Source organism: Urocitellus parryii, chromosome X, assembly GCF_045843805.1.
Source record: "Urocitellus parryii isolate mUroPar1 chromosome X, mUroPar1.hap1, whole genome shotgun sequence".
In the NCBI taxonomy this organism is placed as follows: Eukaryota; Metazoa; Chordata; class Mammalia; order Rodentia; family Sciuridae; genus Urocitellus; species Urocitellus parryii.
The window spans coordinates 89,944,649-90,015,827 of NC_135547.1; the positions used below are offsets into that span (position 1 = coordinate 89,944,649).

The following is a 71,179-nucleotide window of genomic DNA, read 5'->3' on the forward strand; positions in this document are numbered from 1 at the left end:
TGGGAGCGAGTGGAAGTCATCTTGACCCCAAAGACCTCTAAATGTCCAATCCTTAAAATATCTCTAATGCTTTCTGTTTGTGGGGTCCCAGACTGATGCATTTTTTTAAAGTTTTTTCCTTTTTTGGGACGGGGGCAGGGGCGGGGGCGTACTGGGGATGGAAACCCCAGGGGCACTTTATAACTGAGCTACAGCCGCAGTCCCCCCCACCACCTTTTTTTTTTTTTTTTGTCTTTTTAATTTTGATAGAGAGTCTCTCGCTAAATTGCCTTAGGCGAAGAAGCAATCGTCCTGCCCCAGCCTCCCAAATCACTAGGATTACAGGTGTGCCACCTCAAAAGACCAGATTGGTGCATCTTGAAACACCCCACACTCCCTTGGCTTGAGTGGTGGCTAGTCCTATCATCTCAGAGATTCTAACTCCCTTCATTCGAATATTTTCCAGATTAACGCAGTAGTAGCTCCTAAATTCACTCAAATTAGCGACCCCTGTTTTTCTTCAAGAGCAGAATCACAGCTGGGCGCAGGGGCACACACGCCTGTAATCCCAGCAGCTCGGGAGGCTGAGGCAGGAAGATCTCTCGTTCAAAGCCAGCCTCAGCAAAAGCGATGTGCTAAGCAACTCAGTGAGATCCTGTCTCTAACAAAATATGAAAAAAGGCTGGAGGGCTGGGGATGTGGCTCAGTAGCTAAGTGCCCCTGAGTTCAATCCCAGTACCCACCAAAAAATAAAATAAAAAGAGCCAAACCACACATCCTTTCCCTGACATCCCAACCCCATCAATCAGAGAGATCAAATGACCTGTGAGACTCCCCTCCTCTGCTTTACCTAACAATACACCATATATGGCCTGGGGTTGTAGCTCAGTGGTAGAGTGCTTCCCTAGCCCGTGAGAGGCCCTGGGTTCTATCCTCAGTACCACATGAAAATAAGTAAATAAAATAAAGGTATTGTGTCCAACTACAACTAAAAAATACATATTTTTAAAAAATTACACTCACTATGCATATGCAAATTACTCAGATCTGATAACCACACATAGTATCTGTGAGTTGAAATATCACACTACCTCACAAACAGAATTTTTGTCAATTGAAATTTTAAAAATTTTGAATAAAATAAAAGGCTAAAAAACTATAAAAGGAAAATAGTTCAACTTTTGTTTTGTCTTACAAAAACTTAGTCTAAGTTTTTTGTGTGTGGGAAAGGCTATAGAGAAATTTTAACCTCAAAAAAAAAAAAAACCCCAACTGTACACAAAAGTCACTGCTTCCTCAAGGATTTTTTTTCTTTTTTTAATTTTTAATTGGCATATGATAATTATATATGTTTATGGGATACAGTATGAAAATTCAATACCTCTATATAAAGTGTACTGATCAAATCAGGCTAATTAACATTTGCCTTTTATTAAACATTGAGAACCTTCAGACTCCTATCTTCTGGGTGTTTTGTTTGTTTAATAATTTTTTTGTAGTTGGACACAATACCTTTATTTACTTATTTTTTTTGAGAGAGAGAGAGACAAAGAGAATTTTTTAATATTTTTTAGTTTTCGGTGGACACAACATCTTTATTTTATTTTTATGTGGTGCTGAGGATTGAACCCAGTGCCCCGCGAATGCCAGGCAAGTGCACTACTGCTTGAGCCACATCCCCAGCCCTATTTACTTATTTTTATGTGGTATTGAACCCAGGGCCTTGCGCGTGCTAGGTGAGCCATCTACCACTGAGCCACAACTCCCAGCCCAGTTTTGTTCGTTTTTTGATACCTGATTGAACCCAGGGTTGCTTAGCCACTGAGCCACATCCCCAACCCTGTTTATTTTTTTATTTTGAGTCAGGGTCTGGCTAAATTGCTGAGGCTGAACTTCAATTTGCAATCTTCCTGAGTTGCTAGGATTAAAGGTGTGTGCTACTACACCTGGCTCTTCTAATTCTTTATAAAATATATGATCAACTGTTGTAAGTTATAGTCTCCATCAAAACCGAATTTATTCCTCTTTTTTTAACTGTATTTGGTACCTATTCTGACCTCCCTCTACCCATCTCCTCCCCTTTCTGGTTGCTAGTGGTACTATTCTGCTCTTCTATAAAATCAACTTTTTTTGGCTTCCCCAAGAGTTGAGAATGTGCGTCGTTTGTCTTTCTGTGCCTGACTTCTCCAACATCTTTCTATTTTGCCTTCAGTTTAAGACAAGCTCCAGGGGAACTACTATCAACAGCAGCCAACCTGCTCTCAGAGACACAAGGCTGCTTTGGTCATGCCCACAGAAACCTGTCATTCCTAACCACTACTTCTCCCACTCCCTTGTTCTCACCCAAATTTCCCCCAATGTCCTTACTCAGGGACAGTTAAGACCAGTATGGAGAAAAGTAGAACCTAATCCCAGGTGACTGGCTGAGTGTGGCCGTCCCTCCATGCTTTCTCCCTCCACAGGACCTTTGGTCTTGTGGCTGGAGAGAATCAGGCTGTCCCTTCAAGATCAGACTGTTCCCAGTGCCATGAACAAAGACAGCTCCTTTTCAAAGAGCCTCAGGGAAGATACTCAGAAATCAGAGAAGAAATACAAGGTGAGGTAATCTGGAGGGGGCAGATGAGTAGCCCAGGGGACAAGATTTCTTCCCCAGGGTGACTAGATTTTTCAGGAGATGGCACTGGGGACAAGGAGCAAGGACTCAGGAAGTGATCTAGAGCCTTGGGAGATTCCCACCCACATTATGTCTTCCCCCAGCTTCCCTGAACAAGCCTGTGACTCTCAGCCCATTCTGAAAGGTGGGAGGAGAGTTAGCCATCAGTATTCAGCACCTACTGCATGCCAGGGGAGAAGCTAGGCAGTATTGCCCCTGTTCTCTCAATCAATACAACACCCAAGAGGGATTATCTCCAGTTCCCAGATCCACTGCAGAGGCCCTGCAGCTGAGGAAGCAGCCCTGAGTGGCTTCCAGAATTTACTTTTCCTTCTTTTCTAGGCCTTCAGGGATATTTCCAAATACTTCTCTAAGAAAGAGTGGGCAAAGCTGAGCCATTCGGAGAAAATTACCTATGTGTATTTGAAAAGAAACTACACCACCATGACTAGTCTAGGTAACAGGACAAAGCTGAGTGCAGACAAGCCTGGGAATACGTGAGCATCCCTTGGTCCCATTCCATGTTATGGCTTCTTAGGCTGTAGTGAGTGCTCCCCATTTTCCTTTTGTTCAGGGAGAAATGTCAAGGCAGTATTTGAGTGTCCTGTTCTATTATATCCTGTGCATGTCTGAGGGCAGGGGCTGACCACCTTGGAACTCAAACCTGAATCCTGTACATTTCTCTCCTGCCGGCCTTTGGCATCCCAGCAATCCACTCCCCCTTCATTCCTTCTCTCAGGTTGTCTCTTAAGGAACAAACAATTTGCTTCTTTCTAGGTCTCAGAGCCACCCTTCCTGCTTTCATGACTTCTAACGGACAGATCATAGATTCCCAGAGCGATGATTCTGATGAATGTCGCAACCGTGGGAGTCAGGGTAAGTGGACAGGAAGGGGATGCAAAGAGTCTCTACCCAATTGCTTTTCAGTCCAGTTTCCTGGAAAAGTTTCACAGGTACTTTCTTGCCCCCTTACACAGGTCAAAGCTGAGTGAAAAGGGTTGCTGCAGAAAGTTAAGCATAGGAGGAGGCCATTCATACAAAATTCTAAAACATGCAAAATGAGAACAAAAAGAAAGGGCTGGGGCTGTAGTTCAGTGGCAGAGCACTTACCTAGCAGGTGTGAGGCACTGGGTTCCATCCTTAGCACCACATAAAAATGAAACAAATAAAAAAGGCATGCTGTCCATCTACAACTTCAGGAAAAAAATTTTAAAAAGGACAAAAACTAAGTAGGAGTAAAATCCATCAAATTCAGGAGAAGGGCTAAAAATGGAGAATGAAGGATGACAAGGACTGGAAGGGACTCCACAGACAGCTTCAGCCATGACTTGTATTAGTGGTTTGTTTTCATTTGTTATAATTTGGGGGGGTACCAGGGATTGAACTCAGGGGCATTCAACCACTGAGCCACATCCCTAGCCCTTTTTGTATTTTATTTAGAGACAGGATCTCACTGAGTTGCTTAGCACCTCTCCCTTGCTGAGGCTGGCTTTGAACTGGTGATCCTCCTGCCTTAGCTTCCCAAGCTGCTGAGATTACAGGCATGTACCACCATGCCCAGCTTTATATATATATATATATATATATATATATATATATATATATATATATATATAAAATTTGAATAAATCGGAGAGATCAGAACTAGTTGTGAGATAGTGTTGCAATCCCACTGAATCCAATGTTATTTCCCATCTTTTTTTTGTAAATTAGAAGTGTTTAAAGGATATGCTGTGCTTGATAAAAACTGTTAGTGAATCAAAAGATAATTAAGAAAAATTTTTAAAGGATAAATCCCCTAAGAACATGAGTCAATTTCATAACAATGCAGAAGAGACACAGTGATGAATATATTGTGTAATGCAGATAGTTATCACCCTCTATTTTATTTTTATTTTATTTTATTTAATATTTATTTAGTACCAGTGATTGAACCTAGGAGCACTTAGGCATTGAGCCATATCTCCAGCCCTTTTTATTTTTTTTTTTTTTAGTTTTTTAGTTGTAGTTGTACACAATACCTTTATTTTATTGATTTTTATGTGGTGCTGAGGATCAAACCCAGTGCCTTGCATGTTCTAGGCAAGTGCTCTACTGTTGAGCCACAACCCTACCCCTATTTTTTTATTTGAGACAGGTCTTGCTAGGTTGCTTAGGGACTCACTAACTTGCGGAAGCCAGCTTTGAACTTGGGATTCTCCTACCTCAGCCTCCAAAGTCACTGGGATTACAGGTATGAGGCACTGCACCCAGCTTTCCCTGTATTTTATATTAAAACCAAATAGTGGGCTGTTGTTGTGGTTTAGTGGTAGAGTGCTTGCCTAGCATATGTGAGGCCCTGGGTTCAATCCTCCATGCCACATAAAAATAAATAAAATAAAGGTATTTTGTCCATCTACAACTAAAAAATAATATTTTAAAAACAAAAATAGTGGCCAGGTGCAATGGCACACACCTGTAATTCCAGGGACTCAGGAGGCTGAGGCAAGAGGATTGCAAGTTCAAAGTCAGCTCAGCAACTTAGCAAGACCCTGTCTCAAAATAAAAAATAAAAAGTTCTGAGTATATGGCTCAGTGATAAAAAGTGTCCCTGGGTTCAATCCTTGGTACAAAACAAAAACAAAAACAAACCCAAATAGTAGTGTTCTCACTCACAAACCTGACTTTGTGCATTCTATTTAAAAGACAGTGTTTTGTTTGTTTGCTTATATTTTCAGAGACAGTGTCTTGCTGTGTTGTCCAGGCTGGCTTAAAATGCCTGAGCTCAAAGATTCTCCTGTATCAGCTTCCTGAGTAACTGGGACTTCAAATTCATGCCATAATGCCCAGTGGGAGAGTTGAGAGAGCTATCCACCCACCCTCCCCCTCACATAACTCCAACTTTCCCACTTGTCAGTAAGCAGAGATAGCACAAGGTGAAAAAAAACAGATGGATTCTAGAGCAGAAATCTTAATGCATTTGAGTAATGTGTACAGTCATCATAATGAAGAGAAGATGTTGGGGCTGGGATTGTGGCTCAGAGGGAGAGCTTTTGCCTTGCATTCGTGAGGCACTGGGTTCGATCCTCAGCACCACATAAAAATAAAATAAAGATATTGTATCCACCTATAACTAAAAAAATAATTGAAAAAAAAAGAAGAGAAGATGTACTTAATTGTTCTTTTGCTCTGACAGTGCAGTTATAACACAGGGTTAAAATGTCCAAACAGTTGGGCGTGGTGGCCCACACCTATAATCCCAGTGGCTTGGGTGGCTGAGGCAGGAGGATCGTGAGTTCAAAGCCAGCCTCAGCAAAAGTGAGGCCCTAAGCAACTCAGTGAGGCCCTGTCTCTAAATAAAATACAAAATAGGGATGGGGATGTGGCTCAGTAGTTGAGTGACCCTGAGTTCAAGCCCAGTACCAAAAATAAATAAATTGGTTAAATGTCCAAACGTTCTCCACAGACCTGGGCATCCCCAACTAAACAAGCCAGGTTCTGCAAGTTCCCACAATCACTGAACAGGTTGGAAAATTCAGGGCTTGAATACAAAATTTTTCACTTAAAGGAATATCTTTACACTGGGAAGATTTCAGAGCCACTTCACTGAGTCCACACTTCTTCACACATTTGGGGGTGGGGAGTTTACTGGGGATTTAACCCAGAGATTTTTTTGTTTTGAGACAGGGTCTCACTAAGTTGCCTAGGGCCTTGTTAAGTTGCTGAGGCAGACCTTGAACTTGTGATCCTCTGCCTCAGCTTCCCAAATTACAGGTGTGAGTAGCCTAGCTCTTGCTAGCTCTTCCTTGCCTAGCTCTTCCTCACACATTTTTAAAATATTTATTTTATAGTTGTAGTTGGACACAATACCTTTATTTCACTTATCTATTTTTATGTGTTGCTGAGGATCAAACCCAGGGTCTCACACGTGCAAGGTGAGCGCTCTACCACTGAGCCACAACCCCAGCCCTCTTCCTCACACATATAACGGAATAATTGAGATATAACCAGCATACTGCATAATTTTTCCATTTTTAATTGTCGCACATCTTTAAGTACATACAGTTCAAATTCTCAACCAATCAATTTAATTCTGTGGGGAAAAAAAACAAGAGATATGGAATGGAAGGGAAGGAGACAATGATAATTTTTTTTAAAGAGAGAGAGAGAGAATTTTAATATTTATTTTTTAGTTTTCGGCGGACACAACATCTTTGTTTGTATGTGGTGCTAAGGATCGAACCCGGGCCGCACGCATGCCAGGCGAGCGTGCTACCGCTTGAGTCACATCCCCAGCCCCAACAATGATAAATTTAATCCACATTTTTAAATCCATCATAAGGAATCATCTGCATTAATGCTTCAAAATAAATTCCCAAGCCACTATTAAAGATAATTCAGAAGCCATTCTTAAACAAATCCTCCCCAGTGGGTGAATTCAACCCTATGCTCTAGCATTTCCTAATACCACCTGAGTCTGGAATTTGGAAATATTTACAAAAAAGGAAAAATTCTGATTTATCACCCTCTTTTAGATGAATTGCCTAAAAGTGCTTCTGGCATACCACAGAGAAAACGCAAGGAGGTGAGTATCTCTCAAATATAAAGGACAAGAGCACCTTTGTCTTTCTGTGGATGTCAATATTGGTAAGAGTGGGAAAGTATTAAAAATATCTTAGCCTTTCCTCAAATCTTTTTCTTTTCTTACTTTTTTCCCTTCATGCCAGGGTTTGAACCCAAGACCTTGAACATATTAATATTAAGCACATGCTTTATCACTAAGCTGCATCCCCTCCCCATATCTATCTATCTCTCTCTCTCTCTCTCTCTCTCTCTCTCTCTCTCTTTTTTTCTTGGTGTTGGGGATTAATTCCAGGGCCTTCCACATGCTAAGCATGTTCTCCTCCACTGAGCTACATCCCTGGACTTTCTCATCACTTTATCATAATGCCTGATGTAGCATTCATAGTTTAATAAGACTTATGAACAACTGTGGGTAGCTAATACTTATTTTGTTTTGTAGTCATGCCAGGTACTATTTTAAACAACTCACATGGGTTAATTTATTTAATCCTTAGGAAAACATCTATGCCATTGTTTCTGTTATAATCTCCAAATAATAATGAGGATTTTGTGTTTTGTTGTTTTTGTTATTGCTGTTGTTGTTGTTGTTGTTGTTGTTATTTGTTTTTTGTTTTGTTTTGTTTTGTTTTTTGCAGTGCTGGGGATGGAACCCAGGCCCTTATCCAAAGTAGGCAAGCCTTCTACCATTGAGCTACTCCCATATCCCCCTCTATTCTTTTTTTATTTTTCTTTTTTGGTACTGGGGATTGAACCCGTAGACACTGAGCCACATCCCCAGCCCATTTTATATTTTATTTTGAGACAGGGTCTTGCTAAGTTGCTTAGGGCCTCACTAAGTCACTGAGGCTAGCTTTGAACTTGTGATCCTCCTTCCTCAGCCTCTTGAGCTGCTGGGGTTACAGGTGTATGCCACAGCAATCTGCCTCTCTATTTATTTTTACATTTACTCTCCAATATCTGTCTATAAGCTTATATGTGATCCCCTACATTTTTATTGAAACCCTTCCTTTTAGATATTGTGGATTTATAAAATACTTTTCTTCCCCAGATATTCTGCATACCACACTACCAATCACATGGAGACTTTTTGTGTTTATGAAAATGTCAGTCTGGACAGAGCATAAAGATAAGCATCCTAGTCCTGGAAACACCATTTACTTAGGCCATTATTTTACCTTCTAACCTCCCAGATTCCTCATAATTTAGGTATGGATAATGTAATGATCTTCCAGAGGTGATAAGAACATTAATTAAGGTAATGCTTATGAAGACACTTTATAACTATAAAGCACTAGAGAAATGACATTGATAATATTTATAAATGACCTTCATATTTTAAAAGATGCCCAAGAAGCCAGCAATGGAAGAAAATGATCCAAAGGGAGTGCCAAAAGCAGTTGGCTCAGAACAGGCTCAGAGACAACTATACCCGTTAGGAAAAGCAAGTACTTCTGGGAAGCAAAGTGAGAAGGTGTCAGGTGAGAAGAAACAATTCGGAAACAACCCCTCTGACTTCCCTGGATCTGTTCAGGGGCATGATCTGGGTGTGTGTCTTGGACCCTTGACAGGCTTGGGTCCAAGCTGTGCTTGGGAGCTCACCCAGTGCCAGCTGAGATATTAGAACTTGACTTCAGAATCACAGATTTGATTCATAATGCATCTAAAAGCCAGATGACTTTTCATCTTCTAAATTTTCTGAACTCCAGATTATTATTCCATAAAATGGAATTTAAGAACCATAGTTCATAATTGTTTGGAAGCCTTACATTAAATCTAGAAAACCTCACAACATGAAAGTTGCTCAGGTAATTCTATCCCACTTGATAACCTAGGAACATATCTTAATCAACTCAATGTCTGACACACATATTCCATTCACAGATACACACTGAATGAAACAAGAGTGAATGTTCTAGTGAGAGAAGAATTTGGGAATCTAAACCTATAGATGGGAGTGATAAAAAGCTAAAACTTGAACTGGGAATTAGTGTGTATTTGTGCAGATCTAAATGTCCCATCCTTGCATGTAGAGGGATGGGGCACTTGGGAGGGAGGGGGCATCTCCTTTTCTGACAAAACAGGCTTACCATTCCCTGTGGCACCCAACCTTCAATAACCATCTCTTCCCTATCTTAGGACCCAGAAAGAAGAATGTGAATATCTGGAGCCACAGGTTGCGGGAAAGGAAGTATCTTGTGGCATATGAAGAGATCAGCGACCCTGAGGAAGAAGACTGACTCTGTAAATGACCCTTTGACACATCTTCCATGCCCCTGCAAATATGCTGTTTTGTTCTTATCTAGTCACTTGTTCTCCAAACTCATTCACTTCCCATAATCCCTTGGAGTGCAGCATTGAGGCTAAGATTTCCCACACTTTTCTACTCCCTACTCTTGTGTATCTGAGGACCTTTCCTATCCAGGATGCCATAGGCTCCCAAATCCCAGGTCAGCTCCCAACATGCAGGCTATACCTTCTTATAGCCTAAGAATTCATAGAACAGGACAGGTGAGGAAGTCCCTGTGGCCTAAGCAGAGGGCTCACTTGGAAGAGTAGAGGTCCTGACCTTGGGCAACACAGAAGTGTGTGCGTTCTGCAGGTCAGGAGGACAAGTTAGCAGTGGTAACTCACTCTCACTTCTTTTTCTTCTGTCTTTTCCCCTCAGCTTCAGGGATGTGACCTTCCCATGATGAGAAGCAAAACGTGGTGACCTTTTTTATAGTCATGGGCATGGCTCTGAACTTCTGACCTTCAGGTGTATAAGCAAGTTAAAGGAAGAATTCATAACATTAAAAATTTAAGCATCATTTATTTTTACTATATATTATGTATTCTGTTAGAATTTTTCTTGCTATATGCCCACCAATCTGTTAGATATTAGAATTTATTGGGCAAGACATATACCTAATGTATATATCTGTGTGTATCCATGTGCCTAATTTCAAAAACAAATATTGTTAGATATTCTTTGCATTGAACAGCACTACCTTTCCTCTGCTCCAGGTGGGCCTACCAAAGACATAGATGTTTAATTACAGATTTTTCTCTGCATTTACACACACACATACAGGGATATCACTATGGGCATCTCTTCTCTGCTTTGCCCCACTACTAAGTTGTCTGTCTGGACAAGTTCCCCTCAATCTGTTTCCTGTTCAACACATGCTTCATGCTGCAAATTCCCATCCTTCATTTATCCTGCATCTGTCACAAACAATTAATAAACATTTGCAAGTGTTTCCTTATCAGTGGCTCCTCTCATTCTTGTATACACAGCTTTGTGCATGTGTGAGTATTTTTCTAGGATAGATTATTAGAAGCAGAATTGTTGCATCAAAGGAAGCATTCATTCAACAAACACCTAATGAATGGGTACTGAGTGCAGTGCACTGTCCTAGTTGCTGAAGAGACATCAGGGAACCAGGCCAATCAACATCCCTGTCCACATGGAGGTGGTATTCTAGTGGAGAATTTTATCAGTTTTTATATTGATAGACACTGTTCACCCCAGTCCTAGGGTGGTATTCTGCAATAGATGATTGGGCGCCTTGGCCTTTGCAGTCTCATTGATCTTCAGCTTCAGGGGCTGAAATAGTCTCTTGGAGAGTGTGTGGAAGGAGACAGATGAAACCATCAATTGGAGAATGTGAAGGAACCAGGAAGGAATGTCCACTCTCCACCATGTGGTGGGCAGGAATAGAAGTTTCAACTTGGTCTCAATGCAGGAGAGCAATAGATGGAAAAGTCCACTGGATAAAGGCACGAGACTGCCCATCATGGGTCTACTGATGTATCACCCAGCTGTGTAACCTCCAAAATTAGTGATTTTTAAGTCAATTCAGAGAAAGTAAAGCTAGAGGATTTGTTTAGGTTTTTCCTAGGCAATGGTAGTGAGGCTGGGGAGTACAGAGATATGCAAGATGAGTAGAAGAGGAGTTGGGCAGAGAAACAAGGGAGACAGGGCCAAGTGTGGGTTATCAAGGCCACCAGAAGCTGGGTGTGGAGGCATATGCCTGTAATCCCAGCAACTCAGGAGGTTGAGGAGGAGGATTTCGGGTTCAAGGCCAGCAATTTAGCGAGGCCCTAAGGGATTTGGTGAGACACTTATCAAAATAAAACATAAAAAAGGCGGGCTGGGGATGTACCTCAGCATTTTCTTTAGTACTAGGAATTGAACCCAGGGGCATTCTACTGAGTTACTGGGCTAAGGAATTTGGTGAAACACTTATCAAAATAAAACATAAAAAACGGGCTGGGGATGTAGCTCAGCATTCAGTCCCCCCCCCCAATACAAAAAAAAAAAGCCACCAGAGGGAGGAAGGAAGTTGTGAGCATGAGTCCAAGAGCAGAGGTTCCCCAGAACATCCCTCCTGGCACTACAGGGAAAGGTGGGTGCCACTTGGGTAGACATGGACATGGCTCTACCTGTGCCTCAGAGGAAACAGACTATCTTGCCCCAATATAGTTTATTATTACAAAAAAATGTAATGTTCTTCTACTAGAGATTGAGTACTTTATTCTCCATGCAATTAGGAGACACTTAAGGATTTGATTTTTCTTTCTCCCTTTGGAAGATGGAATTCATGGTTGGATCACTCTGCACATTAGACAGAAGTAGGTAAGTGTGGGTCAAAGATTCTAAGTCAAATCAGGTGTGGTATCATATGCCTGTAATTCCAGCAGCTTGGGAGACTAAGGCAGGAAGATCACAAATTGGAGGCCAGCCTCAACAACGTAGTGAGGCCACAAGCAACTTGGTGAGACCCTTTCTTAAAATAAAAAATAAAAAGGGCTGGGGATGTGGCACAGTGGTAAGATTCCAAGTCATAACAAAACATTTTCATTAGGTTCTTTGGGGTACATAAAGATACCTTGCCACATTCCTCCTTCTCTTTCTTCCCCTTCTTCTATTCCTCCCCCTCTACTCCCTCTGCCTCCTGCCATGTGACAGATTCAAATTTTGTGAATTTTCTGACCCAAATTCAGAATATGTGAGACTTTGGATTTGCTTGACCCCACAAACAGCCTTCCCCTCCCACCAAGCCTGAGGCCCAGTGTGCATGAATATGTCTTTTTTCTTTAGTACTGGGAATTGAACCCAGGGGCATTTTACTGAACTACTGAGCTACATCCTCAGACCTATTTATTTTTTTTTATTTGAGACAGGGCTCTATAAGTTGTCTAGGGCCTCACTAAGTTGCTGAGGCTGGCCTTAAACTTGTGATCCTTCAGCCACAGCCTCTGGAACGACTAGAATTACAGGATATATCCTTGTGATAAGGATCCAAATTACTTTTTCTCTTTTACCTTGCAGTCTTAGTTTTGTTTTTCCATAATTTTTAGTTGATTCTAAAACATCTTTGTTCCAAGTAGAGAACTAGAAAAAAATGCAGTGACAAGTGATAAAAGAAAGTAGATTTTATTACAAGAAAAGAGTTCTGAGCCAGGCTCACACCTGTAATCCCAGCAACTGGGGAAGCTGAGTCAGGAGGATAGCAAGTTGGAGGCTAGCCTCCACAACATAGCAAGACCCTGTCTCAAACTAAAAATGGCTAAGGATGTAATTCAGTGGTAGAGTACCCCTGGGTTCAATTTCCAGAAAAAGAAAGGGAGAGACAAGAGACAGAGACAGAGAGAGAGAAAAGATCTGAGCTTTGCTCACCAAAAATACATTCAGTAAATAATACATTTTCCCAACTGTATCTAAGGGAATGGTATTTTATTGGAGAAACTTTAGGCCTCTGACAGAGGAGACATCTCTGTAGGGGTAGGCAAGTACAAGGAGGGCACAGTTCTCAAGACTGTTAACATCTCACAATGCACTTATTATGTACCCTCGTCAACTTTGGGTAATTTGCTATGGAGTAGACAGGTTGAAGATTGGTCCTTCTCTACAAATGTGGGTCTCTCTCCATTTTGTTTGCAAGGAACTGAAGTTTCACCCAGCTCTGATACACTTCTTAGAATTCCTCACCCTTAGGCGTCCTAATCAGACAGCAGGTAGGGAGTTCACAGTCTAACATTTGAGTGTTGTCTGCCTAGTGTAAGGGTAACGGTGCTAACAGCTCAACTAGCACCCTTTAGAGTATAGTTTGTAGCAGGGCACGGTGGTGTACAGCTTGGGAGGCTGAGGCAGGAGGATCGCAAGTTCAAAGCCACTCTCAGCAACTTAGCAAGACCCTATGCAACTCAGCAAGACCCTGTCTCTAAATAAAAATAAATTTTAAAAAAAAGGGTTGGGGATGTGTCTCAGGGGTTAAGTTCCCCTAGTTCAATCCTTGGTACCAATAAAAAAAAATAGTCCTATAGTATAATTTGTGCTCCCCCCCCCCACTACTGTGGAATTGAACCCAGGACTTTGGGCATGCTAGACAGGTTATCTACCACTGACACACCCCACAGCCCAGATCTTACTCTTTCTATCCACTTACCCTATACTTAGAGTTTCACTAGATATATTCTTCCCTTCTTAGTTGTCTTCTCTTGCGTGTTTTTTGTTTTTGTTTTGTATGGTTTGTGTGTGTGTGTGTGTGTGTGTGTTGGCTTTGGTTTTGTTTTGCATTTTGCAGTGCTGTGATGGAACCCAGGGCCTCTGTATGCTAAGCAAGTGCTCTACCACCAAATTACATTCCCAGCCCTTCTCCTGCTTGTTTTGACTTGTAATTCCCTTCACCCTCATATCATTTGAGCTGCTTTCTATTTTTAAAGAATTCTTCACAGATCATGATCCTCAGATGGCATCCTCTCTTGTTTTCAATATTTGGTGAAATATTTTGTCTTTTGAGAGAATTGGTGGGGACAGAGACAAGATTGCCTGGTTCTTTGGTCAAATTTGTACTAGGGATTGAATCCACTTCCACCACAGAGCTACATCCCTAGCCCTTTTTTAAAGTTCTTAGTAAAATTGTTATAGTTTGATTGCATCATGTCCATAGAATGTCACTTGTCATTTTTCTACAGTTGGGAGAGAGATATCAAGTCTGTTCAGGCCACTGGTGCACAGTTGGCACACAGCTGTAATCCCAGTGATTTGGGAGTCTGAAGATTGCAAATTTGAGGCCAGCCACAGTAATTTAGCAAGGCCCTAAGCAATTTAGCAAGACCCCGTCTCAAAATCAAAAATTAAAAGGGCTGGATATGTAGCTCAGTGGCAAAGCTACCCTAAGTTTAATCCCCAGTACCAAAAATGAAAAAAGATTGTATAGGCTGGGTGTGGTGGCACATAATCCCAGTAATTTGTGAGACAGATGCAAGAGAATTCCAAGTTTTAGGCAAGCCTTGGTAACTTAGGGAGATTCTGACTCAAAATAAAATAAAAATGGCTGGAGTTAAATCCCTGGTAGCACCATGACTACCAAAAAAAAAAAAAAAAAAAAGATAGTACTTGTAAGGAGATCAGTGGAATAGAGCAAGCAGATGTGTGGGAGATGGAAAAGAGGAGGAAATATGATTGATAAAATTATGTGCATGTACAAATATGGCTTAGTGTATTGTGTGTTTTTATAATGCAGCAATAAGCAATAAAACTTTTTAAAATATGCTACTTGGGGTCTAATACATGATCAATTTTTTTTTTCATGTTGGCTAAAATTTACCCTTTAAAAAGAAAAAAAGTTTACCCAATAGGCATTAACTCTGCCGCAGTTCTAGATTGGATCATCTGCCCTTTCAGCAGCTGTCTGGCAAGCCAGATCCCACACTTTGGGTGTAGTATTTCAAGCAATTCAAAATTGATGAGAGGAACCAGAAAGTCCAGGTATGCTGCTCACTGGCCTGTCTGCACAGTAGCACTCAAGGGTAAAATCTACATACTGCCACACAAGTCCTGAATTCACCTGGAAACTGGTATGGCCTTCTGTACTACTTAATTTCCTTTGTCTGAAGAAAACAATATAACTATCTCTGTAACAAGCAGATGCTGACAAGCTTAAGTAAGGCACCTAGGAGAAACTCCTCTGGTGACAGTCACATGAAGGCACTATCCTCATTGATTTTCATATTTCAAAGAAATGGCTTCAAGGCCCTTAAGAAAGTCATTCCAGCCAGACAAAGTGGCATACCCCTATAATCCCAGCAGCTCTGGAGGTGGAGGCAGGAGAATCTCTAGTTTAAAGCCAGCCTCAGCAATTTTGAGCAAGGCACTAAGCAACTCAGTGAGATCCTGGTCTCTAATAAAATACAAAATAGGGCTGGGGATGTGGCTCAGTGGTCAAGTGTCCTTGAATTCAATCCCCAGTGCCCAAAATAAATAAATAATAAAAACATCAAAAGGACTGGTGATGTAGCTCAGTGGTAGAGCACCGCTGGGTTAAATTCCCAGGACAATAATAATAATAATAATAATAAATTAGTTTAATTAAAATAAAAACTAAAAAGGGCAGAGGATATAACTCAGTGGTAAAGCACTCTTGGGCTCAATTCCCAGTACCAAAATAAATAAATAAATAAATAAAATTTGAAAACAAAAATTAAAAAGTTCTGGGAGTGTAGCTCAGTTGTAGAGCACTGCTGTGTTCAATTCCTAGCATCCTACAGCCAGGCACACTGGTACAGGCTTGCAAATCCCAGTGATGTGGGAGGTTGAGGCAGGAGGATCATAAGTTCAAAGCCAGCCTTGGCAATTTAGGGAGACCCAGCCTCAAAATAAAAATTACAAAAGGGCTAAAGATACAGGTAAGTGTTCAAGTGCCCCTGAGTTCTATCCCCAGTACTTGGGAAAAAAAAAAAAAGATATACATCATGGTCAGGTTGGTTTCATTCCAGAAATACAAGCCTGGTTCAACATATGCAAATCAATAAATGTAATACACCACAAGTGGTGCTGGGAAAACTAGAATCCATATGTAGAAGAATAAAACTCAATCCCTATCTATCACCCTGTATAAAAGAGAACCCAAAATGGATCAAAGACCTAAGTGTAAGACTGGAAACTGGCCTGGGGTAGTAGCTCACTGGTAAAGCATTTTCCTAGCATGAATGAGGCCCTGGGTTCGATCCCTAGTGCTGCAAAACAAACATATAAACAAAAAACAACAGAAAATTTGTAACAGAAGAAAAATAGGGGAAATGCTTCAACATATAAGTGTAGGCAAAGACTTCCTGAATTGGATCCCTAGAGCTCAGGAAATTAGAGCTAATCAATAAATGGAATAGCATCATATTTAAAAGCTACTCCACAGCAAAGTAAACAGCAAAGCAAAGAGACAACCAACAGAATGGGAGAAAAATTTTGCCAGCTACTCTTCTGAGAGAGAATTAATATTCAGAATATATAAATAACTAAAAAAAAACCTTCAACGTTAAAAAAGTAAATAACCCAATCAATAAATGCAGGCAAACTGAATAGACGCTTCTCAAAAGAAGTACAAATAGCCAGCAACTGTATGAAAAAATGTTCAAAGTCTTTAGTCTTCAGGGAAATGCAAACACTCTGAATTCCATCTCACTCCAGTTAGAATATCATCAAGGTTTGGGGAAAAAGAGAAACTATTAAAACTGTTGGTAGGAATGTAAATTTTGTACAGCCACTATGGAAAGCAGTATCAATATCCCTCAAAAGCTAAGTATATGTAGAACTACCATATGACCCAGCTACCATATGACCCTTGGTATTTATCCAAAAGAATTAAATTCAACTTACTTTAGAGATATATGCATAGCTATGTCTATCATAACACAATTAGCCAAGTTATGGAATCAGCCTAAATGTTGACAGTTGAATGGATAAAGAATGTATACACACACACACACACACACACACACACAATGGAGTTTTATTCAACCATAAAGAAGAATGAAATGATGTCATTTGCAGTAAAATTCATAGAACAAGGGATCACAATTTTGAGTGAAATTTGTCAGATCCAGAGAAAAGTATATGTTTTCTCTGAAATGTAGAAGCTAGAGAGAGAAAAATAGACAGTTGAGGGACACTGTGAAAGTAGAATGGAGGCCATTAGGGTAAAGGAAGGGGATGAGGGAGGGAGGAGAGGAGAATGGGAGGATGTGGGAGTGAAATTGATCAAATTCTTTTTATAAAAAAAAATTAGTTGTAGATGGACCTTTATTTATTTATCTTTATGCGATGCTGAGGATCGATCCCAGTGCCTCACACGTTCTAGGAGAGTGCTCTACCACTGAGCCATAACCCCAGCCCCCCCAAATTCTTTTTATGTATGTGTGAATATGTGATAATCAAACCCGCCATTCTATATAATTGAGATGCAGCAACAAAAAAAGTTTTTAAAAATTTTAAATGGTGTAGTATTTGCATAGAACCTACATACATCTTCCTGTATAGTTGAAAACATATCTAGATTACTTATAATACCTAATACAATGCAAATGCTATGTAAATAGTAGCAATGCCATATACTGTTTAGGGAATGCCAAGGGGAAAAAGTCTGTACATATTCTGCACAAACACAATTTTTTAAAGAACATTTTCAATCTGTGGTTGATTGAATCCACAGATGTGGAACCTGATGATACAGAAGGCAGACAGCTACCAAGTGACTTAATGGGTGGGTAGTGTATAGTGCATGGATATGCGTGACAAAGGGATGATTCACAGCCTAACAAGATGCAGCTGGACAACATGAGACTTCACCACACTACTCAGAATGGCATGAGACTGAAAACTTACGAATTATTTATTTCTGGAATTTTCCATTTAATATTTTCAGACTATGTTTTATTGCAGGTAATTGAAACTGTGGAAAGAGAAACCTTGGATAAAAGAGGACTGCTGTAATAGTTGCCTTGGTGGAGAAAAGCCTTTAAACATACCAATGGTGAATGGTTAAAACAGATTCCTGTCTAGTTAGCAATGTGCAAAAATTCTCCTTCATCATACATTAATTTTACTGTCATTTTCTTTATTGCTTGTGCTTTTTATATTTTTATATTTTTAATTTTATTTTTGGTACTAGGGATTGAACTCAGGTACTTGACCACTGAGCCACATCCCCAGCCCTATTTTGAATTTTATTTAGAGACAGGGTCTCACTGAGTTGCTTAGCACCTCACTTTTGCTGATGTTGGCTTTGAACTTGCGATCCTCCTGCCTCACCCTCCAGAGCCACTGTGATTATAGGCATGGGCCACCACGCCTGGCCAGGGCTGCACGTTTTATGAGCTTACAAACTCACTATGAATTAATGTACCCATGTTAATGTTCCAAAATTAAGGACAATAATAGCTAAAATATAGAGAACTTACTAGGTGATAAGTGCTATTCTAAGTGCTTTGCTTGTATTAACTCATTTACTCATAACAATCTAATTAGTTCATAGTGTAGTTATCCCTAGTTTAGTAGGCTCAGACATAGAAAGGTCATGTGATTTACACATGGTAACAGCTAGCAGGTTGAGAAGTCAGAATTTGACCCCATGTGCTGGACGCAGTGGCACACGCTTGTAATCCCAACAGCTCAGGAGGCTGAGACAAGAGGACCACAAGTTCAAAGCCAGCCACAACAACGGTGTAGTGCCAAGCAACTCAGTGAGACCCTGACTCTAAATAAAATACAAAGTAGGGCTACGGATGTGGCTCAGTGGTTGAGTGCCCCTGAGTTCAATCCTTGATACCCTCCCCTCCAAAAAAAAGAATTTGACACCATGCATTCTGGCTCCCAAGATTAAGCCATAAAATGCCAGTGCTTTTACCTATTCTGCCATGAACTTCACTTCCCACCTCTTTTGAGATCAGTGTCACTCTGTTGCCTGAGTTGACCTTGAACTCCTGGATGTAAGCAATTCTACTGCTTCAGCCTCCTGAGTAGCACTTTTCAGGATTTTATCTTAATCCCTTAGGATTTTATCTTCATGCTGAAGATTTTATTCTCTCTCTGTCTCTCTCTCTCTCTCTCTCTCTCTCTCTGTGTGTGTGTGTGTGTGTGTGAGAGAGAGAGAGAGAGAGAGAGAGAGAGAGAGAGAGAGAGATGCTTAGCACTTGGTGGCTTTGTTCAAGTTGAAGATTCATGCCTTTCTTCAGTTCAGAATATTCTAGAAAAGTATTTCTTCAAATAGTCTTTTTTTTTGGGGGGGGGAGGGTACCCGGGATTGAACTCAGGGGCACTCAACCACTGAGCCACATCCCCAGCCCTATTTTATATTTTATTTAGAGACAGAGTCTCACTGAGTTGCTTAGGACCCTACCATTGCTAAGGCTGACTTTGAATTTGTGATCCTCCTGCCTCAGCTCCAGAGCCACTGGGATTATAGGTGTGCACCACCGTGCCTGAGAAGTAGTCTTCTTTACACTCTTTCTATTCTGTCTGGAATTCCTATTAGATGCAAGATGAAACTTCTGGAATCTATTTTGCATTTTACTTTTTTTCCTTTCATATTTTTTATTGCTTAGTCCTTTTCTTCCATACTGTGAACTAATGGCATCTGAACACATTTTCCCCTGAACACATTGGGTTGCATGAGTTTCTTTTATTGGATTGAAAAAAAGGTTTGTTATATATTAGGGACAGTTTCTTTCCACTTGATGCATGTTTTACCACTTACCCCCAAATTTGCCTTCTAAAATGGTTGTTTATGATGTCTTCTGACTCAGATGATACTTTTTTTCAAAGCAATCAGACACATTTTATTCAGTAACAGGGTTGCAATAGGGAAAATATCAGGCATGACCTGAACTCAGATCCCTGACAGCAAAGGTTAGAGACGGACTCAGATGATGCTTCGATCTTTGCATCTTTAAATATATCCAATTTATTGCTGGTAGGCTTTGTGGAATGCCAAGAAGTGCCTACACCAACATAAAATTTATAATATTTTCCTAAACTTCCATGTAGTTTCTTATATCTTTTCATTTTTTGCATTTAAACCTCTAATTTTTCTTTATTATTTTATGTGGTGAGAAGTAAGGCTTTAATCTTTTGTTACAGATGGATAGGCACTTTGTCATACAATCATTTGTCATACAATCCATCTTATTTCCACTGTTTGGAAATGTTAGTTGAAGTTTTGTATATAAATTAGATTGTTTTTAGACTTTCTATTCTATTTCATGAACAGATGTGTTTCTATATGTCTCTGTATTTTACTGCTGCTATACAAAATGACTTAAAATTACACAAATATATCATCTTACAGTTCTGTTGGTCAGATATCCAACACTTGGCTGTGGATATAGCTCAGTGTTAGAGCATTTGCCTAGCATGTGTGAGGCCCTAGGTTCTATCCCAAGCACTGCCAAAAAAAGAGAGAGAGAGAGAGAGAGAGATTCCCAATATGAACTTCATTGGGCTAAAAGCAAGGTATTTGCAGGGCTGCATTTCTAGAGAAACCATTTCCTTGCTTTTCCCTGACCACATTCCTTGGTTCATGGCTTTCTCCCTCCATCTTCAAACACAACAATAGAACACCCCTCTGGCCTTGTTTCTGTCATCCACTCTGACTCTCTCATTTCCCTGCCTCTTATAAAGACCCTTGAGATAACACTGGACCCACCAAGACACAATCAAAGATGATCTTCCTGGGCTGGGGTTGTGGCTCAGCGGCAAAGTGCTCGACCCTGGGTTCGATCCTCAGCGCCACATAAAAATAAATAAATAAAATAAAGGTATTGTGTCCAACTACAACTAAAAAATAAATTTTTAAAAAGATGATCTTCCTATATTAAGGTTTAGCTACCTTAATTCCATCTGCAACTTTAATTCCTCTTACATGTAATTTAACACACTGAGAGGTTCTGTTGATCAGGATGTGAAAATCTTTGGCAGTGAGGTTTATTCTGCCTACCTCACTACTGTAGCCCCATTAATGACTTTAAAATAATATTTCAGCTTGAGGTTGTTTTTGTTTTGGTACTGGGGATTGAACCGGGGGTATTCTACCATTGAGTTACATCCCCAGCTCTTTTTACTTTTTTTGAGACAGTGTCTCAATAAATTGCCCAAGATGGCCTTAAATTTGCAATCCTCTTGCTTCAACCTCCCAAGTAGCTGAGATTATTGACACACCCAGCGTATTTCAATACTCATTAGGCCAAATACATCTTATTATTCTTTAATTAAAAAAAAAATTCTTGATGGGCTGGGGTTGTAGCTCAGTGGCAGAGCGCTTGCCTCGCATGTGTGAGGCATTGGGTTCAATCCTCAGGACCAAATAAAATTTTTAAAAAATAAAGGTAGGTGTCCATCTACAGCAATAAAAAAAACTTAAAAAAAATTCTTGGATATTCTTACATATTTATTCTACTGTCACCTAGATTTCCATTGGCAAATTTTAGAATCAATATGACATAATCTAAAGAAAATCCACAAGGATTTTGTTCACAAATTGAATTAAACAGACAATTGCATAAAATGGAAATTGCATAAAATAGATATTAGAGGGGCTAGGGCTGTTCCTCAGTGGTAGAGCAGGTACCTAGCATGCACAGGGCCTTGAGATCATTCCCCAGCACTGTACACTCAAAATAGTAGGTTTGATGGGTTGGGGCTGTAGCTCAGCAGCATAACGCTTGCCTAGCATGCATGAGGCACTATGTTCAATCCTCAGCACCACATAAAAATAAACAAAATAAAAGCATTCCATCCATCTATAACTACAAAAAAATTAAAGTAGTTTTGCTGAGCTTATATTTAGTGGCAGTAAAGAATGAAAAACTTGCTGGATATGGTGGCAAATGCTTGTAATCCCAGTGGCTCTGGAGGCTGAGACAGAAGTACCATAAGTTTAAAGCCAGCCTCAGCAACTAAGCAAGGCCCTAAGCAACTTAGTGAGACCCTGTCTCAAAATAAAAAATAAAAGGGCCCCTGGGTTTAATCCCTGGTTCTATCCCAAGGTTCGATCCCCTCTTAAAAAAATGAAAAACAGTGAAATTAGGAATATGTGGTTTTAACTGATTAGTCAACTGCTTATTTAAAAATAAGAAGAGGAGTGCTGGAGTTGTGGCTCAGTGGTTGAGTGCCCCTGAGTTCCCCCAGTAATCCCCTAAAAAAAAAAAAAGAAAGAAAGAAAATAGGAAGAAGGGGAGAAAGATTATATCTAGAGTGGTTTGTATATGCATAGAAATTATCTGGGAGTCCGAGGATGTAGTTCAGTGGTAGAGTGCTTATCTGATATGTGACAGGCCCTGGGTTCCATCCCTAGCACCACAAAAAAATTAAAATTAAAAATTAAAGTTATCTGGGGTTGGAGTGTGGCTCAGTGGTTGAGCGCTTGCCTAGCATGCATGAAGCGCTGGGTTCAATCCTCAGCACCACATAAAATTAAAGATATTGTGTCCACCTAAAAACTAAAAAATAAATATTTTAAAAAAAATAAAGTTATCTGGAAAGAAACAAATGTATGTCACTCAACATTTGAAAACTTCTTTCAAAAACAAATGAACATTCACAGAAATACCATTTTCACTTGTCAGGTTGGCAAAAATCCATTTGGTAAGGCTTGTTGATAAGGCTTTGGTGAAATTAGAACTCAAAACTCACAACTCCTCATTTTTTGCTTGGATTTGCCATTTTCATCCCTACTTTACTGCCACTGTACTTTCTGCTCCCTCTACTTGGAATACCCTGTCAGGATAACCATCGAGCTTGCTCTTTCTAGCTAGCTTAACACCTTGCTCTTTGTCCACCCCCACCCCAGTGAGGTTTCCCTGACTAGTTCCTGAGTCATCACTTCTCCACATCACTCATTGGTTTCATAATGCTCTGCTTTATCAGAAATAACCTTTTTCCTCTTTTCTGCCAGGTCAGGGATCAGATAACTTTTCTCTGAAAAGAGCTGGAAAGTAAATAGCTTAGGCTTTGCAGGCCATATGGTCTCCATCAAGAATCTCAACTCCATGCAAAGCCAATAATAATATGTAAATGATCAAGCCTAACCATTCCAATATAACTTCACTGACACTGAAATTTGAGTTTTATATAATTTCCATGTGTCATAAAATATTATTCTTTGTTTTATTTTTTTCTATCATTTAGAAATATGAAAAATGTTCTTAGCTATAAGGCTATATAAAAATAGGCTGCAAGGCCAGGCCCAGTGGCACATATCTGTAATTCCAGTGACTTGGGAAACTGAAGCAGGAGGATCGTAAGTTCCAAGGTCAGCCTCAACAACTTAGAGAGACCCTGTCTCAAAACATAAAATAAAAAGGCTAGGGGTATAATTGAGTTCAATTCCCTCTTGTGCTGGAACACCAACACCTTCCTAAACACTAGTCTGCTTGACTCAGTGCTATAGCCCAACCTGGAATGCAATAAGCTCTCCATAGATGGTGAGTGAATGAGTGAATGAAATGATTAAATTGAGTATCAAGTCATTGTTGCAGTAAAGGGGTGAATACTTCAGAATGGGCCCAATGCTATTCAGAGCCTCAGCTTACCCATCTGTACATAGGCAGGGTCCCCCAAGAAGTCTTAGAAAAATATCAAAAAGCTAAGGCAAGAATCATGATTCAATATCTTTATTCTTTCCCTTTTAGCCAGAGGGTAATCCTCACAAACAATTTCAACCAAGGGGAGGCAGAAAGAACTGAGCTAGGCAAGGACTCCCCAAAGACCTAATTTCCCTTTCTTCCTCCCATGGAGGGCCATGATCCAAGCTCTGCATGCCTAAGAAAGAGGGAAATGGAACATTCCTCAGCCTCTGCTGTCCCGTACCTTGGGTTGTCATATTAATGGAAAATGCACCTCCACATCTCAGGAAGGAAGGTCGCAAGACTGTGGCCCCAAATCCCTCCACACACACAGACATACACGGGGACCAAGCAGGGCAGGGCAGGACAGGGCAGGTCAGTGTCTAGACACATGGCTCTGGCCTGTGGCCCAGTTGGCAAACATAAAACCCAGGCTGAGGAACATGAAGAGGACTCCCAGGATGCCAAAACACAGGGCCTGTAGGTTGAGAGGGAAGAAAATGGAGCTGGCTGGTACTCCCCACCCAAACTCCCTCTGAGACTATTCCTCAAGCCCACCACCTTCCAGAGTGTCCACTCCTTTCCTTACCCTCCTCTATGTTCCCTCTCCTTCCTTAAATTCAGCCCCTTCCTGTGAATCCCCCTTCGACCTTCCCAGAATCCTTACACGAGTACTCTCCTCCATCCTTCTTCTTCAAACTGCTCCCACCTCTCTTCCCAATAGGGCTCCTTCTGTCTATCTGGAGAATACTCCCTCTATGACAGCCTTTCCTTTGTTTTAAGTACCAGTAATAGAACCCAGGACCCAGAGCCTTGCACACATGCTAGGTAAGTGCTCCAACACTGAACTACACCTGAGCCTGCCAGTCCATTCTGTCTTCCCAGACCATTCCAATGGTTATGTCTGCTCTGCCCCTTCCAACAACAATCTCTTCTTCATTCTTCCATATCATCTACCCCTCTTCTAGAGATTCCTCTTCCCCCACCCCCTTCCTGAGAAAGTTCCTTCAATCCCTAGTCAACTTGGAGTGAGCTCTCCCTCCTCAGAATGCCTCCTCTTCCAGTGCTCTCCTGGATGCTCACCTGGATCTTCCGCCAGGAAAAGAGGGGCTCCACCTCAGAGGGTACAATACGGAGGTAGAAGATGCTGGGAAGGATGAAGATGAGGCTAGGGGCTGAGGTGGACCCTATAGGACACAAGGAGAGACAGAGTCAACCCAATTTTGGGTACAAGGCCCATATAAGGTGAGGCAGGGGATTAAAGTTGGAGATACTAACCGATAACCCCAAAGATATCCCGGATGGTGGACACACAAATGACAAGGACATTGACCAACACCAGCAGGATCAGGGCTATAGCCACATGTCGTGGCCAGCTGAAGGCCTTGCTTGGGAAGAGTAGCTGCTGCAGGGCCCGACGGATCTGTAGCCAAGGAAAGACAAAACCAGGTTAAGGCCTCAAGTGCTGCTCCTCCTCTTTAACTTCAAGATCCCAGATTTCCCCTATGATTATCTATGGCTCCACCTTGTCTGACCACCCATCTGTCTCCACCTTCTGAATGAAATTCCTGCCTCTTCCCTGTGAAAACCCATGTCTCTCTTCCTTCTGCCTGATCATCCATCTGTGTTTCTACCACTGTCTCAAATCCTTGCCTCCTCTCTCTGCCCATCTCTGCCTCCTCATCTCTCACCTGTCCTTCCACCCTGTCTGAAATCCCTACCTCTCTTCATCTGACTACCTCTACCACCCTCCTCTGTTGAATCATTCTCACCTTCCCATCTGAGAGCTTCATCCTTCCTACATCTCACCACTTCAGCCTCCATTATTTTCCAGACCATTCCATTTCTTCATTCTGACTGACCATTCCTACCTCCTTCTTCTGCCAAGCCATCCATTTGTGCCTCTTTCCTCCAACTGATTACCCATCCCTGTGACCCTCTCTGTCCTGCCATTCATGTTCCCTTTCTGTCTGATGATGTTTTTGCCTTTTCTGACAACTCTATCTTCCCTGTCTGACCATCTCTGCCTCCTCTATCTGTCCATTTGCTCCTATCTCCATCCTCCATCCAAACATCAATACCTATGCCCTTTAGCCATCCACCCATGTCCCTCTACTCCCTCCCTTCCCCCACAGACTACCCTCCACGCACAGGGAAGAGCACAACTGGTACAGTGAGGGTCACTGCAAGCAACACAGCCAGGCGTACACATAGGATGAGTTGGTCCTTCTGGTTGTACATGTGTAACATTTCTGCTGTCACACTGCCTGGGACAGGACAGGGAAAAAAGAATGTGATAGGAGGACCAGAACCAGAACCCCAGAAACCCACCACATCTGTGGTGACAAAATCTAAACATGTGATGCACATATGCCTTTAGAAAGGGATGGGTCCAAGTTCTCAAGAGGGAGAGATCTCAGAGGCTTCTGCCTCAGCTTTGGCCCTGGCCCACTGGCAGATCCCCCCAGCCCTGGGCCCAGTCACACTCACTGTAGAAGGTGAGGTATCCAAATGTTGCTGTGAGGCTATACATGCAGAACATGGCCCCAATGGACACATTGGCCACAGCCTGCATTCTGTGCTGGGAAGGCCTAAGATATACAGATCATGGAAATGTCATGCCCAAACCTAGACAGGGCCAAGTCACCATCTTCAAGCCTCCTCCTTCCAGATCGATGTACAGCTGGTACTGGGATGCCAACTCTGCTTCACCTGTGCAACTAGCCAAGCTTTCCCCTCTCTGGTCATCTATACCTCACCTCACATAACCATCTCTACCTCCTCCTTCCATCTGAGCACCCATGCAATCCCTCTGTGATCACCCATGCATCCTTCCACTACACCATCCATGCCTCTCCCTGTCTACCCATGCCTCCCTGTCCATTTGAACACCCCATCACCCCAACCCTATCCATGCAGACAACCATCCCTCCAAATCTGATCATCTGATCTCTGCTTCCAACTCTGTCCATTCACACTCATACTAGATGTTAAAATAGTGCACTAATTAAGATCTAATTAGTAAAGTCACCACCCTGAGTTCTCTGGGGCCTTGTAGCCACCCTAAAACTTTCCCTTGGCACAACCCAGCTACCATCAAGCTGTAGTCTTAAGTTATGGCTGCTATGTCAGACATTATGACTACGGGCCCTGCTCCAGCTGGCCTATTACACATGCCCACTCACCGAGAGAGCTCTGTGTAGATTGGCAACACCTCAGGGTGGCAGACGAAGGCAAAAGCCATAATAGGCACTGTGTAGGGCATCTGGAGGTATGGTTCAAGTACACAGAATTAGAGCCCACAAGGAATTAGAGGATTCCCCTCTCTCTGTACTCCTGGCCCCACCATTGTCCTCCATATTGGACACATAGCAGATCCTGAAACCCAATACCTAATCCATCCTGAGTAAGATGCAGTGTGGGACAGAACCACAGTCTTCATGTGGTATGAGCTCCCACATGCCTACACACTCACCTGAGAGTCAACTGTGAGCATCTGGGCCTCACAGCTGCTGTTGAATCCCTGAGCAGGGAGGCCTGGGGGGTCTTTACTCTCTATTGCTGTCTCATTGTGACTTATAGGACAGTCAATCTGGAACTTCTCATAAATGACCTAAGGGTGGGAAGTAGGGAAGTGAGGTCATGGAGAAGGCTATGTCCCAATGTGCCAAACCCTTTCCCCACCTTTTCATGTTCTCCTCTCAGACTCACCGAAATGAGGAAAAACAGCATGCAGGTCAGAGAAAGACCACTGGTATATCCCAGATAACCTACATGGGGCAATATACAGAGCCTCAAAAATCAAGGACCCCCCTTATAGCAAAACCCAAACCCCTATTCTGGCCTTTAAGGCTCCCTTACCTCAATACTTGTATAAAAATTTTTCTTTTGTATTACTGGTATTGAACCCAAAAATGCTTCACCAATAAGCTACATCCCTGACCCTTTTATTTACTTATTTTTTTTTCTTTGAAACAAGTTCTTGCTAAATTGCCCAGGCTGGCTTTGAACTGGAGATCCTCCTGCTTCAGCGTCTCAAATAACTGGTATTACAGGCATATGCCACTGTGCCCAGATCCTTTGTCTAAGTTTTCACTTCCACCTGGACTGGTCTCCCCTGCACAGCAAATTCCTATTAATCTGCTACATGCACAAATGTGTTAGTGTTCCACAGCCTTTGAAGATGGGGATTTTTCTAGTCTAGTTCCCACTCTCTAACCCTGCTACCCAATGAACAAGGAAGCTTCTTACCCAAATGTTTCATGAGGGCCAGGGGCAGGATAATTAACACACTGACAATGATGATAAGGAGATTTCCATCCAAGAACCAGCTCCTAGGGAGACAAGAAGACATAATGATTGGTTGCCAGCCAAAGAAAACTGTCAGGCTGACACTCATGGAAGACAGTCAAATGGACAGATTTCTGCCCCCCAGTCAGGAAAAATGAGTAGACATCTCAGCTGTGTGAAGTCATTCAACTGATTCCAGTGGCGAATTGCACAACAAGATTGACAGAAGTAGACTGATTATAAGATTGTCAGTTGAACACCATTGGGAGGATACAGTTAAAAGCACAAGCACAGCTAGACAAAACTCACCAGAGTCCCAACTGGAAATAAAATCAGATGGTCAAGTACCCCAATCAGTTGGACTTGACGTGAAAATCAGTACAACACAATCTGTCAGACACAAAGACAGAGTGTGTTATGACCCTGGTATGTCTGGCAAGTGGAACAACAGTCTGATGGTTAGACAGGTAATGAAGCAGAGTAGGTGGAAATGTCAGAATCATATATATATGTTTAAAAGCTTAAGGATTGTTGGATGTCTGATTTGGCCACAGAGCCAAAGAAAGAATGAAATAGGGGCTGGGGTTTTAGCTCAGTGATGGAACACTTGCCTAGCATGTGGGAGGCATTGAGTTTGATTCTCAGCACCACATTAAGAAAAAAATGTATAAAAAAGAGTTGAAAAGAAAGAAAGACTGAAATAGAAACAGAATCAGGCCAATTGACCATGCTGTTGGGACCAAGATCAAAGCAAAATGGGGATCTCTGTATGTGTTACAGGAAGGTGTCCAGACATGACAGCCAGTTAATACAAATGTGTATTCATTCATTCAAAACAACATTTTTTTTTCCTTTTTTGCAGTATCAGGGATTGAATCCAAGGACTTGGCACAGGCTAGGCAAGCATTCTACCACTGAACCATTTTTTAAAAAAAGAGTCTTGCTAAATTTCCCAGGCTGGCCTCGAATTTGGAATCCTCCTGCCTTAGTTTCCTAAGTAGTTGGGATTACTAGTGTGCCACCCCACTTGGCTAATGGAATTTATGTTGAGTGCTTACTAAGTTCCAGGCACTTGCATGCTCTCTTCCTTGTTTTTTTTTTTTTTTTAAGAGAGAGAGAATTTTTTAATATTTATTTTTTAGTTTTCAGCGGACACAACATCTTTGTATGTGGTGCTGAGGATCGAACCCGGGCCGCACACATGCCAGGCAAGCGCGCTACCGCTTGAGCCACATCCCCAGCCCCTTGTTGTTTTTTTTTTATTTTATTTTTTATTACCACAGATTGAACCCAGGAGTGCTTAACCACTGAAGAACACCCCCAGGCCTTTTTATTTTTTATTTTGAGACAGGGTCTTGAAAGTTGCTTAGGGTCTCGCTAAGTTGCTGAGGCTGGCTTTGAATTCACAATCCTGCCTCAGCCTCCTGAGCCACTAGGATTACAGATATGTGCAACCTTGCCTGGCTTCACATGTTCCCTATATCATAAACACAGTTACACAGAAATAAACCATCCTAGTGTGTGTATGTGTATACACACACACACACACACACACACACATACAGTGAGAGGTAATTATAATAACTTTATACAGCATATAACTCAGTGGCAAAGTACATGCCTGAGTACATGCCAAAGTACAAACCTGAGTTTGAACTTAGCACTGCAAAAAAATATTAAACATACCTAGTAATACTTGGATGTTCTCAGAATCAAACCAACAATCTAATAGGACATACACGGATAATAAAAAGCAAGCTCTAGGATGTAGCTCAGTGATAGTGTTTCTCTGGCATGTGCAAGGCCCTGGGTTCTAGCCCCAGTATCACAAAAAAAAAAAAAAAAAACCACCTAAGGCAGTGATATGTGCATATATGCAGCTGAAGCAAAAGCATCACAGTATACTGCACACACACACACACACACACACACACCCCTGGAATCCATTGTACACAACCAGACAGATTACACAAACAGGATAGATCCAGAATCAAACATGCAGTCAGAACAACAGCCAATCATGCATAGCTACGACCACAATACAGAGGACATACACAGTCATAATTGAGGATCACACATACACAACCAGAGAGAATTTTCCAGAACAATCATCACCAAATCAAACAGAGATGGATGGAGTTGATTGAACACACAGAACAAGTTACCAACACAGTTGGTACCATAGTATATGACATAGGCATGCCCATGCCCACATTCACACATACATCATTGGAGTGAGTTTAGAGCTAGACAGAATCCAGCAGGTAATGGACCCAGAATCAAATTCACAGAATCAGCTGGACAGGAAAATTCTGAGTAGCCAAGTGTCAGATAATTATGGTTGGAATCACAGTCCATAGCTGTTATCTATCACACCCCTAGCCAAAGAGAGTCACCAATACAACAGTCATTGAACCCAACCCCCAGAGTCCACATCTGCTGGACACAGTCACACACATGGTCAGTATCAGCATATTCTGGATGTCCAGAATCAACTGCCAGTCAGAATCACAGTCACAAAATCAGTCCAAGGTCTTGAGGATTCCTGAAGTCAACAATAGTCACAAATACTGTTGTTGTTACAATTACAGAGTGACTCAACTGGACTCCCCAACAGTCTCAGGATAGAACACCCAAGAGTCAGGTGGACACACAGAGTCAGTTAGACCAAACAGGCAGAGTTTAGGGCCTGTTCACTCACCCATCAAGTCAGAGGGCACTGTTCACTCACCCATAAAGATCCTCGTTCAAGAAGGTACTGATAACCAGGGGGAGTTCGGATTTGATGATGAACAGGTAACTGGACATGGCTGGTGCAGGTGGGGTAAAGTATAAATGGAAGGTTATCCTCATCCTCCTATCCCATCTTCTCCATCCCAGCCCCGGGAAGCCCACATCACCCCATCCTCTTCCCTCCAGCTGAGCCCCAACTCCTAGAATCCTCACCCCCAACATTGTGCAGACAGATGACAGCAGCCACCACTACCTTCCCGGCGGGCCCAAATGCCCTCTGTCCCAATTGCTCATAGGCTCGGATGCCTAGGAGGGCAGGAAAGAAGGAATTAGTTGTGAATTCAGGAGGCTTATCCAGGGGTGAGGAATGGGAGGGTCCAGAGAGTCTAGAAGCTGGGGTTTGAAAGATTTGCCACTAACTGATGAAATTTGGAAGTGAGGGCTGGGGATGTGGCTCAAGCGGTAGCGCGCTCACCTGGCATGTGCGTGGCACTGGGTTCGATCCTCAGCACCACATAAAAAATAAAATAAAAATGTTGTGCCCAACAAAAACTGAAAAATATTTAAAAATTCTCTCAAAAAAAGAAAGAAATTTGGAAGTAAGGGTTAAGCAGATAAGCTTGAACTTGGTTGTTAAGTCAGATTTGGTACCTTGAAATGAAGGTGAGACCATGGTGAGAGAGAAGCCTGGGATCTGAGGCAGTGTGAGCTGGGGAACCATGGCTGGAGCTCTTCAGGCAATGAAGTAGCTTCAGGGTAAGAAGGGATATGGACTAAAGGATGAGGTTAGAGGTAAAGTATAGCAGTCTGGGGTTTGGAGAGGGTCTGATGGTCAGACTGAAAGGTACGAGCTGGGAATTTGGAGTTGGAGATCTGCGAGCCCAGATAAAACTGAGGGCCAGACTTGACTGTGGAGTCTCACTCAGGGTTGCATGTTAGACCTAGGATCTGGGATTAGGGTTGGTATGTCCAGAGTATAAGGTTCGGGTTGATGTTAGAGTCTGTAAACAAGTCAGGATGGCACCTGGTATTTTGCCAGGGGGAGTGGTTTGTGAGGTGGCACCAGAGAGCCATTAAGTGTGGAGATTTCTTATTGGTTGACTGCTGTATCTAGTTTATGTTAATTAAGATAAGCTGTGTGGAATGTATAAATACCTCTATTGTCCTACAATAAATGGCTCCCACTCCTGCTGTATCAATCTACACAAGTTGCTTGTCACACCCCCGGTTATTTTGCTGCAGCCGGACTACGGCAGATGGTGGCCCGTACGGGGAGCCCCAGGACACTGGGGGGGGGGTGATGAAAAAAAAAAAAAAGCTGCCCGTCCCTAGATAGGACGGGAGCAAATCTGCTCGTCCCTAGACAGATAGGGCGAGAGGAAAAATGGCCATTTTGAGAAAATGGAGAAGATTGATCCAGTATGTTTGTGTCTTATTTTGTCTTGAAATGTTGTATTGTCTTTGTGATGAGAATATGGAAGGGGTGAGAAGTAAATTACTAAGGGAAGGAGGCACCCCAGTGGAACCAAGAGCAGTTAGGGCATGTGTTGATGGAAGCCCAGGAACTCTAGTCAGAAAGAAAAAGAAAGTTCAGAAGAAGAAGGATTATCAGGAAAAAAGTTGCAGCAAAAGGCTATTACTGAATACTTTTTGTTACTGGAGGGTGCGTGAATCGGTGAGGTGGCTGCCACGTGTACCAGCTGGTCACTGCGCAGCAAGGATTTTCCAAGCGGCGGCAGCCAGCTCTTCCTGGACCCCGGCCGGGGAGCGGGACGCCACTGCGAGAGCCCAAATCCAGACCTGACCCAGAGGCACGGTCTCACAGGCTCTTGCTCCCTGTGCCCAATGGCAGTTTGAGTCCGGAACACTCCCCAGACTCTCCCCCGGGCCATCTGGGGCTGCCCGGGACGCTTCATCCCAGTGCCGGTGAGGACACGGGTGGAAAAATTTCCAGTGTTGCTGAGAACCAGACGAAACTTCAGATCAAGCTAGCTGCCTGCAGAACTTACCTGGACTGTGATTTAAGCTAGCTGCCTGCAGAACTTACCTGGACTGTGATTTACCTGGACTGTGAGTTAATCTATTGAGACACTGCTTTACCTGGACTGAGACAACAAACTGTAATCTACCACAAATTGTAACTCAGTATCTTTGCTAACGGTGTCATTGCTGGTATAATTTTTCCAAGGGCTTCTTGCATGGAGCCATCAAGTGGCTTGGTATTGTGGCATTTTGTATCCTCCCCTTCTGCTTGTAGCAGATTATTTATGGTGTTTCTGTAAGAACCACTATGGTCGTTATTTAAACAAAAGGGGGAAATGTTAGAGCCTGTAAACAAGTCAGGATGGCACCTGGTATTTTGTCAGGGGGAGTGGTTTGTGAGGTGGCACCAGCGAGCCATTAAGTGTGGAGATTTCTTATTGGTTGACTGCTGTATCTAGTTTATGTTAATTAAGATAAGCTGTGTGGAATGTATACATACCTCTGTTGGCCTACAATAAATGGCTCCCACTCCTGCTGTATCAAACTACACAAGTTGCTTGTCACCCCCCCCCAGTTATTTTGCTGCAGCCCAACTGCGGCAGGTTGATGTTGGGGATGTAAGTTCAAGGAATTGAGTGTGGATCTGGGTTCCAAGGCCTAGTTTGAGCTCTGTAAGGGTGTCTAGAGTCTGGGATCCAAAGGAAAGGGGACCCAGTCTCTGCATCTCACCTACAACACTGGCACAGGTCAGCAGGAGGTGGATGGAATATGAAGACAGAAATGCAATGCACAGCAACAGGACCCTGTGGCAGAAGGAGCAGTTCAGATTTGGCGCCAAGCCTCCCACTTGCCCACCACACCCCTGGTCCCCCAAGCCACTGGGGACTTACAGAAAGAAGATAATTCCTGTGTGTGCCATGGCATAAGCCAGCCCCAGGATGCCGCTGCCCATGATGGCATTGCTGAGGTTGAACACTGACATTCCAAATGATGTCTTCCCCTCGAACTGCAGGCAAGGGACAAAGTTCAGGCATATATGTGGAGAGGGATGAGGTAAGAAGACTACTGCTGAGGCTAGAAAGACTGGCTTAGGGTTAGGGTAACTGGGAAAGGAGGCCCAGGGAGGGATATGGGAAGAGTGAGGAGGCTGAAAGGGGGAAAAGCTGGGAAGAGGAAAACTAGAATAAACTGGAGGAATAGAGCTGGCAAAGGTAGTATCTGGGGATGGAATCATCTAGAACTGAGGAGCACTGGAGGAGGTGAATAAGAATAGTCAATGGTCAGCAATCAGAAATGAGTTCTTGTTCAAATGCTGAAACCAGCCAGGCACGGTGGCACATGCTTGTAATCTCAGGGACTCTGGAGACTTGAGTCAGGAGGATAGCAAGTTCAAAGCCAACCTCAGCAACTAATCAAGGCCCTAAGCAACTTAGCAAGACCCCCGTCTCAAAATTTTAAAAAATAAATAAATAAAAAGAAAAGGACTGGGGATATATCTCAGTTGTTGAGTGTCCCTGGGTTCAATCCCACATTAAAAAAAAAAAAAAAATACAGAAACCACATCAGGAGGCTACCCAGTAGAAATATTAATGGCATGGCACCATCAAGGCCTATTTCAAATGTAAAAGACCATGAAGCTTACCTATAGCAACACTCCCAGGCCAGCTCCTTTGTCCCAGAAGCAAGAAAATAGGAGGTGGTCGAAGTTACAGGAAAGGGTAATATTCAGGCTAAAGGACATAGCCAGTTCTTTTTCAATACCTGCTTAACATAGGTTTTGCTCCATGCTCTACTCAGAACCATATAAGCCCTAAAGCTAACAACCAAAATGGGTTTTTCTGCTATATGGCCCTAAACATATGGTGGGAGTTATCTCTCTTCTCACTTAAATAAACCCTATATCATTTTTATTCATGCCTTCCATTTTTGTCTGTGGATTTTATTATTCAAATTTGTGAGACAAGAACCCAGACAGAAATTGGCAAAGCAGAGAATCTAGTCTCATCTCAAAACTCCAGTCTCATCTTGGGGGCCTATATGGGGATCTTCAGAAGAGTGAATTAAATGTACTAATGCTCTATCACTTTGCTTTTATTTCAGAAGCCCTGGACTCCATTTTGTACATTCTGTCTATCAAAATGACCAGGATCCTGTCAACCAATTTAAAGCAGATAGCACAGCTGCCAGACTCAACACAGGGGAAAAGCTTTGCTGGAGTGAGACTTGTTCATCCCTCTCTGCTTTTGGTGGGGAGAATATTGGTCTGATCTTGATTTAATCTCCTTTCATGGCAATCCATTTGATCAAGAAACTAAGGTCTCTTAGAAGCACCCTAGGTCTCTGGCTGGGGTTACTCCCAGGTGTGAATACAGGATCTCCAAAGATAGCCAAAAGCCAATTGATCACACATGGAACCTCCATCTCCACTTTAATCTCCATTCATGGTCTCTCACCTGATGGTAAAGGGAAGGCCTCACTCAGATTGTTCCTTGGATTTATGGCTGAGGTAACTCCTCAGTGTGATCATGGACAGAGATAGAGCCCTGCCTGTCAGTCTACCAGTGTCCAAGTGAGTTGCCCTTTTGTCTTACTCTATCTGCCTTGCAATAACCTGGCCCAGGAAAAGGAAGCTCAATCTCAGAATCTGTCCCACTGATCCTGGATTTTGCCAGTTATACTTAATCATATTATAGGGGAAAATGATCATATTCTCTTAGGAAGAATAAGAATAGTGGGTCTCTATGTTCCTAACCCTGCCAGTTTTTCTAGGGGAAAAAAAACATGGCTCTCATCATTTTTAAGTGCTCTAAGACATTTTTGTCCCTTTCCCCCCATCTACTAGGTTAAGAGTCTCAAATCTTAGGTCTATTACAGTGAGGACATCATCTCTGGCTGTAAAAATTAGATTTCTTTGTACAACAACTAGGACTGAAATTTTGTGACCCTAATTATAAATATAATAGCAAATACAAACATCAGGAAAGACTTTAAAACTTGTCCAAGGTGGGCTGGAACTATAGCTCAGTGGCAGAGCACTTACCTAGCATGTGTGAGGCACTGGGTTAGATTCTTACCATCACATAAAAAGAAACAAATAAAATAATGCTGCCCATCTACAACTACAAAACTTTTCAAAAAAAAAAAAAATAAATGTTTTAAAAATCTTGTCTAAGGCACATGGCCCTCAGGGGCATGTCTGTGTCTTAGTACAACAGTTTAGAAAGCTATTGGCCTGTCCCCTCTGTGATGCTCAACCTTGTCAACAGTGCTTCCGTACATAGACTAGGTTTCTCCTTTTAAGAGGGAAAAAACACAATGGGATTTGGGGTCATGTGTTGGTAATAAGTGACCAAATCCAACCTGCCCAAATCCTAATAAGGCCTCAATATGTGGTCACTAAGGTTTGGAGATGATGGAAGATAAAAGAAAATGAGTGAGGGAATTTGGAGATGTGTAGGTAAGGGGCAACTAATACAGCCAACTCAAAAGTCCTAATCAGGCCTCAAGGGGTTCTTGCCAACAGCTTTGAGGTCCACAGATCAAGGGACACCTTGATCTGGTTCAGTGGAGGGATGGCAAGGGATGCTTTCTTCACCCTTTTCATCTGGATGGATAACACTCCATCTGGCACAAGCACTCATACACTAAATTCCTTTGGCCCTTAAACCCCAGGGGAAAATATTTTCTGTACTCAGCCTGGCCCAAATGCTACTTGGAGGACAGGGAGAGACAGCTCTTAAGGGAAATATAAACTATAACTCTATCTTACAGCTAGATTTGCAAACCAGTTTAAGACCAGAGAAAAAGTGTCACTTTTAAATCCAAACCTGAGGCACTTTTTCGTACTCTGGAATTCTACTCTCTAAGTTACAAAAAGGAAGAAACAAAGGGGAAAGACAGCTTAAAAGGCCAGCTGTTCCAGGTCCCAGGTTTTGTGTTGACACTTAAGAGGCTTACATTCTACTTTGGAGACAATATGCAGCAGGGACCCACCTCCAGGAAATTGAAAGGACAAGCCCAGAAATATCGGGAGCCACCCTAATTATCATGGGATTTTTTCAATCTGTGGGATTGGCACAGGGAAAGAAAATGGGGAAAATCCCATATGTACAAATTTTCTTCTTAAATAATCTTTTCCTGCTGGGTGTGGTGGTGCACGCCTATAATCCCAGAGGCTCAGGAGGCTGAGGCAGGAGGATCTCAAGTTCAAAGGTAGCCTCAGCAAAAGTGAGGCCCTAAGCAACTCAGTGAGACCCTGGCTCTAAATAAAACACAAAATAGGGCTGGGATGGGGCTCAGTGGCCAAGTGCCCCTGAGTTCAATTCCAGGTACTACACACACACACACAAAATAAAAATCTTTTCCTGAGGATTTCATGGGATCCCACATTCTTTCAATACCTGGGCTAACTCTAATTAGATCCAAAAGTGCATTCTGGTCTGATAGATATTCTGCATGCTCCTTTACTAGAGTAATTATGGCTATACCTTTTTTTTTTTTTTTTAGAACTTATTTTTCTTACCTCATGGTTTTTATGGCGAGTTCACATTTGATCCTGTGTGCCTAAATTGATATATTTATTCCAATCAATTTTGTTTTATTCTAATTAGAGATATTGTCATACTTTTTCCCCCTGCTGTCTTTTAGTCAAAGGCCAATTTTTCAAGTGTTAATCTCAAATACATTGGAAAAGTCTCATTTACAGAGTCCTAAGGAGAGGATTAAACAATGGTGCTGATGGGAATAAATTTGATACCCACAAAGGACAAGTGGCCACCTGAACCTTTGATTTCAGTGTCCACCACAGCTTCCAGACTCCACACCTAACATTTCCAAATGTATAGTCCTGACCTATATTTTAATCATAATGTAAAAGTCTGTGATGTTAAACCTAATAGACTATAGTAAACATCTGTAACTGTTGTCTCCTACCTGGGGAGATCTATTAGGTGCTAAAAAGCTATAAGATCTGTGTTTCCTATTTATTTTATGTATGTATGCACACCTGTGTGTTGTGTCGTAATGTGCTTGTGTCCATATATCATGTACATGGTATCAAGATCGGCTTATAGAAAAATGAGTACTCATAAGTTTAATTAACAGATCCAAATGACTTTTCAGTTCAAGAAACATAAATAAACCTTTAACAAAAGGGGTTAATTTAAATTGATAAGAGTAAATATGTCTTTTTTTTTTTTTTTTTTTTTTTTAGTGCTAGGGATTGAACCCACGATCTTGTGCATACAAGGCAAGCACTCTACCAACTGAGCTACATCCACAGCCCCATATGCTTTTTAAATTACTAACCTACATGTTTTTCCAGGTGACCAAAAACCAAAGCATTAGTTTCCATAAAATGTTTATAGTGTAATGTCCACTGCTTTTAAGCACTTTTCTTTGACCGGAATTACTGACAAAGTGTTAAATAGATTTGTCTGATACCCTGGTTTTCATGGTAATCTAAAGCTAACAGTTAAGATTAGGTAAATCAGGCCAGGTGCCATGGCACATGCCTGTAATCCCAACAGCTGAGGCTGATTCAGGAGGATCCTGAGTTCAAAGCCAGCCTCAGGAAAAGTGAAGCACTAAGCAACTCAGTCTCTAAATAAAATATACAAAATAGGGCTGGGGATGTGGCTCAGTGATTGAGTGCCCCTGAGTTCAATCCCCAGTAACTCCCCCAAAAAAAGAATAAATAAATTAGATTTAACATAAATGGAATTAATGTTCATGCATGTTTGTTAAAAGACAACTGATTAGGAGCTGGGGTTGTGGCTCAGTGGTAGAGTGCTTGCCTAGCATGTGTAAGGCACTGGGTTTAATACTCAGCACCATATATAAACAAATAAATAAATAAAGGACCATCAATAACTAATAAAAACTTTTAAAAGACATCTGATTAATTTGCAAAGTTAAAATACTAAAACAGCAACTGCTAACTATAAATTTACATATTTTGGCTTCTCAATTATATAAGATAGTATATTTGTGTCTATTAAATGAGTTAAAATTCTAACAGGTATAATTCTATACACAAAAAACATAAAAAGCTTCAGCAGTGTTTTAAGTACTGTACAAAGCATAAAGTATTTCATCTTATAAAAAACTAATTTCATTTAAATTAAGAAATTTCATAAGGATTGTTTCAGGATATAAATTTAAGAAAGATAAGAAACTCATAAATATGGCAATATATTTTATTTAACCTATAGGGTAAACAAATTGCAGAATATCTAAATTGTAGAGGGCTTATAGAAGGTGAATCTGAAAAAGTTTGGGTTGACTATAAATGACACAAAGTTAAGGGTTTAGCTGAGATCAATTTTTTTTTTTTTTTTTTTTTTGGTACTCAGGATTGAATTCAGAGGCACTTGATCACTGAGCCACATCCCCAGCCCTATTTGTATTTTATTTAGAGACAAGGTCTCACTGAGTTGCTTAGAGCCTCACCATTGCTGAGGATGGCTTTGAACTCTCAGGCATGCCCCACCACACCAAGTTGAAAGTCAAATTTCAATGTACTGATAATAGAACAAAGTTTAATTCTCTAGGTTTCACAATAGGGTTTCTTAAAACATTAACATGCTTATCTATTAAGTTAATTTATTGTGTCTGTTAAGTTTTGTTACTTAAAGAAATAAAATCTTGTAAGGTTTGTACCTATTTTAAAACATTCTAAATGATAGCTCCACAACCGGTTGAAGAAACAACTGTTATGCATTTATACATCATATATGTCTATTTATGAACACTAATACTGTTTCTTTTGTTAATTTCATTTCTTTTTGTATTTTTCTTGTAAAACTTTGTAACTCTTACCTGTTGTTTCTAATGCAACAACCTGAATTAAGACAATAAACCATCATGTACAGGACAGATAAAGTATAATGCTAATTTCTAGTACAGATACTAACTCTAATTAAACAAGGATAACTGTAAAACTGTAAACATTAAAGTTGAAACCCAGGACTCCTACTTTAAGACTGGTGAAACTTGACTGTCAGATGTTTAAAACCAAAACCTGGAGACCAAAGTCAGGCAAGTTAAAGGGAAAAAAAAATAGACAATAATTTGGCCTTACCCTCTTTGGTCAGCAAAACCAAGAAACAATGGGACTTCTTTAAGAGCTTTGCAACCCTGAGTCCCATGACCACCCAATAAGGGGAATCAAAGGGACCCTAGGGAACAGGAAGCCAACAAGTGTACATTCTGCAAAGAGGAGGGTCATTGGAAAGGTATATGTCCCTATGCTTCCAAAGGAAGCCACATGTGGTCTGCAAGACCCTAACCCATCCTGGTAAATGCCACAACTGTTAGAGGAAAACTAAAGAAGCCAGGAGGCTTCTCACAAATTCCCAAGTGTGATCCAGACAAATCTCAGCCGACTCTAAACAGTAGTCAGGAACAAGATCAATATTAATTAACTTGGTCTTAAATATCTGGCAGGAGAATATAACACGGACATTTAAAAGGAGAGACTTATTTTGTGGGTGTATAACTTGAGATGTACATTTGCAAAAAGCAAATAAAACTGGGAGGTTACACAGTTAAAGACAACCTCTCTATCAAACAGAGGTAACACTAATGAAAAAGCTGTTTTACAAAAATCAGCTATAGCTTGAGGATGGATAACACATTATGCAAACTAAATGTACACATTTCTAACAATTTTGCTAGTGTTTCCAGAGTCCCAAAAAGCCCCCAATCACAAATTAGTGGCATGTTAGAACACATCCTAAGATTTAATAAGTCACTGTCTTAATAATTTTCAGGGCCTAGTTAATAATACTGATTACTTTTGTGCTAATTGTTTTTACAGAAAATAATGTTTTGATGCCTTTTTTATTTACTTATTTTTGGTACCAGGGACTGAACCCAGGGGCACTTGACTACTGAGCCACATCCCCAGCCCTTTTTTATATTTTATTTAGAGACAGGGTCTCACTGAGTTGCTTAGCACCTCACTTTTGCTGAGGCTGACTTTGAACTCACAAGTCCTCCTATCTCAGCCTCCTAAGCCACTAGGTTTACAGGCATATGCCACAGCATCCAGCTGCTACCTTGTTTTTTTGTCTTAACATGACACATGCTCTATGGATCCTTTCTCTAGTTACCTGCCAACCACCACCATGGACCTCTAAACTGCCCTTATGTGTGAAATGCCCAAGCTCCAAATGGTCTTCCATGTGGAATCCAAAACCAAATTCTCCTTCTACTCCTGGAAGCCCTCAGACAGACCTCTGTAGAAGAAGCCTGACAGCTGTCCCATTTCAATGCCCCTTTTCAACCTGAAGCATCCAGAGCTGTCATCAGTCATTGCCCATCACATATTTTTCCTGTAACAGTACTTAGAGTGACTTCTTCAGAGGAGGGAATAAATAGGAATAGTCAGTGGTCAGCAATCAGAAGTGATGGGCCCCCAATTGAGGTCTTGTTCAAATGCAGAAATCACACCTGGAAGCTACTTGTTAGATATATTAATGGCACCACCATGGTTTATTCAAAGGTAAAAGACCATGAGGCTCACATGTGGAAACTCTCCCAATCCGGCTCCTTTGTCCCAGAAGCCAGAAAATGGGATGAGGGGATGAACCCAGATGGGAGTTACAGGAAATTGAAACCCAGGCTAAGGACATAACCAATACTTTTTTAATGCCTGTTTAACATAGACTTTTGCTCCATACTCTACCCAGAACCATGTAAGCCTCTAAGCTAGCACACTAAAATGGGTTTTTCCTGCTATCTGGCCCCATCCAAATGACAGGAGTTATATCACTTCTCACTTAAATAAACACAATACCGTTTACTCTTCCCTTCCATTATTGTCCATGAATTTTATTCCTCAAATTTGTGAGACAAGAACCCAGAAGGAAATTGGCAAAGCAAGGAATCTAGTCTCATCTCAAAACTCCAATTTCAGAGGGACACAAAGCAATAATGGAGGAAAGGGGGAGGGCAGTCACTAGGCAGAGGGAACACCCAATTGAGAGAAGCCAGGCAAGGAAGGGAGCTGGAGAGTACCTGCGGAAGGGGAGTGTCTGGAGAGGGAGTGACTTTGGAGTAAATAGATGGGGTGCAGAGACAATTAGGCAGGGGAACAGCTGGGAGGGAAGAGGAGCTGGGGAGGAGAAGCAGTAGGGAAGGAGCAAGCAGGACAGATCCAGGTGGACTCACTTACATCCAAGAACTGAGCCGGTTTCCTTCCAGAAGCAGGACCATGGCTGGGCAGGAAGCCCTCCCGTTCCTGCCTGTAGCTGGAAAGGACAGGGAATTAAGGGCTGATAAGAAAATGACCCTCACCCCCAGAGCCTGTCTCCTTGGACTCCCTGACTTACCCTACAGCACCTGCAGGGAGGGTTCTATTCATCTTTGGATCCTGCATTTCCATCCTGTGGGCAAAAAATAGGGTGGGAGGGTCAGAGATGGAGCAGAGGGGCTACAAAGTGAGGAAAGCTAGATGAAGGGAGTTGAGGGGGTTTTCACTCAGAGACAGAAATGAAGACAGAGAGTCAGACAAGGCAAGGCAAACAGGTACAGAGAAGGATAAGAGGGACAGGGGACTAATTAGAGAGATTTGGAGACAAGAGTAAGAGAAGAGAATAAAAGAAAGGAAAAATACCAACAGTAGCTCAGACACACGGAAAAAAGAAGGCAGCCAGAGACAGAGTGAAACAGAGAAAAACACAGGCAAAAACCAACCCCAGGGCAGATACAAAGGCCATTTGGAGCTGGAGCAGCCTCTCCTCCCAGACCCCAGACTCACTCTCTTGCCATCTGTCTCTTTTCTTCCCCAGTCCCCACATTCCCCCTCCCTCCAGCCTCACCGGGAGGTCGGCCAGCTCACTCCCAGCAGGGACACGTGTCGCCTCACTGCCCCACCCCTCTGAACACAGCCCCACCCAGCTCTTCCCTGCTTGGGCCCCTGAGCTTAGAGCTGCTGCTACCTGTTGAAGAGACTGGGGATAGAAAGCAGGCTCAGAGACCCCAGCTCCAGTCTTAACAAACTGCTTTCACCTACAATTCTGAATATCCTCACAAGAGGCAGAAGACAACCGAGTGCCCCTCTTTCAGGGATAGAAGTGACCCAGTGGAGCCGGGGAGTAGCTAGGTGGTAGAACATTTGCCTAGAATGCAGGACGCTCTGGGTTCCATCCCTAGCACCAAGGGGTGAAAAAAAAGAAAAGAAAGGACCAACAAACAAAAGAAAGAAAAATTGACAAAAAGAGTCCCATTTAATCCCCTGGTAGAGCCTAAAGGTATTTTCTAGGACTCCATCACGTCTTAAAACCTACTTCCTGGCAGAAGTAGATTTGGAGACACTTTCAGATTCAAACCTTTCCTGGGTTTCGGATATGTCCAGAACCTGGCCTGAGGATGAGCTTGGCTACTTCCCTTCGTGAATAGAGCAGTCTCTGTATAAAAGCCCCCTTCTCAGGGCCTAATGAGTTTCCTAGTGTAGCACAGAGTTGAGTTCTTTGTCTTGCAGATTCAAAGACTGAAATCCACGGACACAAAAGTGAGAACAAAGTAATAGGATTTATTAGAGTAACAGAAAGCAAGCAGAGCTCTCAAAGGAGAGTGTTAGGTCGACAGGCTTCCCTTCCCCCTCCCCTTTCATGGGGGCTGTGAGCGGGGACTTTCCACCTGGCTGAGGAGACTCAAAATGGCCAATCAGAAGCTGACATGGCAACGGACCCCAACCACCATGCGTTCCCACCGGTGGAAGCAATCACCCGGTCAACTCAATCAGCCCTGACCAACTTGCAACAGACATAATCCCCCTAAACTCAGTCAACCTGCTGTCTGTAGCTGCAATTTAGATGGCCTAGGCCCTTCTACCTCCAGCTTCTCTTATGAGCATTGTTCTTGCCTTTCCCACCTGCAATTTCTCCAGCCCTCACCCTTTCACAGGCCAGTGAACCTCGCCTGGGAGCACCCCCAAATAAACCTTCTTTGGGTGCTTCATCTTTGTTCCATGGTTCCTGATCTCACGCGCCCCTTTTTGCTTTACAGAAAGGAGTCTCAAAAGAGGGATACCAGAGGGCTGGGATTGTGGCTCAGCAGTAGAGCATTCACATAGCGCGTTTGAGGCCCTGGGTTCAAGCCTCAGCACCACATACAAATAAATAAATTAAAGGTACTGTGTTTAACTACAACTAAAAATATAAATATTAAAAAAAGAGGGATACCAGAAAGTAGCCATTGTCTAGGGGTTTATATAGATCCCACAGGGTTAAGGGAGATAGCCCCCAGCCCAATCCTGAGTAAGGTACTCAGTCCTTGAGCTCTTCCTGTCCCCTTTTGTCCAATCAAATTATTGTGCCTATTTTGGTGAGAGCCTAGTTACCAAGCAGTACATGTCTTTCTATGGTTCAGGGGTTTTTCCCCCCACTCTGCTTATATAGGAGTCAGTCTGAACTTGATGGGACCTGGCTTGTGCCTGTAGTTTCTCAGCCCTGCTACACAGAGACCTGACCTCAAAAGAGTCCAAACTTGGGCTGGGGATGTGGCTCAAGCGGTAGTGCACTGGCCTGGCATGCACAGGTCATTGGGTTCGATCCTCAACACCACATACAAATAAAATAAAGATGTTGTGTCCACCGAAAACAAAAAAAATAAACATTAAAAATTTCTCTCTCTAAATAAATAAATAAATAAATAAAGAGTCCAAATTTCCTGCCTGTCCATTTTAACCCTTCTCCTGCCTCGCTAAGGTTAGGATGTCTGTGCCATCCCTGCCCAAACCTGGAGCCTCTTCTTTCTTCTCTAAAGAAACCCCCAACCCTGGACTCACTTCCTGAAACTAGGTATCTGAGAAATCCCCAATTAAGGTCCACATCAGAGCTAAAACTGGCTCCAGGAAACTGCCCCCAAGTCATGAATCCTCTTCCTGGTATGGGGAAGGGGCTCAAGGGGTTCCCTCCCCAGCCTTGAGCATACTCTGGGGACCCCCACCACTCTCCTGTATTCACTTCTTAGGACTGAGGTGTTAGGAAGAACTCAACACAGGCAACACCATTTTGAAACATCCTCCATCTTAGAAAAGTCACTTCACAGTCACTGACTCAGCCTGACCTAAACCCAGGCAGCACTCCATCATCCAGCAAAGAAACCCCAAACAATACTTCATCATCATGCAAAGAAAGGAAATTATTATCTGGAACTAAAATCCTGAAAAGCACCTGGTTGGACATGGAACAGTGACTACCTGGAAGAACAGAGGTGACCACAAGGACCCTTCCCTGACACCCCCTAGCAATGGGCTAACTGCAAAAATCCTCTCACTCCCTCATGCCCCTATATTTACCCCAGGCTGTAAGGGGAAGATGGGTCTCAGTCTCCACTGGGCTCCCTCCGCAGATTTGTCCCGAATAAACCTGTTACTCTTCAGCAGCTTCTCTCTCTTGATTTCTTTCATTCAGTTCTTTCCTTAAACGAAGTACAATAGGACACCCTCCCTTCACTCAATTCTCCACTACGAAAGTCTCCAAGGAACTCCTGAACCCCTCTCCCAGGACGCCCACTCATATCTCTGGGTCTCCAGGGCCACCATCCCCACGGCCTGCGCCCCCTCCTCACCTCCCTGCTCCTCTCAGCTCCTGAACCCGCAGCAACTCCCAGTTGGGCTGGGGACCCCAATGCCGGTTCCGCTCCCGCTCTGGCCAATCGGCTCAGCCAGCGCCTGTTCTACAGCTGATCAGCTTTGCCCGCGCTTGCTCGGCGGCTAATCAGCACTGCCAGCGCCCCACGGGGCCCGCGGCTTTTTTTTTTTTTTCCCCCTGGGAAGAAGTGCTAATTTTACTTCAGTTTCTCTGCCTCGGGCCCTAGGCAGGGGAAGTGGGGGGAGGGGCGCCCACATGTGAACCCACGTGGAGGGAGACAGAGACTTGCACGTGTCTTGGTGGTGGGAGAGATGTACTAAAAGTTTTAGGGAGTAGATCCACGTCTAGAGAGATACAAGGAGAAAAAGGGAATGGACTCAGTGATCAGACAGCGGGGAGAAGACAGAATGAGAAACAATCACAAACAGATAGGCAGGAGATACAATACATGGACAGAAAGATCACAGGGAACAGAAAGACACATGGGGAGGAGGCAGGGAAAGAAGGGTGAGGTGGTAGGCAGGGGGACAGACAGGGGGAGAAAGTGCCCTAGAGACAGACTCAGACAGGTGGGTAGGGATAGGCTCATGAAGGAAGGCACCAGGCAATCAGGGCCAGTAATAGACAGGAGACAGAGGCTGGCAGATAGTTAAGTGCATACAGCCAAACATGTCCCTAAACAGAGGCTGGGACCAGACATACCAGCCTAGAGAGGCAAAGGGGCACAGGGAGTGGTTAAAGCAGAAAGATACCAAAAGTGACAGAAGACAACAGCCTGAGAAAATTAGATTCAGGCAAAGGAGCACACAGGGTGGATGGACAGGCCTAGGGACAGCAGTGGGACAAGTGCAGGGTTAGACATAGTATAGGCAGACCTAAGAAGGACATTCTCGCCAGGAGAGGACTCTAGAACTTGGGGACCCCAGAGGGAGGCAGGAAGGGCAGTTCTGGTTGGGTGAAGAGTAGGGATACACAATGTCTGCAAACTGGGTAGGTCCCAAAGTTCTGGACCACAGCCCAGGTGCGGGGTGGGATCTGTCCACACCCTAACTGAGGAGTCCCATTATCTATCTGTCTCACTATCTGTCTTACATGGAGGTATGTCAGTTCATTCCCATCTATTACAGGCATGTCTGTCTCAGGCATGTCGACATATATCTCCCTTACATGGAGACAGGCAGGGTGGACCTGGGATCCTGGCTCAACTGAACTGGGCTGCTTGAAAATCAGGTGGTTGGGCTGGGGTTGTGGCTCAGTGGTAGAGTGATTGCCTTGCACGTGCGAGACCTGGGTTCGATCCTCAGCACCACGTAAAGTGAAATAAAGATATTAAAAAAAAAAAAAAAAAAAAGAAAAGAAAAGAAAATCAGGTGGACAAGAGGCCTCTGTGTGGCCTCTTCTCTGCCTGCTCACCACCCACAGGGAGTACAGAATTCCCGGAAAGGCCAGGAGCTGGCTGGGCCTTCAAAGCTAGCACAGATGCCCCCACCCCAACTGCAGTTAGAGGAGGGAAAGGGATGGGGTGTTTACTTCCCCACAGCTGGAGAGAGACTCCTGCATACTCAGGGATCACAGCTACACAGGCCCAATCGCAGCCCCATCTAGGGGCTCAGAGATGGGGGCAGACTCACCATCACCTACAGAGATGTAAACAAATATAGCCCAAAGTATGCACACAAAGCCACACATCGAGAATTCAGAATGACAGAGATGAACACACATAGACTCACAACTGCACACCAAAAGCCAGGTTCATGGGGCAACGGGCAATCAGGGCCAGTAATAGACAGGAGTCACACATACTCAAGGCCACATAGAGTGAAGATAGCCTTAGAGGTATCATCATCTACAGACCCAGCTGTACTCGGAGAGTACAGACTGACAAAAGGACAGGCACATACACATCTATAGACATTATTGCCCAGAGACGCATAGCCAAACCAAAGAGAACCAACTGGCCAACTGGTATAGACCACAGCCACATGAAGAGTACAAGGATGAGGACTGGGGATATAGCTCAGTGGTAGAACACTTGCCTACCATATGCAGGGCTCTAAGTTCGATTCCCCAGCATACAAAACAACAACAAAAGAGTGCAAAGATGAGTGCTCAGGGTGTACAACATTGTGCATGGGCCCTGCATCTTTCTCACACACAGGATTCTAGGCTCAGATAACCCTGGAGGCCAGCTTCCAGACTCAGGCTGTAAAATGATACCTCTGTGCATGTGAACTCATGTGTGCACTTGTGACCAGGTGTAATAGCTCTGGTCACAGAAAGGGAAAGGAGCACTCACTGGCAGATATGATTGTACAAACAGAGCAGCCCAGTCACCCACAAGCCCATCTGCATTCAAGCAGATGGCTATGTACAGCCGAGTACACAAGGTGATTGACAATCAATGAATTTAAGAAGAAACACCCAGGGAAAGCATACAGAGTCACATAAACAGGAAACGCAGGAATGCCGAGAGTATACTGTCTTTGCAAAGATGAAATCCAGAAAATATACCTAAATCTTCAAGAGGAAGAACCAGGGGAATCAGAAAGCACATATTCAATGACTCCAAGAGAAACACCCACTTCTGCACCCATTTACCAAGGGGAGACATAAACACAGCTGTGGCAGACACACCATGAAGAAAGACGCACATGGGAGATATATAGGAGAGACAAAAACTCAAGCACCCTCATCACCCACAAGCCTTACAAAGGAGACACCTGAGCAACATATACATAAACAGCTCCATACAAACAAATTGCACAGGCAGACAATAAAACACATGCAACACACACAGTACAACATACATAGAAGACACAACCAGACAAGTTATATAGGAAGGCATGCATGCAGCTGCCATGTATGTGGCTGTAGAAGAGAACCTGAACAGAAAGATGAAATCCACCCATGGTATTCACACGCACACACATACACACACCTGCCAGCCTCTGTGTCCTGCAATTTCCCCGTCTATCTTGGCCTGTTCTGATTTCTCTCTCCTCTGTTACCCCTCCCCCACCCAGAGCCATTAAGTGTCTGTGCTTTAGACTGGTCAGGGAAAAAGACACCTGTCAGCAGAGGCCTTGGCCCAGGTGATTAAGGGGGGAGGGGAAGATAGCACTTTACCACTGAGCCACATTTCAAGTCTGATGTGTCCTATCCAAAGAATTAGTGTACCTTGAACAAAATATTGACACCCACCCACCCATCTACCGCCTCTACAGCCCCATGTTCTAATCACTTCCCTCCCCTTCCAGAGCCTTTCTCAGTTCTCCAATATTGCCCAGCACAAGGCTACAAAGTACACAAAAGATGTTCCATAAATGTCACTTATCAAGTGCCATATTATTATCATTATAATTTTCTTTTTTTGTTGTCGTTCCAGGGATTAAACCCGGGAACACTCTACCCCTGAGCCACATCCCCAGCTCTATTTTGTATTTTATTTAGAGACAGGATCTCATTGAGTTGCTAAGCACCTCACAGTTGCTGAGGCTGGCTTTGAACTCTCCATCCTCCTACCTCAGCCTTCAGAGCTGCTGGGATTACAGGCCTGTGCCACCACGCCCAGCACTCATTATTATTTTCATTTTTGCCAAAAAACTCTTCTGGGGGGAGGGGCATGAGCCTTCTGCCAGTTCTGCATCTATAGCTTCTTGAAGATTCAGGGTACTGGGCTGGGGTAGTGGCTCAGTGATCGCACACTTGCTTAGCACCTATGAGACACTGGGTTTGATCCACAGCACCACATAAAAATAAATAAATAAAATAAAGTTATTATATCCATCTGCAACTAAAAATATTTTCAAAAAAAATTCAGGGCACTGAAAATAGCAGATATTCATCATATTCTGGTAGAATGGAAAACAAAAGGAAAATGGAATCTGGCTGCACAGGACAACTTGCTTTAGAAGGAACAGATGTTCTTTAAACATGACTGTGGCCTTGAAGCTGAGCCAGAGAAAAGAACACTTTGTTAGTTCATCAGCATGGGACCCCTTATCAGAGTCATTTAAGGGTTTTTTTGGTTCAGTAAAGCAGACTCTTATGTGACATTTGAGATTCCTATAAAGTCTCTTACATGTCATTTTGGGGTCAAGTGTGGTGGCAAAAACCAGTAATCCCAACTACCCAGGAGGCTGAAGCAGGTGGACCCCAAGGTCAAGGTCAAACTTAGCAACTTAGTGAGATCATGTCATTTTTTTTTAATATTTATTTTTTAGGGCTGGGATTGTGGCTCAGTGGTAAAGCGCTAACCTAGCACATGTGAGGCTCTGGGTTCAATCCTTGGCACCACATAAAAATAACATAAAGATCATTTTGTACATCTACAACTAAAATAAATATTTAGAAAAAAATATTTATTTTTTAGTTGTAGTTGAACACAATACCTTTATTTTACTTATTTATTTTTATGTGGTGCTAAGGATCAAACTCAGGGCCTCCCACATGCTACGCAAGTGCTCTGCTGCTGAGCCACAACTCCAGCCCATCCAGGCATTTTTTAATTGTTGTGTAAGGGTCCGGCGGAGCATCGGAGGGAGAGACCACACAAGAGACCAGCTTCATGCAATTGCAGGGGGGAAGTTTTATTGAACCAGCATGCTGGGGCTCAAGGCTCACTCAGGAAGGGTGAGAAGCCCAGAGCCCAGAGCAGAGGTCAAGCAGAGCTTAAGTACACTTTTTTGGAGAGGGCGGGGGGCTTTGCATACATCAGAACAAATCATACATGATTCTGGGCAGGGGTGATTGGTCATTCCTGAGCGGGGTACACATTTAAACTGATTGGTTTTGGAGCCTAGATGCTTACGTACTGAGCTATTTGGAGCCCTTAGCTAATAAACAACCAGGGAATCAATGGAAATATTTACTGGGCAGTTCAGGTATTGTCCTAACAGCTACAGAGATTACAGGTTCCTGGGGTAGCAGAGGAATTTAACAATACCTGGTCTATTATTATTTATTTTTTAGCCCAAGCCTTTCAATTTAGAAACTTTACAATGCCCACTCTTTTACACTTTAACTCAGACTCTTGCAGCTTAGAGTCAGCTTAGAAATTTTACCTTTACAGTTGTTACTGAGGATTAAACCCAGGGACATTTTACCACTGAGCTACATCGCTGGTCCTTTTTATTTTGAGACAGGATCTTGCTAAGTTGCTGAGAGTCTCACTAAATTGCTGAGGCTGGTTTCAAACTTGCAATCCTCCTGTCTCAGCCTCTCAAGTCACTGGGATCACAGGCATATACACTGTGCCTAGCTAAACCATGTCTTAAAATAGAAGGGGCTGTGGTGGGGCTGGGGTCATAGTACAGCAGGAGAGCGCTTACCGAGCTCGTGCAAGGCCCTGGGTTCGATCCTGGGTTTGATCCTCAGAACCACACTTTAAAAACTAAATAAATAAAATAAAGGTATAAAAAGGGGCTGTGGGGGCTGGGGATGTGGCTCAAGTGGTAGCGCGCTCGCCTGGCATGCATGCGGCCTGGGTTCGATCCTCAGCATCACATACACACAAAGATGTGTGTCCACTGAGAACTTAAAAATGAATATTAAAAATTTCTCTCTCTCTCTCTCTCTCTCTCTCTCTTTAAAAAATTTAAAAAATAAAGGGGGGGGGGCTGTGGTGTAGCTCAGTGGTAGAGCACTTGCCTAGCATGTGCAAGGTCCTGGGTTCCATCCCCCATACCATAAAAAAAGCATTTGAGGTCCTTATCAGTTATGTAATGAGATACCTAATTTTCATTAAAATAGGTCTCTGTTCAGGAGCACTCAGGGAGGAACCAATATAACAAAGAATTTACCCTAAAAGCTTTCCCAACTTGCAGGCCAGTTATTAGCTGTGGGGCCTGAGCAAGTTCCTGAACCTCACTGCTTCTCACCTTCCTCAGAAGCATGATAATACCTAACTCTAGGCTAAAGAGAGGACCAGATGAATTTGTACAGGTAAAATACTCAGAACAATGCTTGAACCATTTTGGTTGCTAAGTACATATCTGTGAAAGGAATTAATGAATTGTTTCTGGTTTGTATCCTGCTGTATTTAGGATTCTAATCTGTCCTTTCATGCAGGCTCCCCACTGAGTAACTCTTTCCAGTCTTTTCCATTCCCTCAAAGTAGCCCCTGGGCAGCAAAGCATCCTGGGGCAGTACTACCCTCTCAGGCCCTTAGGCCACCCTCCTTTTTCTCTCACTGTTAAGACCCCCTACGGGAAAGCAGGTCTGGCAGCTACCCCCTTCTTGACCTCTTCAGGAGGCTGACGGGAGGATACCTTTACACTCAGTGGGGTGCTGGGTGGGAGTTGCAGGTCGACATCCTACTTCGGGAAGAGCCTGGGGAGTTCAGAGCCTGGTTCCTGTGCCCCAAATCCCGGCTCTGCTGGAGGAAGTAAGTTTCTTTGCTAAGAATTAAACATCCTCTTTGTGAGCCACAAGAAAACAGGACATGAGTGTTAGGTTCAGAGAGGGAGAGTGAGAAAGGGAGAGGCGGGCAGGTTTGAGACAGGCATGGAGTTGGTTTACCTTTCAGGCAAAGAAATGTATTAGATGGCATGGCAGGGTCTGAAGTAAAGTTTCAGCTATCCCAGAGAAAGCAAAAGGTGTCCTTTTAAGATCCCTTAGGGAGAGAGAGGTGGTGTACCATAGGGAAGCAAGTCTCAGGTCTCTTCGACATTACTGAATTAGGTTGAACTATGCATTCAGTGGTTTGGGCTGGAAGGTACCTGGAAGGTCTCAAGTCTACTTTTGGGTAGAGTGAGAGAATCTCACAGAACAATGGGCCTGGTTAATATGTGACCTTTGGTATGTGACATTTTCAAAACACACAGTGCCATGCCTGTAATCCTACAGACTGTGGAGGCTGAGGCAGGAGGATCGAAAGTTTGAGGCCAGCCTCAGCAACTTAGCGAGGCCCTGTCTCAAAAGAAAAAAATAAAAAGGGCTGGGGATATAGCTCAGTGGTAAAGCACCCCTGGGTTTAATCCGCAATACCAGGAAAAAAAAAAAAAAAAAAGAAGAAGAAGGAAGAAAGAAAGAAACAAATGAACAAAGCAATGATTTTGCAAGAAGGCAAGTAGGGGGACTCCAAGTAGAAAAGGGACTTTGAGATATTTCCGGATTCTTCCTACTGAAAGAGGGTGAAGTTAGGGGGAAGCGACCTGAAGTCCTTTTTCTCTATCAAGTGAGACATGGACAGTTAAGGGTATTTAGCATTAGGGCAGTCCAGAGGTTCATGGAGGTGCTTGGCAAGTGACTGGTTGGCAGATGACTGGATGAGGTATTTGTAGGGCTGGGATCATGCTAGAACACAAAAAAAGAAGACAGCAAAGTATTATTGTCTACAAACAATTAGCACAAAAGCAATCAGTATTATCAGCCAGTCCCTGAAAATAGTAACTTCTTAAAGCTCTAACACATTTAATCTTAAATCATGCCATTAACTTGAGAGTGGAGGCCAATTAAGGCTTGAGAAACATTAGCAGAGTTGTTAGAAATATATACACAACAGTTTTTATAAAGCACCGGTGTCCCCTTGAACTTAGTTAAGATATCTAATGCCATCTGATTTTTGTAAATTAGCTTTCTCACTGGTGTGATTTCCGTGTTAGTAAAAGGATGCCTGTAGCTGCATCACTTAGTGCTCTCTTGGTAAAGTTAGTTAGGGATTCCATGTGCCACACTACATCTTTTTTTTTTTTTTGTACTGAGGATTGAACCCAGGGGTGCTTAACCAGTGAGCCATATCCCCAGCCCCCTTTAAAAAAATTTTTTTTGTAGTTGTAGATGGAGAGAATGCCTTTATTTTATTTATTTTTATGTGGTGCTAAGGATCAAACCCAGTGCCTCACACATGCTAGGCAAGCACTCTACAACCTCAGCCCTCCCCAGCCCTTTTCTATATTTTATTTAGAGACAGGGTCTTGCTACTTGCTAAGTGCCTCCCTAACTTGCTAAGGCTGTTTTTGAACTCGAGATCCTCCTGTCTCAGCCTCTCAGCCTCCTGAGCTGCTGGGATTACAGGTGTACACCACAGTGCCTGGCCCACATTACATCTTTTAGACCAATCTGAAGGGTAAATATCATAGGTAGATAATCACAATAGTGAAAAACAGAAACACAAATGGAGTTTGCCTATCTGGAGGGTTAGGAAGATTTGTAAGTCTGTGAGGTTTCGCTCAAATTGACTCAGAACAAACCTGTGATCCTTTTAGAGTCCTTTGTGATAGATATTGGGCATTCCCACACAAGAATCCTTTTTTTTTTTTTTTTACCTCCCAGTTTTACTTACTTTTGAGAGGACTGATACAAGTGTACTTTTTAAATTATATTAAAAGAATCACTGTCTTGAGGCTGGGGATGTAGCTCATTGGTGAATTGTTTGCCTGGCATGTGTGAGGCACTGGGTTCATTTCTCAGCACCACATATAAATAAGTAAAGTAAAGGTCTGTTGACAACTAAAAATATTTTTTAAAAATCCAGCAGTCCAGTTTCACCAGTCTTGAGGTGGAAGTACTGGGTTTTAGCTTTAATGTCTGTAATTTTTTTGGGGGGGAGGAGGTACTGAGTATTGAACTCAGGGCCCCAGCCCTATTTTGTATTTTATTTAGAGACCGGGTCTCACTGAATCGCTTAGTGCCTTGCCATTGCTGAGGCTGGCTTTGAACTTGCTATCCTCCTGCCTCAGCCTCCTGAGCCAATGGGATTACAGGCATGAGCCACTGCACCTGGCCTAATGTCTATAATTTTACAGCTACTTCTTCCATTTGATTTAGGTCAGTATTGGTACAGGAAGTCAGTATTATATCCTAACAGTCCCATAGGTAATGGTTGTTGTCTTAAGTCAGGTTGTTCTGTGACAAGTACTTCTGCAAAACACTAACAGGTAAATTATAAAGTAAAATTAGCAAGAACAACAAAAAACATACTTGGTTTGTATAATAGCTTTGAGCCAAGAAGTATAATTTCTATAATAACACCAATGTATCTTTGGTATCTATTTAACTCCTACAAAAATGCATAAATAGGGGCTGCAATTTTGGCTCAGTGGTAGAGCACTTGCCTAGTATATGTGAGGCAATGGGTTCAATCCTCAACAACACATAAGAATACATAAAATAAAGGCATCCATCTGCAACTAATTTTTTTTAAATATTTATTTTTCTGTTTTCGGTGGACACAACATCTTTGTTTGTATGTGGTGCTAAGAATCGAACCCGGGCTGCATGCACACCGGGCGAGTGTGCTACCGCTTAAGCCACATCCCCAGCCCCAACTAATTTTTTTTAAATCCATAAATACATTAACTCAATCACATATGATATCCTATAGGACTGGGTTGTAGCTCAGTGACAAAGTGTTTGCTCTATCACTCTATCACTCAATTCTCAGCACCACAGATAAATAAAGATCCATCAACAACCAAAAAAAAAAAATTAAAAAAAAGAAATCCCAGGACTGGGAATACAGCTCAGTTGATAGAATACAAGGCCCTGGGTTCAATCCCCAGCACTTACAAAAAAAAAAAAAAATCCCATATAAGTTTTACTTTCTTTTACAACTCTTTTACAATATTTATAGCCAACTTAATCATATATGCAACTTTTTAAGATTTAGCTTCACAAACCTTCTGCAACTTACTTTGACTTTTTTGGGGGTGTGGGGGGGGGGAGTACCGGGGATTGAACTCAGAGGCACTTGCCCACTGAGCCACATCTCCAGACCTATTTTGTATTTTATTTAGAGACAGGTCTCACTGAGTTGCTTAGGGCCTCACTTTTGCTGAGGCTGGCTTTGAACTTTCGATCCTCCTGCTTCAGCCTCCCAAGCTGCTGGGATTACAGGCATGCACCACACCGGGCCTTACTTAGACATTTTAGAATTTGTTTCATCCTTATTTTTGTCCTCTCTTTTCATCTTGAACTTTAGGACGAAAATATTACTTTACCCTACAAGATACTTTCTAATCCAGAAACATTCCCTTCCCCCTTTAATTTTCCTTATCAAAATGTATTTCCATGCATATAACTTTCAAACATCTCTTCCCTAGTTGCTGAACTGTTAAGTTTATTCTTTGAAATAATCATTATTAATTTGAACAAATTTCTCCCTTTAATAAGATGAAATACTTTATGCTTTTCACCATACTTTACAAAACACAGACAAAACCGTTTGTACTCTTTGCATACAGAATTACATTTATTAATTGGAATTTTATTTCTCAGTAACCTTCCTTTTAAAATTTTACTGTTTGGGGCTGGGGATGTGGCTCAAGTGGTAGCGCGCTTGCCTGGCATGCGTGTGGCCCAGGTTCGATCCTCAGCACCACATACCAACAAAGATGTTGTGTCCGCCGAGAACTAAAAAATAAATATTAAAAAAAATAAATAAATAAAATTTTACTGTTTTTTTCCACTTATTAATTTATAAGAACACATTTAATGTATCCAAATACATGTTACTTTATGGATTTAAGAAGGCAAGAATACTTAAATTTATGTTTAGCAGTTGATATTTCAGTATTTTAACTTTGCAAATTAATCAGATGTCTCCTCTAACAAATACACTTATAAATGTTTATCCCATTTATGTTAAGTCTAATTTGCCCATTTTAACTTTAAATTACCCAAAAGCCAGGTATTTGAGGCACTGGGCTCAATTAACATTTTTTCCTGTTGAAGAAAAATCCTAAAAGCAACGAACATTACACTTTAAACATTTTATAGAAAACAATGCTCTCTTGAATGGCTGACCACTTTGGAAAATGTGTGGGTCAGTAATTTTAAAGACATCATTATTTTCGTAAAAGAATATATGGCATATCTATATGAGACTCAAGTTCACTTTTGGATCTGATTTGAGTCAGTCCAGATATTTAAAGAATGTGGGGGCCATGAGGCACATTCTAACACTGAGTTACAACCTCAGACCCCCTTCATTCTTTTCTTTTTTGGGGAGGGGTACTAAGGATTGAACTCAGGGGAGCTCAACCACTGAGCCTCATCCCCAGCCCTTTCTATATTTTATTTAGAGACAGGGTCTCACTAAATGGCTTTCAGCCTCACTAAATTGCTCTACCACTGAGCTACAACCCTAGCCCTATTAATTTATTTGTATATTTAGTACAGTTACTGTAGTAAGTAAAGGTATAGAGATACTGTCACATAAACATACACATACACGTTACATGTATGATATGCAGTTTTTATACAATATTAAATATATCGGGCTGGGGATGTGGCTCAGGCGGTAGCGCGCTCGCCTGGCATGCGTGCGGCCCCGGGTTCGATCCTCAGCACCACGTACAAACAGTACAAACAAGAGATGTTGTGTCCGCCGAAAAAAACTAAAATAAATAAATAAACTCTCTCTCTCTCTCTCTCTCTCTCTCTCTCTCTCTCTCTCTCTCCCCCTCTCCTCTCTCTTTAAAAAAAAAAAAAAAAAAAATATTAAATATATCATTATATATTTCTTTATATTTACATATGGAATATTTATATTTATTATTTGTATACTATTACATTTGTTTACTATTACATATTTATTATTTGTTTACTATTACATGATTTCTGTACTGGTAAATATTATACATCACTATATTTCTATATAACCATATACATATCACGCCAAATGCCATTATGTTCATACTCCTAATACATATTTTATAAATATATATATTTTATACACACACACTAGACGAGCTCAAGGGAGCGGAGCATGTGGAAACTCCTCTCTTCTGCCAAAAGTCGGAGTGTGTTCGTTCATTTACTGATTAATGAGAAGGTTACCAGAACATAACTCAGTGCACTCAGAACAGTGCCTAGAACATGGGAAATGCTGTAATTTTTCCATTACATTTATGTTTTCTGCACTAGATCGCGATGCATATCTAGTCTTTTCGGTGGGCGGGAATTAAAAATGTTTTAAGAAAAAAATGTTTGAGGAACACAATTACGAAGGGACGGAGAGTGTCCTAAACTACACCTCTTTAACCCTCCCAATAACACTGAATTCTACTCCATTTTTTAGTTCCCATTTTCCACCTGGGGGAAACCGAAGCTCTGTGATGACAAAAATTAAAGACAGCGATACCCAACAGCGGAAGAGGCGTTAGAAAAGGCGCAGAGTGGCTTCCACGTGCTCGGGTATTTTAACAACGCACTTTACTTAAAGTTCAAACCCCCAGCAGTCATTTCGCTTCACGCCATGCGTGGAATGAATAGGCGCTATCATGCCCGTTGCATGCTGGGAAGTGTAGTCCATAGGCTCAATGACCACCCAGATTCAATTTGGGAGGAGCGGGGGAGTAATTCGATCTTTTTTTTTTTTTTCCTTTTAGTTGTCAAAAGACCTTTACTTTATTTACTTTTATGCGGTGCTGAGAATCGAACCCAGTGCCATACACATGCTGGGCAAGCTCTCTACTACTGAGCCACAACCCCAGCCCCAGCAATTCGTTCTCGGTGTTGGAACAAAAGAACAAAGAATCAGTTCTCCTGCGTTGCGACGTTTTGAACACGTAGTGCGTGAGTTCAGCCGTTCGGGTCGTGCCCATTGCATGCTGGGAACGGAGTTCTCGTGACCCGGATATGTCGACCGAAGATGATGGGACCCACGTTGTACGTTCAGATCGGGTCTGGATTTGGCGTACCAGGACGTCAAGTTTGCCCCGCTTGTAATACCGCTTAGGTATGCGTGACAGGCATTCAGTTCAACTACGAAAACAAACTGAAGCCCTATCGTTTCTCACCAGTTTATGGTCTTGCTGTGGCTCTGACTGCTGGCGCACCACCTTCCTTCCTCCTGCACCTCCCCGCACCAAGAGCTAAGGTAGGATGTGGATTCTGGCCAAGACTGGAGGCATGCCTGCTCAGTCCCGCCGGCCGGGGATGGAGGAAGTTGCGCTTTCCGCGCCGCGGGTTACGTAGTCTAGGCGTTTAGCATCTGGTAGACTACAGACCCAAGATTTGTCTACAGAAAGGAACTAGAACGCTAGAATGCTAGACGAACTCGAGGGAGCGGAGCACGTGGCAACACAATGGTTCGTGGAGCTGCCCAGAAGGGGGATCGAGTGGTCCCATAGGGACCACCGTCTTGGATGTGATAAAGACAGACCGGGGCGTGTGGCCAGAGGGCCATTCATGGAAGGTTAGTGGGACCTCTGGGGTAATAGAAGTCTGGTGGGATGATACCGGGAAATCAATAGGAGCTAATTAGGAATGTTTTTGTCAATATATTCATGGGGGCTTGTGGGTTGTGTTCATTGATTGATTAATGAGGAGGTTGTGCAGTTGGCAACTAGAAAATAGAGAGGTGTTTGGGGGTGTGTTCCCCAAGGGATTGATGACGATATAATATACAATGGGTTAATGGATAGTGATGGGGCATAATAATCAAAATGGTGAGGCTACAGAGGAAATAACAAAGATGGATGGGAGTCCTGATTAAGGCACTAACAGGAGCAGTGTTAAAATAAGACACAATGAGAGGCTGATGAGCTTGTGTTGGGATGTTGTGCCATGATCATGGAGGAATTAATAGGGGCAGAGTGAGCAAAGAGTGGGTAATAGAAAGCTGTTGGGATGTAGTCATCAGATGATCAGTGGAAGGCAGGATGGGCAGTAAGGAAATAATGGGGGAATGGGGAACTTACCTCTGAGCATCATGGAGTAATGCTATTGTATGTTAATGAAGGGTTACCAGATGACTAGTGGTGTGATCTATAGGTCAATTGGAGTGCTGAGTTAATGGGATCTGATAAATCAATACTTGAGAACTTAATGGGGAGCTAACAGGCCATAATCCTCTAGGCATAATCAGGTGTTAAGGATGTCGTAAGAAGTTATTACTGGGAGCCTAATCATTGAAGGGATAAGTGGAGGATGGGTAGACAGAAAAAGATTAAGGAGATGGGAAGTACAGCGTACAGCGAGGGTAAAATGGATGAAAAGCAAGGGGTTAATCAGGGGCTAATAGGGCTCTTTGGAATAACTGAAGAAATGGTCAGTAAGATGTTAATGGGGATGAAGTGGGCAGAGACAGGTGAGAGAGTCACAGAGCCAGGTGCGGTGGTGCTTGCCTGTAATCCCAATGACTCGAAAGGCTGAGGCAGGAAGATTGCAAGTTTAAAGCCAGTCTTGGCAATTTAGCAAGGCCCTAAGCAACTTAGTGAGACTTTGTGTCAAAATTGAAAAATAAAAAGAGCTGAGTTGTAGCCCCGTGGTTAAGTCCTCCTGGGTTAAATCCCCAGTACCAAAAAAGAAAAGAAAGGAAAGGAAAGAACTATGAGACACAGATTACTGCATGGAGTGTCAGTAACAGGGATGGATAGTGGACAGGGTTCAGTAACAGGTCATTCTATCAAATAACTTTTGGGTTTGTGGGATCTTCAGGGTAAGTGTCTGTGATGAGCAATAGGGCCTGAGAAATTAGTGATAGGATCTTTGGGGCCCCATGAGGTCAGTGGGGTCAGTGGGTGGACTTCAGTTTTCTCAGGAGTTCGGTGAGTGGTCTTGTGCATCCCGTGAGCATAGTTAAGTGTGCATGATTCTCTCTGCCCTGCATAGGTAGGTGGTGGCCCACTCACTTGGTTACTAATACACAGTGGCATCAGCTGACTGCTGACAAGTCCTTGAGCAGTGTGAAATGGGACGGACATCAAAGGACAAGCGGGATGTCTACTACCGTCTGGCCAAGGAGAATGGCTGGCGGGCCCGCAGTGCCTTCAAGCTGTTACAACTCGATGAAGAATTCCAGCTCTTCCAAGGTCCCTAACTGGTGGGCAAGTCACCCTTGGGGGAGGATCGGCACAGACACGTGCCTCATTCTGCAGAGCTTCCTGCCATGGGTGGGCTGATTGGAGGGTCTCTGGGGCAAGCAGGAAGATGAGTCAAATACTCAGGAGGATGTTGGCACCTGGGCAGTAGGTAGACATGGATGCTCCCCACGGGAGAGGGATAAACTTTGCAGGGTCCTCAGGCTTGAGAGATGGGTGCGGCTGACCAATATACTTTCACTGTGTGTGCCCAGGTGTGACACGGGCAGTTGATCTATGTGCAGCCCCGGGCAGCTGGAGCCAGGTGCTAAGCCAGAAGATTGGGTAAGTGGTAGGAGAGGTTAGGAGGGACCAGGTGGGGGAAGGGCCAGAAATGAAAACTGGGCTGATGTGGGCCACATTGTCCACAGGAGCCAGGGGTCTGGACAAGTTGTGGCTGTGGATCTGCAGGCTATGGCTCCACTACCAGGTGTGGTACAGATCCAGGGAGACATCACCCAGGTGAGAATGTGGTTGAGGGTATTGGGATGTATTCTGAGTGAAAGCCACCACCTGGGGGCTGTGGAAAGTGGAAGATAGAGCAATAGAATTAGAAAGAGGGCTGGGTGTGTAGCTCAGTGGTAGAGTGATTGCCTAGCATGTGCAAGGCCCTGGGTTTGATTCCCTAGCACTGCAAAAAGAGGGATGGGAGGGGGTAAACAGGCTAGAAAGACAAAGACTACCAGCTGAGAAACAACCAGCAGGTTGTTACCACAGGGCAGCCACAAATAATGATGACACTGGGTCCCTAGACATGGAACCCTATTCTTTGAAAACTTGGATTACCCAGGGCCTTCCAGTCCAGGGCCATGAGCAGGTGGGGTTCAAGGGAAGTAATGGGGAGCCCTGGGGCCACTCATCATCCCTCTTTTTCTAGCTTTCCACTGCCAAGGAGATCATCCAGCACTTTGAGGGCTGCCCTGCGGACCTAGTGGTGTGCGATGGGGCTCCCGACGGTAAAAGTGGGGAGGAGTATCCTTCTCGGTGCCTCTCACCTTAATTGACTTTCTGCCTCTTCCTTCTGTTCTCAGCTTTTCTCCACATCTTGCAACTTATGCCCACCTCTGCTGCCTGTTCTCTGCCTCTGTCTTTGCTCCCACCCCTACCAGCCTTTCGGGTTTTGTTTTGTTTTGTTCTACAGGATTGGGGATAAAACCCAGGTCTCATGCATGCCAAGCAAGTGCTTTACCACTGAGCCACATCCCTAGTCTTCAGTTTTGGTTTTGTGCCTCTTATCCACCCTTCCTTCTTCTCTCTGAACCTGTTGAATTCCACATTACTTTTTTTTAATCCAATCAGTCATCCATTCAAAACTCATTTGTGGCTGGATGTGGTAGCACATGCCTAAAGGCTACCAGGAGGCTGAGGCAGGAGGATCGAAAATTATATGCCAGCCTGGGCAACTTAGTGAGACTCTGTCTCAAAATTTAAAAAATAAAGAGCTGGGGATATAGCTCAGTGGTAGAGTGCTTGCCTAACATATGCAAGACCCTGTTCTGTCCCCAGTACTATATACACACAAAAAAATTTGCTGAACACCTGTTACGTTGGGAAGAAATTCACAAATAAAATTTCATTGATCTGTTGGGTATGGTGGTACAAGCTGGTAATCACTGCTACTTGGGAGACTGAGGCAAGAGGGGTCTTAAGTTTGAGGCGAGCCTGAGCAATTTAGCAAGACCCTATTTAAAAAATTAAAAGAGGGCTGTGTATGTAACTCAGTTGTAGAGCACTTGCCTTGCTTGCATCAAGCCCTGTGTTTAGTCCTCAGTGTACACACACATACATAGAGACTCCACTTCATGGAGCTCATGTTCTAGTGGGAGCAGATGGGAAAAAAAATAAATGATTAACTAGCTGGGCATGGTGGCACATGTCTGTAATCCCCACAACTCAGGAGGCTAAGGCAGGTGGATCACAAGTTCACAGCCAACTTCAGTCATTTAGTGAGGCTGTAAGCAACTTAGACCCTGTCTCAAAATACAAAATAAAAAATGGCTGGGAATGAAGTTGGGTGATTAAGCACCCATGGGTTCAATCCGTAGTACCCAAAAATAACAATGGTAAAATAAAATATGACTGAATATCTAGCATGTTAAAAAGTAATTGGTAAAAGCTAGAGATGTAGCTCAGTGGTAGAGAGTGCTTGCCCAAGATGTGCTTAATTTCCAGCACTACCACACACCACACACACACACACACACACACACACACACACACACTCTCTCTCTCTCTCTCTCTCTCTCTCTCTTTCTCTTTCTCTCTCTCTCTCTCTCTCTCTCACACACACACAATGGGATATGTACCATAGGGAAATCAATGAAACAGGCAAATAAATGGGAAATGTGTTGGAATTTTAAATAGAAGGCCTCACCTTCTTGACAGCAGAGACCTAAAGGAGGTGAGGGAGCAAGCCATGGATATATATCTGGAGGAAGAGTGAGCCAAGCAAAGTTTCAGCCTGTGCAAAGACTCTGAGGTGGGAAGGTGCTCAGTATATATGAGGAAGAGTGGAGAGATCAGTGTTGTTGGAACAGAGTAAGGGGGGGGCAGTGATATGAAATAAGGCAAAGGGCTGGGATGTGGCTCCGTGGAAAAGTACTTGTTTGGCATATGTGATACCCTGGGTTTAATCCCCAGTACCGTTAAAAAAAAGGAAATAAGAAAAGTGACAGGAGACAGATGCTGGTGGGCTGCAGTGATGATGTTGCCTTTTTCACTGGGATGAATGCTTGGAGAAAACTGTGAGAGGGCTAGGCATGGTGATGCACATCTGTAATCCCAGTGACTCGAAGGGCTGAGAATGTGGCTTGGTGGTTAAGTGCCCCTGGATTCAATCCCCAGTACCAAAAACAAACAAACAAAAAATGGAGTATCATGGGCAGAAGACTGTGCCTGGCTTAGCTTGTGGCAAGACCCACAGCTGTTTAAGCAGTGGGAGGGACAAGGGTGGAAACGGGGCCCCAGGAGGAAGAGGCCACTGTAGTAGTCCAGGTGAGTGATAAATGGCTATGGTGGAAAGAAGAACTAAGGAACTGGGCCTAAACAACTGGAAAGATGAAGTGAGTGAAATGGGGAAGATGGGGAGAGGAGCAGGTTTGAGAAGGGAGATCAGGAGTTTGCTTTTGGACTTGTTGGAGCTGGGCGATCTTGCCTGTCAATCTGGAGCTCAGGGAAACCATCTAGACTGGAAGTGGAAATGATAGTGTTGCTTGTGCTGTGCATGTGTTTGGAGAATTACAGTTATTTCCTAAGGGTTAGTAGCTCAGAATATTCCTCCAGTTGGCAGATACTAATTTGCATCCAGAATCTTAGCAGATGGCAACTGTTGTTTTTGGCTATCTAATATCTCTGGTATGAGAAGAAGCATAGAACAAGATCAGCCCCCCTAATGTTCTTCGTCTCACCACAGTTACTGGCCTCCATGATGTGGATGAGTACATGCAGGCCCAGCTCCTCCTAGCCGTGAGTAATGTCTGGCCACCCCTGCCCTCCTTTGGTCCCCTCCCAACTATCTGCACCTCAGCCTCAGCCATCTGTCCTGCTCACAGGCTCTGAACATTGCTACACATGTCTTGAAGCCAGGGGGCTGCTTTGTGGCCAAGGTAAGTCTTGGGCAACCTGGTAGAGTATAGAGAGAGGTCATTGAGGGCTGTCCTTACCTCTCCATCTTGGCCTCTCCACCCTACAGATATTCCGAGGGCGGGATGTGACCCTGCTTTATAGCCAGCTGCGGGTCTTCTTCTCCAATGTGCTCTGTGCCAAGCCCAGGAGCAGCCGGAACTCCAGCATTGGTCAGTGCAGCAGAGCCCAGGCTGGCAATGGGCTACTTGGGAACTCAACCAACACGGGGTGGAGGTGGCAGTCCTTTACCCCTCACTCCAGATTCCCCCCACAGAGGCCTTCGCTGTCTGTCAGGGTTATGACCCTCCTGAGGGCTTTGTACCAGACCTGACCAGACCCCTGCTGGACCATTCGTACGGTGAGAGCCAAAGCTTTGGGCCCATCACTGGGGAAACTAACCCCAGCCTTATGCAAGTGATGTGTCTTCAGCCTCACCCCCTGGGGACTATTTTGTCCCAGAAGAGCTTCAACCCAGTTAGTCCCCTAGTGGTAACTCTTGATCTTGGTGAAAACTCTGTCCTTGGAGGATCCTAAGCCCTGTCCCAGGAAAGACTTCACCTGCCTAAGAAAATTGTCTTAGGAAGACCTTAGTTATACACCCCCAGGTGGAAAGCTCTCCCTTGTCAAACTTTTGCCTCATGGGGTTTTTTTCATGTGTGTGTATGTGTGTGTGGTGGTGGTGGTGCTGGGATTGCAACCTGGGGCCCAACCCACACTGGGCAAGTGCTCTACCACTGAGCCACATCCCCAGCCCCCATGAGGTGAGGGTCTCTAGCCTTGACCTCCCCCCATGGGAAATGACAGATCCTGCCCTCAAGGGCATCAAATTACAATGAGATAAGGAGCAAACAGTGTATAGTAGAATGCTGGGTGAACATGAGTGGCACTGAAAAATCAGAGCAAGGGCCAATGTATTAGAAGGGGTGGCTGGGAGGGCGCCCCTCCCCCCCAACCAAAAAACAGGTTGTTGGTAGAGGAGGAGAGCAGTTGGTAGCTATGTGGGGACAATTGGTCACCCATACTGCAGCCTGAATTATGACTGGCCTCGTCCTCAGTATCTCTTTGCCTGTTTCTAAGACTCAGATTTCAACCAATTGGATGGTCCCACCCGCATCATTGTGCCTTTTGTGACCTGTGGGGACCTGAGTGCTTATGATTCGGATCGCAGTTACCCACTGGATGTGAGTGCCAGCCATCAGGAGGCGGTTGGGGAAGGCTATCCTAGGTTCTCAGATTATCACTATCTCTATGCCTTTTGTATCCCCACAGCTGGAAGATGGCTCCGAGTACAAGTATACTCCACCCACACAACCCCCCATTTCACCCCCATACCAGGAGGCCTGCACATTGAAGAAGAAGGGGCAGCTGGCCAAGGAGATCCGTCCCCAGGACTGCCCCATCAGCAAAGTGGACACATCCCAGCCCCTGGCCAATCCTCAGTGCCACAGCCTGCTGGGCTCTGAGGTCTGGAGACATGGCTCTGAGCCCACATAGACCCCCTCCCAATGTAGCTCTTTGCCCTGAGTCACATGCTTCTACTTTCTTGCCTCCCAATAGCTATAAAAATAGTGGGTTGGGATTGTGGCTGAGTGGTAGAGTGCTTGCCTAGCATGTTTGAGGCACTGGGTTTGATCCTCAGAACCACGTGTAAATAAATAAAAAAGGTACATCAACAACTAAAAAATATTTTTAAAAAATAATGGGTTGGGGGTTGGGGATATAACTCAGTTGGTAGAGTGCTTGCCTCGCATGCACAAGGCCTCTGGGTTCAATCCCCAGCACCACATACACACACAAAAAAACTGGCAAATCTTAACTATATGTTAATTGTACCTCAATAAAATTGACACAAAAAATGTTTTAAAAAATGATGGCTTGGGGTTGGGGCTAAATGGTAGAAGCTTGCCTAGCACATGTGAGGCACTGGGTTTGGTCCTCAGTACCCCATAAAAATAAATAAAATGGGAGTATAGTGTCCCTCTTCAACTAAAATATATAAAAAATAATGAGTTGATCCATGCATGGTGGCACATGCTTGTAGTCTCAACCACCAAAAGAAAGAAAAAATGGGTCTACTCAAGCAAAATAAAAAGATTTTACCAAATATCTGAGTCCCTTTTCTTTTTCTTGGGTAGATGGAAGACAATGAAATTAATTATTCGTCTTAACACAGTAAGGTAAGTTTCCTTTTTATCTTATGGGGTCAAGTAAAGGGGAAAAGCTCAGTAAAATATCGCCTTATTGTTTTGGAGATGGGGGTGGAGGGAATTTTCACTATATTTCCCAGGCTGGTCTCAAATTCCTGAGCTCAAGTGATCCTCACTTAAGCCTCAGTCTCAGTCCCTAGCTGGAACTATAGGCTTTTTTTTTTCCTTATTTTTTTTTAGTTGTAGATGAACAAATACCTTTATTTTATTTATTTATTATTATGTGGTGCTGAGGATAGAACCCAGGGCCCCCACATATTACCTGTTGATGCATTCAATAAATGTTTATGACATACTGTGTGCCAGGCATTGCTCTAGGTTGATAGAGCATGGAACAAAAGAGGTAAATAGCCCTCACTGAGCTACTACTTTGGGAAAGAGTTAATAAATAATAAAACAGTCTTTGAATGGACACATTGTAAAAAGCTTATATAAGTTATTTTTATATATCTTGCAATATATATACAAACATGTATGTATGTATATCTTACAACACTGTCATGTGCTGCATAATGAAGTTTTGGTCAGTGGTGGACTGCATGTACTATGGTGGTCCCATAAGATATATAGTGATGATGTACTGATCTTGGTTTGTGTAAATACACACGATGACATTCATACAGTGATGAAATTGCCTCAGGACATTTCTCACAACATGTCCTTTTTTTTTTAAGTGACAAGATTGTATATGTAATATGTAAAAGTAATATGGGATATAAAAAATAGAAAATGATAAAGCAGAGTAAAGAGAATCCGGGATTCTAGGCATAGTTGTTTGGGGGTTTTTAAAGGATTGTCAAGGAAGGCCTCCCTGAGGTTTTCAGCAAAGACCTGAAACAGCTAGGGAAGGGAATCCATATTTACTTAGTAGAGAGCATGCCAGGGAGAGGAACTGTGTTGGAAAACAGCATGGGTCCAGTTGACCTGTAGCAGATTAGGCTAAACTCCAAATGTTGGAGGACCCTTCCTTCTTTCCTTCATCTCCTCTAGCTCCCACAGTGATTCCCCCATAGCACTGTGGAACCCAGGACCTCATGCATGCACTCTACCACAGAGCTACACGCCCATCCCTAAGGGTACCCATTTTTGACAGTGGCCTAACAGGTTGTCCAGTCTTTTGTTAAAAAGATACCTTTTTAAAATTGAACAGGGCTGGGACCAAGTACAGTGGCTCACATCTTTAATCCCATCTACTAGGGAGGCTAAGGAGAATTGTAAGTTCAAGGCCAGCCTCGGCAATTAAGCAAAACCCTGTCTCTAAAAAGACTGGGGGTATATAGTTCAGTGGTTCTAGGTTTAATCCCCAGCACATTTTTTTTTTTAATTGAGGGACTGAAGATGTAGCTCAGTGACTGACCACTTTCCTAGCATGTATGTGGACCTGGGTTCAATCCCTATCACACAACAAAAAGTATATTTTTTTTCTAAATAAGGGGCTGGGGTTGTAGCTCAGTACTAGGTTGCTTGCCTAGCACATGTTAGGCATTGGGTTTGATCCTCCACTGTGTAATATAAATCAAATGAAAATATGTGTCCATCTACATCTTGAAAAATGATAAAAAATTGAAACATCAAATCGCAATGGGGAAAGATATTTACAATCCTTACATATAGCACCTTTAATATTTAAAAGGCCCTAATAGCTATGTGCGGTTGCAAACACCTAAAATCCCAGTGACTCAGGAGGCTGGGGCAGGAGGATCACAGATTTGAGGCCAGCCTCAGCAATTTAGCAAGACTGTTTCAAAAAAAAAAATTTTAAACATATATATATATATTTATTTAATTGTAGTTGGACACAATACCTTTATTTTTATGTGGTTCTGAGGATGGAATGCAGTGCCTTGCACATGCTAGGTGAGTGCTCTACTGCTGAGCCACAAAGCCAGCCCCTCCAAAAAAATTTTTATAAAGGACTGCAGGTGTAGCTTAGTGGTAAAGTACCCCTGGGTTCGATCCCTGGTACTTAAGTAAATAAAAGGTCCTATAAATCAATAAGGAAACAAAAATATGAAAATGGCCAGTGAGCACATGAAAAGATGCTGGTTGGAGAAACTTAAAAAAAATTGACAATACTAAGTTTTTGGAATGACATGCAACAATTTGAAACCAGGTACAATTGTACCAGAAACAAATGTACCATTGGAATACTAGGAATATAGGAGGTGCAGCCCCTGTGGAAAACTGTTAGATAGTATTTACTAAAATGTGTGTATGCCAATTCCACTCCTAAGAAATGAGTACTAGAAAGGACTGGACCTCTTGGTTGCCATCTTCCTGGCAGTAGTCATGATACAGTTGCTGTTCCCCTTAACATCCACAAAGTTGGCCATAGGCATGCACATGGCTAATAGTTTGAGTTGTCTGTATTGTTGGTTCTACATAACACTGAGTATACCTGCCATTTGTTACCTCAATAAAATTACTACTTCTTCATTTTTGGTACCAGGGATTGAACTCAGGGGCACTCAACCACTGAGCCACATCCCCAGCCCTATTTTGTATTTTATTTAGAGACAGGGTCTCACTGAGTTGCTTAGCACCTTGCTGTTGCTGAGGCTGGCTTTGAACTCTTGATTCTCTTTCCTCAGCCTCCTGAGCTGCTGGGATTACTGGTGTGCATCACTGTGCCCAGCATCTTAACTGTTCTGAAGAGTACACTTCAGTGACAACTTTTTTCATCTTTCCAAATTAACTGACTTCCCTTAACCCTAATGCCCCTAACTTGTGGTTTTCCTGCCTCAGCCTCCTGAGCCACTAGGATTATAGGCATGCGCCACCATGCCTGGCAAAATTACTATTTTTGATATTAATATTTTTATGGATATTGTATGTTCATAGTAGCACCCCATTAAATCGTGGTCTATTCACAGTAGAGGACTACACAGCAATAAAATGAACATCCTGTAATTATACAAAATAACACCTTAACAGTTAATAAACTGAACATATGTTTTATGCATTTTTCTGTTATGGTTCACAGTAAAAGTAAGGGAGAAAGTTACTGAAAAAAATATTAGCAGCTTAGTGAACAATGATTATAGTAAAAGAAAAATGGGAACTTTCTTCTTTTCCATGATGCTGGGAATTGAACACATCATCGTCACTTGCTAGGTAAGCACTCTGCCATGGAACTATACACCCAGCTCCTGAAAACATTTATTTTTGCTTAAAATTTCCTTTGTCTTTGACTTTCAGTTAGCTGGCAAGCTGATACAACTTAGAAGCTGCTGCCTGTCAGGAAAAACAGAACTTGAGTCGATGAACTTGTTTTCAAACATCAGCAAGACTTGAACAGACAAGCCTGGTGTGGAAATCTACAATAACCTCCACAAGGACAACAAAGACAGAACTAGTGCAGAAGTCTGCTGCAATAGAGTAGAACTTTCTTGAACTTGCGTGAGACCTACCTCTTCTCTAAACCTCTCTCGGGGTGTCCAGAACTTCCCCTGAAAGCAGGAATTTTACCTGGATAGATGTCAGGTGTATCCAATGTACTTGATGGAGGAAACTATTACATCTTTATTTTCAATAAAACTGAAATTTAGTTTTACTCCCAGTTATGAATGCTGCCCACAAATCACAACAGTAAAAGTGGTACCTGCAATTTTCCCATCAATGCAAGTCAGTTATTTTTTGTTTCATTACAATTGTTACAGACATCTTAAAATATTATTCACATTCTTTACCACTTTGGATGACAACAGATCTTATAATCTGATGTTCTAATAAAAATCCAATTGTTACATCCCAATTTTTTTCTGTTTAATATATAGTGATAATTGTATTTCAGTAGAATTGATTGTAATATTTTGTGTGTGTGCAAGCACATGTGCACATTTGCTTTAAATATTTAAGAGCTGGGGGTATAGCTCACTGGTAGAGTGCTTGCCTAACATAGGCAATGCCCAGGATTCCATCCCTAATGCTGCCAAAAAAAAAAAAAAAAAAAAAAAAAACAAAAAACCTCTCTAAGCCCAGTACAGTGGCACACATACCTGTACTTGGGAGGCTGAGGTAGGAGGAATACTTGAGCCCAGGAGTTTGAGGCCAGACCAGGCAAATATAGCAAGACTCCATCTCAAGAAAATCTGTGGAAGGGATCCATAGATTTGATGAACTGTTATAGGGTTTCCAAAATAAATGTTTTAGATTCAAAACCCTTTTCTTACTGGGCATGGTGGCACATGCCTATAATCCCAGCAGCTTGGGAGGCTGAAGCAGGAGGATCACAAATTCAAAGCCAGCCTCTGCAACTTAGTGAGGCCCTAAGCAACTCAGTGAGACATCCTGTCTCTAAATAAAATATAAAAGGGCTGGGTATGTGGCTTAAATGCCCCTGGTTGAGTACCCCTGGGCTCAATTCCTGGTACCAAAAAACAAAGACCTCTCTTAAGCTGAGGCAGAAGAATCACAAGTTTGAGGCCAGTCTTGGCAATTTATTAAGACCATATCTCAAAAAAGGGCTGAAGATGTAGCTCAGTGCCTTCATTAAATCTTCAGTATGGGTGGGGGGCGGCTAGACTTCTAGCCAGAGAGAATGTTTTCTGCAACTTAATCCTGTATTATTAGGAACCCACACTGTGTGTGACCCAAGAAACATCCACACCCTAGACTGACCCGAGGCATTTCCGTATCTGGCTGTGACCCAAGGAGTGTCTGCACCCCAGTCTGTGTGGCCCAGGAATGTACATTCTTGAGTCAGAAGCAGTGTCCAATCCGTTTTGGAATTCCTGTTTAAACTGCAGTGTGTGGTTACAGGTGTATCTATATTTCAGTTTCTGGCCACAAGAATGACCACACCTATGTGTGACTCCAGAAATGTCCATTCCACACTCATGAGTCTAGGATAGAGTCCACACCACAGTGATTTAACCCAGGAGACTTTTTACCCAAGACAGTGTGACCACAGGAATGTCCACACACCAGTCTGTCTGGCCCCAGAATATGAACAACCTAGAATAACGGCAGAAGTGTCCACACAAAAAGCTTGTATGACCACAGGCATAGCCATACCCATTGTAGTGTGAATTCTGCCTGCAAGAGCCTGTGAGACCCACAAGAGTCACCACACCAGGCTTTGTGAGCCCAGTAACAGCGATGACTTAGTCTGTGGCTGCAAGAGTTTCCATAGCCCAGTTTTACTAGTGCCACAAGTGTGCATACTTCAAACTGTGACTAAAGAAAATTTCCACATTCCAGTCTGGGTGAACTCATGGGAGTATACAGCTCAGTCTGGTGTTCTGAGAATGGATTTGCCCTGGTCTGGCCACCTCTGAAGTGTTTGTACTCCAGTCCCTGTGACCCCAGTAGTGTCCTTTTGTAAGTCAATGTGATCCCAAGATGGGTATGACTGGA

The 71,179-nt window shown here is 42.9% G+C and overlaps 3 protein-coding genes across 6 annotated transcripts; 2 read left to right on the forward strand and 1 right to left on the reverse strand.

Annotated features, from left to right (window-relative positions):
* The first annotated feature begins 2,506 nt into the window (after positions 1-2,506).
* Positions 2,507-9,432, forward strand: LOC144250701 (protein SSX1-like). The gene is made up of 6 exons (XM_077793652.1): positions 2,507-2,575; positions 2,975-3,089; positions 3,410-3,508; positions 7,147-7,196; positions 8,538-8,673; positions 9,332-9,432. The coding sequence occupies exons 1-6, from the start codon at positions 2,507-2,509 to the stop codon at positions 9,430-9,432; spliced, it is 570 nt and encodes a 189-aa protein (XP_077649778.1).
* Positions 9,433-23,951: 14,519 nt separating this feature from the next.
* Positions 23,952-44,925, reverse strand: Slc38a5 (solute carrier family 38 member 5). The gene is made up of 16 exons (XM_026406746.2): positions 44,889-44,925; positions 41,917-41,970; positions 41,760-41,835; positions 33,472-33,587; positions 33,311-33,384; positions 30,812-30,904; positions 30,597-30,675; positions 27,827-27,909; positions 27,287-27,345; positions 27,051-27,188; positions 26,761-26,840; positions 26,066-26,166; positions 25,727-25,842; positions 24,854-24,998; positions 24,659-24,762; positions 23,952-24,053 (listed from the first exon to the last, which is right to left on the reverse strand). Exons 2-16 carry the CDS (start codon positions 41,967-41,969, stop codon positions 23,952-23,954), a joined length of 1,419 nt encoding a protein of 472 aa, XP_026262531.1. The 5' UTR covers position 41,970; positions 44,889-44,925.
* A 12,795-nt stretch (positions 44,926-57,720) lies between these two features.
* Ftsj1 (FtsJ RNA 2'-O-methyltransferase 1) lies at positions 57,721-69,561 on the forward strand. 4 transcript variants are annotated; one of them, XM_026406760.2, is made up of 14 exons: positions 57,721-57,795; positions 57,930-58,006; positions 59,743-59,942; positions 60,206-60,275; positions 60,362-60,452; positions 60,868-60,946; positions 63,403-63,455; positions 63,542-63,595; positions 63,682-63,784; positions 63,889-63,972; positions 64,692-64,795; positions 64,884-65,078; positions 65,750-65,791; positions 69,020-69,561. In XM_026406760.2, exons 3-13 carry the CDS (start codon positions 59,822-59,824, stop codon positions 65,780-65,782), a joined length of 987 nt encoding a protein of 328 aa, XP_026262545.2. In that variant the 5' UTR covers positions 57,721-57,795; positions 57,930-58,006; positions 59,743-59,821; the 3' UTR covers positions 65,783-65,791; positions 69,020-69,561. The 4 variants fall into 4 exon arrangements, with proteins under 4 accessions (XP_026262545.2, XP_026262547.2, XP_026262546.2 ...); XM_026406762.2 differs by having other exon boundaries at positions 57,751-58,006; positions 64,698-64,795; XM_026406761.2 differs by having other exon boundaries at positions 57,751-58,006; positions 59,781-59,942.
* The last annotated feature ends 1,618 nt before the right edge of the window (positions 69,562-71,179 follow it).

Excerpts from the sequence above, each read along its gene's own strand:
- LOC144250701 (XM_077793652.1), top strand. The coding sequence starts at position 2,507 with ATGAACAAAGACAGCTCCTTTTCAAAGAGCCTCAGGGAAGATACTCAG. Across the intron at positions 2,576-2,974 it reads AATCAGAGAAGAAATACAAG|GCCTTCAGGGATATTTCCAA; the intron begins GTGAGGTAATCT and ends CTTCTTTTCTAG. Across the intron at positions 3,090-3,409 it reads CACCACCATGACTAGTCTAG|GTCTCAGAGCCACCCTTCCT; the intron begins GTAACAGGACAA and ends GCTTCTTTCTAG.
- Slc38a5 (XM_026406746.2), bottom strand. The coding sequence starts at position 41,969 with ATGGAAATGCAGGATCCAAAGATGAATAGAACCCTCCCTGCAGGTGCT. Across the intron at positions 30,676-30,811 it reads CTGTCTGCACAATGTTGGGG|CCATGTCCAGTTACCTGTTC; the intron begins GTGAGGATTCTA and ends CACCTGCACCAG. Across the intron at positions 26,167-26,760 it reads ATCTACACAGAGCTCTCTCG|GCCTTCCCAGCACAGAATGC; the intron begins GTGAGTGGGCAT and ends TGTATATCTTAG.
- Ftsj1 (XM_026406760.2), top strand. The coding sequence starts at position 59,822 with ATGGGACGGACATCAAAGGACAAGCGGGATGTCTACTACCGTCTGGCC. Across the intron at positions 63,596-63,681 it reads GGGGCTGCTTTGTGGCCAAG|ATATTCCGAGGGCGGGATGT; the intron begins GTAAGTCTTGGG and ends TCCACCCTACAG. Across the intron at positions 64,796-64,883 it reads ATCGCAGTTACCCACTGGAT|CTGGAAGATGGCTCCGAGTA; the intron begins GTGAGTGCCAGC and ends GTATCCCCACAG.